The 71164-nt window shown below is 39.8% G+C and overlaps 5 protein-coding genes across 7 annotated transcripts in view; 3 read left to right on the top strand and 2 right to left on the bottom strand.

The window, feature by feature from the left end:
- The window catches only part of LOC122971114 (rho GTPase-activating protein SYDE1), a 21023-nt gene extending 11234 nt beyond the window's left edge, over positions 1 to 9789 (top strand). Inside the window, exons 5-14 of the mRNA XM_044337614.1 lie at positions 656 to 851; positions 1770 to 1933; positions 2446 to 2565; positions 2652 to 2740; positions 3016 to 3153; positions 4692 to 4818; positions 4963 to 5129; positions 6334 to 6610; positions 6732 to 7034; positions 7242 to 9789. Of these exons, the coding sequence (XP_044193549.1) occupies positions 656 to 851; positions 1770 to 1933; positions 2446 to 2565; positions 2652 to 2740; positions 3016 to 3153; positions 4692 to 4818; positions 4963 to 5129; positions 6334 to 6610; positions 6732 to 7034; positions 7242 to 7435 (1775 nt within the window). The 3' untranslated portion in view covers positions 7436 to 9789. The remainder of the gene's footprint in view (positions 1 to 655; positions 852 to 1769; positions 1934 to 2445; positions 2566 to 2651; positions 2741 to 3015; positions 3154 to 4691; positions 4819 to 4962; positions 5130 to 6333; positions 6611 to 6731; positions 7035 to 7241) is intronic.
- A 2539-nt stretch (positions 9790 to 12328) lies between these two features.
- On the top strand, positions 12329 to 20943 carry LOC122971130 (protein phosphatase 1 regulatory subunit 3C-B-like). Its single transcript, XM_044337658.1, has 3 exons — positions 12329 to 12550; positions 15469 to 15920; positions 16846 to 20943. The coding sequence occupies exons 1-3, from the start codon at positions 12540 to 12542 to the stop codon at positions 17430 to 17432; spliced, it is 1050 nt and encodes a 349-aa protein (XP_044193593.1). The 5' UTR covers positions 12329 to 12539; the 3' UTR covers positions 17433 to 20943.
- Positions 20944 to 32103: 11160 nt separating this feature from the next.
- LOC122971132 (ankyrin repeat domain-containing protein 1-like) lies at positions 32104 to 43397 on the top strand. Its single transcript, XM_044337660.1, has 10 exons — positions 32104 to 32195; positions 33512 to 33572; positions 37853 to 37954; positions 38308 to 38442; positions 39364 to 39471; positions 39577 to 39675; positions 39971 to 40069; positions 40576 to 40674; positions 42052 to 42150; positions 43139 to 43397. The coding sequence occupies exons 1-10, from the start codon at positions 32170 to 32172 to the stop codon at positions 43220 to 43222; spliced, it is 912 nt and encodes a 303-aa protein (XP_044193595.1). The 5' UTR covers positions 32104 to 32169; the 3' UTR covers positions 43223 to 43397.
- Positions 43398 to 44697: 1300 nt separating this feature from the next.
- On the bottom strand, positions 44698 to 59235 carry LOC122971117 (rac GTPase-activating protein 1-like). 3 transcript variants are annotated; one of them, XM_044337626.1, is made up of 17 exons: positions 59050 to 59235; positions 57144 to 57257; positions 56723 to 56925; positions 55431 to 55573; positions 54788 to 54860; positions 54344 to 54397; positions 54166 to 54264; positions 52062 to 52230; positions 50406 to 50530; positions 50168 to 50326; positions 49951 to 50046; positions 49197 to 49395; positions 49013 to 49118; positions 48408 to 48540; positions 47491 to 47656; positions 46750 to 46861; positions 44698 to 45435 (listed from the first exon to the last, which is right to left on the bottom strand). In XM_044337626.1, exons 1-17 carry the CDS (start codon positions 59165 to 59167, stop codon positions 45390 to 45392), a joined length of 2115 nt encoding a protein of 704 aa, XP_044193561.1. In that variant the 5' UTR covers positions 59168 to 59235; the 3' UTR covers positions 44698 to 45389. The 3 variants fall into 3 exon arrangements, with proteins under 3 accessions (XP_044193561.1, XP_044193562.1, XP_044193560.1); XM_044337627.1 differs by having other exon boundaries at positions 52068 to 52230; positions 59050 to 59234; XM_044337625.1 differs by having other exon boundaries at positions 52059 to 52230; positions 59050 to 59233.
- LOC122971775 (rac GTPase-activating protein 1-like) lies at positions 45390 to 57234 on the bottom strand. The gene is made up of 16 exons (XM_044338521.1): positions 57144 to 57234; positions 56723 to 56925; positions 55431 to 55573; positions 54788 to 54860; positions 54344 to 54397; positions 54166 to 54264; positions 52059 to 52230; positions 50406 to 50530; positions 50168 to 50326; positions 49951 to 50046; positions 49197 to 49395; positions 49013 to 49118; positions 48408 to 48540; positions 46750 to 46968; positions 46057 to 46145; positions 45390 to 45435 (listed from the first exon to the last, which is right to left on the bottom strand). The coding sequence occupies exons 1-16, from the start codon at positions 57232 to 57234 to the stop codon at positions 45390 to 45392; spliced, it is 2007 nt and encodes a 668-aa protein (XP_044194456.1).
- Positions 59236 to 71164: the final 11929 nt, after the last annotated feature.

Genomic DNA, 71164 nt, shown 5'->3' with positions numbered 1-71164 from the left:
TACCCATTCAGTGTATGAATGCGTGTGTGTGTGAATGGGTGAATGTGACACGTAGTGTAAAAGCGCTTTGAGTGGTCGGAAGACTAGGAAGGTGCTATACAAGTTCAGTCCATTTACCATCATTAACAATCAATCTGGTCCTCTTGATGAGATTGATAAGACTAATATCGTTATATGTCTGATACCGTCAAGATAAATATTGAATATCACATCCATCATCAAAAATTTTGAGAAATTCTTAAAACATGTTATCATACAGAAACCATTCAACATAATATTGTATTATGTCTGTTTTATGTTCAGTAAACCTATGTGCTTCTAGATAAATTGATTTTCGTGTTTCTCCTCGCAGCTGCTGTCTGTTTGATGGTAACTGTAACACAGTTTGGTTAAACTGACTTTACTATTTTGTCATCAAATCATAGGAGCTCGATTGTGTACATGAACAGTATTTGTATTTGCATGAGTAAAGCAGGAGAATGATCCTGCTCCCTTCACCTCAGTACACAGAACGCACAGAATATATATTGTCCTCGGAAGTTTGAACTTCTGAGTTGAATTTGCCAAGTCTGAACTTGGTGTACTTTGTATTGAGAAAGGCCTCTTGTCACAGAGTTAAACCACCAAATGTAAAATGTTTATGTTTTCCTTTCAGGTTATCTCAGTGATGGAGACTCCCCAGAGCTGCTGCCACGGCAACAGGCTCCTCCTCCTGCGACCTCCCAGGAAACAGGATGTGATGTCAGTTCATTTCAGCTGTACGTCGGCTCCGACCCGCCGCGATGCAGCCAACGGGTGACGGGGTTACTGACCGTCCATCTGCTGGGCCTGGAGGAGATGAAGACCAGCAGGTACAAACACACCGACAACGCTAACACCTGGAGCTAGCAAACAGCAGCTAACAGCAAACTAACAGGTTGCGCTGGTGACGGACAGTTAAAGAGTAATCAGATGAAGACAAGTGATCTGCTGAGAGCTGAACTTCTGTCAAAATTGTATTGAGTTTGTATGTGAATAGAGAAGTTTGGGTGTTTCCATTCACTTCATTACAGTCAGAGTTTGATCACAGCAGCATCTAGTGGACATCAGAGGAACCACAGCTGGTTTGCTGTAGAGCCGCTGCAGTAGATGAATATCAAGAGCAGGGATGCCCCCCGAGATATTACTGAGTTTATATAGTGACTTTGCTGTTGTAAACATTACTGTTGCTGCTCTAATAAACACTGTTTAGTTTTATTTTAAATTCTAATCCTGTTCTTCTTTAGTAATGAATAGAGACTGATAAGAGTAGTAGTATCAATAACAACCCATCCCTAATCAAGATAATTTGGTTAGAAACAGTCTTAAATATGACAGTACTGTTCATTTTATGGTGTTACAGTTTCAAAAGTGACTGCATAAAGAAAACAGATAGCACAACTTAGACATAAAATGCAACACAAAGAGTTTAACATGAAGACAAACAATCATAACATTTGCATTAAAACGATAAAACATACATACAATAAAATAACTGTTGGGTGAAAACAGGAGAGAAATGATACTTGTAGAACTCAGATAAGTTTATGTACAACTAAATGATCACACCAAATATTAGGCAATTATATTCTCAGTATCAAAGTTTTGTTGCTGCCGACAGCGTTTTATCCTGGACTTTGACTCCAGAGACGAGAGGTTGAGATCATGTTTAGACATTAAAACACTTCAGTTCAGGAAAGATGTGGCTTTGGTTGAATGTTGAAAAGTCTCTGTGTGTCTCTTCCCCGCAGGTCTGAGGGCAGTAAGGAGGTCTTCCTGGCCATCCAGATTGACGGCGTCACCAGAGCGAGGACCGCCCTCCTGACCCTGCGAGGCCCTGCCCTCTCGTTAAACCACGCCTTCCACCTGGAGCTGGAGCGAGCGCGGCAGCTACGCATCGTAGTGTTAACACCAGGTACTACTGCTGTCACTAATACTACTAGTCAGTGCTACTACTGGTATTACTGGTAATGCTTTATTTTACAGCTCCTTCAGTTTTACACTAATTTCCTGGTAATGTTCTGAGTAATTTGCAGGTATTTAATGGTTCATTTTTAGGAGATTTTATAGAAAGGGTGATGCAGTTTGATACAAATTATAAGAAAAACTGGGAAAAATGTTAATTTGGTTTAGTTGGTAAGTGCCGACTTTTATATTTGGGATCATACATAGTTGTTAATTTGCAAAAGTTCTTGATAAATTAGACTCTTAGCAATGCTTTAACTGACAGAAAATACTTCAGTGTGAAGTTTAGTGTGTTAAACTTGGATCTAGTATTTGGCACCTACAATATAGATTCAGTAAGGGATTCAAAAGGATTCAGATTTGATAAAATGCTTGAAACCTCAGTTCTAACTACTCACATAGTGTCTTGAAATCCTCGGTGACGTAAATCTCTCTATTTTTTACTTTTTTCTCTCTCTGCAGCCAATCCACAGGCAGGGGGAGGGGCTAAACCCGAGACCGATCAGAGTCAGACTTCAGGTCGTCCAACCAGAAACAGAGTCTGTTGTCTGGGTGGAGTCTCCATCCCTCCTTTATTTAAAGGTTCATGGCACTGAAATATTGTGATTTTACTAATTCACTACTGTTGTTTAAATGCAGAAATATGAATGAGTATTTGTGTCTCTCAGGGAGTCGCAGTCAGCAGCTCTGTGTGAAGTTGGAGCCTAGAGGTCTTCTTTATGTCAAACTGTTGCTACAGGAAAAGTGGGACACACAGGTACAAAGTAACACCACTACAACTACTAAAGAAACTTCCACCAAACAGCTGTTGATGATGACAGCATGACACGATGGTCTCTGCTGTAATCACTAGACCTTCATTAGAGTTATTGTAAAGTCATGATTTACAACCACAGACTCACATACCACCATCACTAACACTGTTACTTGTGCTGTACAAAAAACTGTTATATAAGATTATATATATTATATGACATTGATAGTAATATATCACTGAAAAGATTACTGAACTGTAATAATTTCTCTGTGCAGCCCAGCACTGACACATCGATACCTGCTAATGTGTTTGGGGTTGAACTGCACCACCTGGTGGAGAAAGAAGGATCTGCATCTCCAATCCCTCTACTGATCCAGAAAACTGTGGCAGAGATAGAACGACGAGGACTGAAGGTATACATCCATCCCTTCCTTCATCCCTTTATCAGAGAAACTTCAGCTTTGACTTTAACAGTCAGTTATATTAACAGTGGGAGGTGTTTGAGCGGCACAGGGGTAGTATTCCTGTCCTGGAGTCCTGCTAGCAGTACCACGGTTCACCAAAAGGCGTATCTCCAGATTGGTTATACGATCCAGCAGAAACAAGTGTGTTCAGGGCTTGAAATTAACACTCGCCAACCTGCTAAATGTGGGTAAAGATGAACTGTGGCAGGTAACATTGTAAAGTCACTCACCTTCCTGGCGAGTGATGAATTGAGCTCTAAATATCACTGCATCTGTTTGAAACAGGCTGCAGAAACAATCCTCATAGTCCTCCTAATCCTATATTTCCCATGAGCACTATGTCATGATGTGTAATACAACCATTGGCCTGGACGTACTGCGTGGAAGAATCGACTGAGTAAACAGACTGGACTGCTATACTTGATGTGGATTTATCTGTGATTTAGAGATTTCTGACTGGGACAAAAAAACAAATGAGCAGAAGAGGAAGACTGAGGATAAAAATGAAAACGAAGGAGGGGAGAAGAAGAAAATTAGGACATTTAAATGCCAAATGGGAATCGGGTCATGAATGGCTTGTATTTGATGCAGAAAAAAAACATAACATACTGCCTGATCACCGGATCTAAACGTCTGGAAAATACAAGACAAACCATTTAGTGGTCGGCACGAATAATTTCAAAATGGAGGCTGACAAAGAGATTTATTATGCTACATCTTTTATTTTTAGCAGTACTTCAGTGCTCTCATAATCTGGTTTATTTCAAGGAAAAACATTTTGACTTGTGGAAATTCTGATTGGCCAGTGGGGGAAGGGGGGGGTTGTGCTATTCTTCTGGTTGTTCAGGGCTCTGGGACAGTCGGAGGTGGAGTTGGGTGGGATCGACTAAACCTCCCTTACAGCTGAAGCTCCTTACTGTCAGGTGGAAATATTAAAACCATGTGACACAGAGGTAGAACATATCCGTCTGCAGCCTCCACAGGACAACAGGAGAGTCAGCAGACAAAACAATTGACTGGACTTTGAATTCCATACTTGGGAGAAAGTGAAGAAAATAACAAGTCCATCCATTTTCTGATGTTCATCCGGGTCCAGGTTGTAGTGGCAGCAGGCTCGGTAGTCCAGAACTTCCTTCTTGAGCCACATCCTCAAGCTCCTCCTTGAGGATCCTGAAGTGTTCCCAGATCTGATAAATAAACCCTAGAGGGATACGCTGGACTCACTGCTGCTTGGATCCACCATCTCATTCTGCCAGTCACTACCCAGAGACGAGGACCACAGCTGAGGCCTGGAACAGAGATCCACTGGTGAATCCAGAGCTTCATCCTCAGGATCAGCTCCCTCTGAACCACCACAGATTTACTGCTGACACCGTACCACTGCACCTGTCAATCTCACGTTCCAGCTTACCTTCACTGAAACTAGAATAAAAATGATGTTTGTTCTGCATTATCCAATAAGGACTTTCTCCACATCTGTCTGTCAGGTGGTGGGTCTGTACAGACTGTGTGGTTCTGCTGCAGTGAAGAAGGAGCTCAGGGATTGGTTTGAGAGGAACAGTTCAGCTGTCTGCCTCAGCGAGGACCTCTACCCCGACATCAACGTCATTACAGGTCAGTATCACACAGTCTGGCTGAGTGACCTGAAGACTCAGGCGAGTTTTGTGCTAGCATGACTCCAGACCACCAAGACTCATTCATGACCTTGACTTGTGGTCTTGTTTGCTGGATAGTACTCAGTACTGTGTGTTTTGTCAGGTATACTGAAGGACTACCTGCGAGAGCTTCCATCTCCGCTCATCACCAGGACTCTGTACCAGGTCGTCAGGGAGGCCATGACCTTACGACCCCCACCTGCGACCCCTGACCCTCAGCTGGCCCAGAGCACTGTGGAGCTGCTGTCCTGTCTGCCACCACCAGAGAGGGTAACACAGAGTACTACCACTAATACACATTTATTAAAGTTAATTCAGTAGATCCAAACTGACCCTGATGAGAGTTTAGGTTCTACACAAAGAAGGGTTTAACACCCTTCTTTGTGTAGATCTCATGAGACATTTATATATTCAATCAGCTGTAATTCCAAATCGACGAAAACATCTTTTGAATTACTTTATATAATGTCACTGCGTAAGGATTTAAAGACATGACATTCTGAAAATAAAACTTGTATGGGTTTATAAAGGTAAGAGGGCTGTCAATCAATTTTAAAAAAACTAGCTAATTAATCGCACAATTTGCTGTGATTGAACACAATTGTAATAATGGATATTAAAATGTAAAATAATAGAATAATGTAGAATCAGCAGCAAGGAAGTGAATTCAAATACTATTGTTTAATAGCATCTTTTTAACTTTGAACACAGATTCTTTCCTGTGAACTACAGATTTCCAATAAAACCATCAAGACCATTGACTGTCAGCTTGAAGGCACATTTCTTATAAGTACTGACAGAAATAATAACAAAACCATCAAGGCCATTGAAATTAGATTTCAGCTTGAAAGGTAGTCATTTCTTATATGCACTAATATAAATGATAATTAACAACAATAAACATGTTTCATGTTCAAATGCCAGTTGAATATAAACCAAATCCACAGTAGTCCATAAAAATATGAAAAAAACAACAAGGAAAGATTCTGATTCACACATGGAAGAAGTCTTTTCCTTCGCCAAAACGTAGCCTAACTTTGAGCATTATTTAGCCTCCTTCTCGACAAGCTAGCATGAAATGGTACCAATGGATGCTCCAGGTCATCTAGTTTCATATGATACTAGTATCTTCTAGCATTCTAGTATTTCAAATTAATTCAAAAATTAATTTTGACAGCACTTAAAAGTAATAAATTCTGTTACTTTATTTTTCTTAAATTTGGAATCTGTGCACCTCATCGTGTAGAAACGGAAACTGAGTTGGCAGCCTTTCAAGACTGAATGTTTCTGATAGTGCAATCATTGACTCTTATCATTTTATGACAAAGAAACTGTATTTAATGGGGATCAGTCATGTCTGGACACCTGATGCACTTAGTAAGATCAGCATCGGCTGGTCTGATGCAACCTTACTAACAGGATAATTTTACTGTCTCGGGGTTAACCTTCACTTTTTCTCTCCCTCTCTCTCCAGGCCACTCTGTCTCTCCTGCTCGACCACCTCAGCCTGGTTGCGTCCCTCAGCTCGTCCAATAGGATGACGCACCAGAACCTCGCTGTCTGCTTTGGCCCGGTGCTCCTCACCCCGACCCAAGAGGCCTGGAGGGGGGGAGGAGGAGGAGGAGGAGGAGGGGGAGGAAGGGGAGGGAGAGGAGGAGGGAAGGGTTTCTGTCATGGTGAAGAGATAGCGAGCGCGGTGGATTTCAAACGTCACATTGAGGCGTTGCACTACCTGCTGCAGCTGTGGCCAGGTGAGACAGGGGACGCTTTTCTTTTATTACACTTATACAGGGCAAACATGCTCCGCCCACTCTGTTGTTGTCATGGAAACTGGTTTACTTTTAACAGCATCTTATTCTGACTTTTCCTCAGTGCCGACCCATCGAGTCACGTCAGACGACCACATTGACTTGTCCCCACCGCCCTCCCCCACCCTTACCCATAACCCCCTGGGCCAGCAGCAGCAGCAGCAGCGGCGTCCTGTTCTGCGATTGGCTCTGCCCCAGAACCCTGAGGAGGTGGTGGTGTCACGTCGCGGGCGAGGCGGTCTGGCCCGGCTGGAGAGTCCGCCGCCGATTAACCGGTACGCTGGAGACTGGAGCATCTGTGGACGAGATCTTCTGTCTGGACAGGAGGCCGATTATGACGAGGTGGCAGGAAGCGAGAGTGACGGAGGTAAATGGAGTAGGACAGGGAAAATTCTTGGAAAAATTATAAAATTAAATTTGAATCCTAATGACTTTGATGATTAAGTTTTCATCTGAATCTGTTTTGCAAATTGATTTGTCTCATGATGGACATTAGAGGAAACAGTTGACTGTCTTCATATTTTATAACCAAGTTGTTATTCCTTTCACGTTTCCACCTCTGTTGTTGATCCAGGCAGCGGGGATGAAGAGGAGGAGGAGAAGAAGGAGGCGTGGTTGTCAGGAGGAGGAGGAGGAGGAGGTCTCTACATGGACGACTTCATGGATTTTGATGCTCCATTTAACTGTCGACTCAGCCTGAAGGACTTCGACACTCTGATCCACGACCTGGACCGAGAGCTGGCCAAACAGATCAACATCTGTCTGTAGAGGAGGAAGAGGAGGAAGAGGAACTACAGCCTGTGCCAAAAATAAAAACAAAACCAGATTAATTTATTTCTCTGATCCAAAGGTAGACGTAGCTTCAGTGTTAATATGAAGGAGTGCTGATGTGGCTTCGGAGATTTTCAGTCTGAGGAGGAACTACAGGAGCAAAGTTGTCTTTGATGTGTGGATGCAGATGTTGACTCTGTTCTCAGATGAAGGATGAGTTGACTGTCGGTTCCTCTCACAGCGTTGTTGACCCTCTGAAGTCTCTGATGTGAACTTGTTCTGGGTATCAGGGTAGGATTGTGTTAAACGGGACCGTTTGCACTGTTGAAGCCATAATTTCACCTGGTGAAACTTTTAGTTGATGTGAACAAATTGCAGAATGTGTCGCTCTGCTGCTTCATCCAATCAGAATCTGTTCTGTCTCTGGCTGAAATGTTTTTATGCTTATGCTCTGTCTACTTTTGAATGTGACGTTTAGGTGACGCACAGAGTCCCAAACAGTCAAAGTGAGAAAATATATCTGAACTACTTTTGTGTTCCCTCAAAGGATTTAAACTTTTTTTTATCAAATCTCTGGCTTCCTCCAGAAATGTGGGACAGAGTGAGTGCAGAAAATATCATGAAGGAATACAAATGTAGTTAAGAAGAAAACATTGTGTCTGTCTGATGTGGGAAAATTCAGAAGGACCACTGAAAAAAAACAAAAGCTGTGGAGGTCTTTATAAGTGTTTCAGAGTTGCAAAATGATTTTGACTTTTGAAATTGACTTTCTTTAAAAATGTGTGATTCCCAAAACACTTCAGGCATTGATAATGGCCTCATGCACAGCTCAGTGTTTTTCAAATTCTGAAACTATTTCTTCTTTAAAAACATCTATGATTGTATGTTAAATAAATGTCTGTAGTGATGTTTCACTGCTCGGCGTTTTAAACTTGTAAACTTTTTCCAGAAAAACAAGAAGCTTGTAGCACTCTAAAGTATGTTCAAACTAATCAAAAGCACTTAAAGAAGACAAATCTAGGCTCTGAGCTGTTGATAAACTCTTACAGAAGCAATGGCACTAGATAAGTGGTTGTGTTTAGAGTTTATTCTGTTATTGGTTATATTAAAGCCATATTCCTCAGGAAGGCACTGGTGTCATCTTCTGACACATTATTATTACATATTTTTATCACCTCAAAACCCACAGCAGAGCACCCCTGCTGGTTTATAGTGGTCCTCTGTTGGTCTCTTGTTGGTTTCTATTGGTCCCCTGTTGGTTTCTGTTGGTTCCCTGTTGGTTTCTGTTGGTTTCTGTTGGTTCCCTGTTGGTTTCTGTTGGTTTCGGTTGGTTTCGGTTGGTTTCCTGTTGATTTCTTTTGGTTTCTGTTGGTCCACTGTTGGTTTCTGCTGGTTTCGGTTGGTTCCCTGTTGGTTTATGTTGGTTTCTGTTGGTTCCCTGTTGGTTTATGTTGGTTTCGGTTAGTTCCCTGTTGATTTCTTTTGGTTTCTGTTGGTCCCCTGTTGGTTTCTGTTGGTTTCTGTTGGTCCCCTGTTGGTTTCTGTTGGTTCCCTGTTGGTTTCTGTTGGTCCCCTGTTGATTTCTGTTGGTTCCCTGTTGGTTTCTGTTGGTTTCGGTTGGTTCTCTGTTGATTTCTTTTGGTTTCTGTTCGTCCCCAGTTGGTTTCTGTTGGTTCCCTGTTGGTTTCTGTTGGTTTCGTTGGTTCCCTGTTGATTTCTTTTGGTTTCTGTTGGTCCCGTTGGTTTCTGTTGGTTTCGGTTGGTTCCCTGTTGATTTCTTTTGGTTTCTGTTGGTCCCCTGTTGGTTTCTGTTGGTTCCCTGTTGGTTTCTGTTGGTTCCCTGTTGGTTTCTGTTGGTTCCCTGTTGATTTCTTTTGGTTTCTGTTGGTCCCCTGTTGGTTTCTGTTGGTTCCCTGTTGGTTTCTGTTGGTTCCCTGTTGGTTTCTATTGGTCCCCTGTTGGTTTCTCTTGGTTTCTGTTAGTTTCTGGTCTCTCTTGGTTGAGCAGCAGAGCGATATGAGCTGCAGTTGATCATCAGTATTTTCACGGTACAAAGTTTCTAACTGTGATTAGTTTGTGAAGCCACAGAAGGAATACGATGCCATGCTCGAGAGCACTACGGCTCCAAACTGAGCACAAAGTTACCAATGATGTTCTTATTTTAATCTGTTTTCTGTTTGTTCTTGTTGTTATTTGACGGTATTACTTTGTTTTGCACAACTTCATAAGCACTTATGTTTTTTGATAATGACAATGTTCTATGCAGATGATGTAACCAAAGTGTTGAAGCACAGCAGCCTGTCTGTATGTCTTATTAACCTGACCAACAATAAAACACATTATTATTATTATTATTATTATTATTATTATTATCATTATTATTAACAGGGATTGGGTTGTTATTATTACCTACTATTTTGGGGATTTTGGGTGGATTTGTTTTTTTCTGTTTGTATCTTTTTCCTGTTTGTATCTTCATTATTACTATGAATTATTCTGAACACACATGCAGTGTGGAAAAGAAAGCATAATTTAATTAAGATGTTCTTCCACTGCACAGTTTGACCCACCTCGTTTTGGCACCACAAAATCATCAAACAAACGACCATTTGACATCTTGTTGGGTTGTGTATTTCAGTCTGAGGTCGTCAGTTAATTGTCTAAAATATTCTAAATGCAAAGTCCACTTCTGTAGCTGGTGACAAAGTCAAAAACACTGGGACTATCTAAGTAAGTGCACCTGTGTTATGAATCTGCACACTCAAATGTTATTCATAAAGCCCACTGTGAAAGTATTGAAACACTCAGTCCATGGAGAAATGCTCAGAGGCCGTATTCAGAAACTGTGCCTTTAAACAAGCCGTTTGGAATTCCGTAAGGTTGTGATGTTACACCTATACGCTCAGAGTTTCCTTTAACTTCGTCCTCCAACAGCACCCCCCGCCCTTCCTGAAAGAAACCAAATATGCTTATTTATGTTTTTTTACCTAATTTATGTGCACTAGTTCCATTTCAGCTCAGTGTGAGAGTCTCTATTGCATTTTACTGTCATCTATGGTCATGCTAGTTTCTCTTCTCTGCTCCGTCTGTGTTTCACCGAGGGCGGGGCTTAGCCCCTCCACACACGGAGCGGAGCAGAAGAGAGACAGACAGCGGAGGAAACATTGTGCAGTTGTTGGATGCCAGGAAGCAAATTTGTCATCACACAGCCTTCCTAACGTTGGATAACATTATCCTCATCGGTGGCCATCGCAATTTATTGGTGAGTTTTACCCAGAGCCCTGGTTTTACCTAACTACATCAGGCTAGAATAGTGCGTCACTCAGAAAACAGTCAACCAATCAGAAGAGAGGAGCATTGAGCAGACACAAAACAGCCTGTTTCAGGCTGAGTGGGACAGAAGCTGCATCCATGGCTTATACAGCTGTAACAAAGTACTTTTAGACCATAAAAACATGCAAATGACTGTAAATAGACCACAAAAATGAAAATATTAAACTGGGAGGGGGGTATAATATGACCTAAAAAACATCATTAATATGTTCTAAAACTAATATCATCCAACCAAAACACCAGAGAGAACTGCCTGAAAGTCACATCCTGCGGTCTCTGATGTTTGAGCAGAAGTTTAAGTGTTACATGAGAGTTTGACACCAGACGTCAGTTTGGGCTGAATCACCATAATAGGACTCTGTGCTCTGGGTCATTTAAATATTTTTTTCTGCCCTCTGTGTTGTCTGACAGGACTCTCCATCCTGAGATCTGCTAACTCCTCTCATGCCAACATTTCTCTTCAGCTAAAGCTTCAGTCACATTCACCTTCAGTTCAGTGAAACTGAACTTCAAACGGTTCAAAACAGGAAGTGATGTGACAGTTTTGATGTAAGCAAGTAAGCAAACTGTATTCTTATGTTGCTTTTCAAATTACATTTTTCACAGGAAGAAGACAAGGGGAAAGAGGGGGATAGAAGACATCGATATAACATAATATTAATTAAGTTACAACTCAGTCAAGACAAGACAACAAAAACAAACCAGTTTAACATGTTTTAAAAGAAAAGACTGATTTGTCTTCACTAAGACTTTGTGTGAAGCTACAGAGCAACAGATGTGTTGCATCAAAATTGTTTCATGTAAACATCAAATTTACCTACAGATTAATTTGGCAGCAACACATTCTCAATCTGCTGACATCTCACAACTTCAAAATCCATGAAAACACAAGAAGAGACCAGACAAAAACTGAAACAGGTTACATGTAATGACCTGTTTATCTGATCTTATATACAGAGATGCATATTTCCTGTTCTATTTTCTGTCTATAATAATCTGTAGTAATATATAATAATCTATAATAACCTGCAGTAATTTGAGTTTTGTCAGAAGTCTTAAAACATTTGTGTGTAATTATTCGTGCTTTAGTTTAATTCAGGTTTTTTTTTTAACCTGCTTTGTTTTAAAACGTGTCTTTGATAATATACAAAAGTTTTCCATAAATATTTGTTATTATTAGTAACATTAATATTTAGTTTACTCAAGTTCATCTAAAAACATTTATTTTTCTTTACTCTCTTATATATACATATATATAATATTTTAAACATATAAAATATAACAAATATGTTCTTCTTATCATTATATTGTATTATATAAATCAGCTTCAGGCTCCTGGCAGTCTGAACTCAGGGACTAAAAGTCCGGGTAAGTTTCCGGCCAGCTGTTACGTCACTGCTTTTTTGGCTTCTTAACGATTGGCTGAGAGAGTGAGCAGCTGACGTTCCACGGCGCTGATTGGCTGTTACACATCTCTCTCTGTCTCTCTGTCTCTCTCTCTCTCTCTCTGTCTCTCTCTCTCTCTCTCTCTCTCTCTCTCTCTCTCTCTCTCTCGCTCTCTCTCTCTTCCTATCTGTCCTCGGGGGGCGTGACGGAGCGCGCGGAGCGGACAGACTGCTGCTCTTTTTCTCTAAAATGGCTGAAATGTGAAACGAAAAGAATAAAAACAGAAAGAGGAACAGAAAGCAGGAGGTTTCCGGTCTGTTGTTGTGGTTTCTGTTCGGACTGGCGCGGATTCTACTGGATTCTACCGAGACTGAAACTTTCAATGAACTGCAGGTGAGAGAAAAGAAACTGCGCCACAGCAGCAACATGTCGGTCTGTTCCTGTTCCTCCTGTTCTACTGACCTCTACTCATCTTCTACTGAGTTCCAGTTTAGTGTTTACTGAGTTTAGTTAAGTTTGGTCATTTTCATCTTAGAAAACTCAAATACATATTCAAATAAATAAACAATAATAAGTCATTATTCTTGAAGCAGTGACAAACAAAGCAAGTTTATCCTGACAGGAAATGTTCAGGCTGAAGCTTCAGCTTATTGACATTCATTATACTGGACAGTGTCATGAAAACCTGGTCCAGGTCTGAATGCTGGACCCCTACAGTGAGGGGGTCTGGTCCAGGTCTGAGTGCTGGACCCCTACAGTGAGGGGGTCTGGTCCAGGTCTGGGGGCTCTGTTATGCTGGCATGGTTTGGGTCCACTTGTCCCCATAGAGGGAAGAGTCACTGTTAATCAATACAAAGTAGTTGTAGGAATATCTTTGTGAAGAACGGTGTTCATCCCTCCAGAAGACTTCAGAGACTGAAGAATCAATAACAAGGCTGATGAGCATCATTGATCATAAAGATCTTCCTCATGTGGTGTTGTGATGATGATGATGATGATGATGATGATGGTGGTGCAGAGCGCTGTCTAACACGTCAGCTGGGTTGAGATCTGGTGACTGTGAAGGTCATAACATATGATTCATCCTGGAAGTGACCCTTCACCTCTAAGGGGACAAGTGGACCCAAACCATGCCAGCAGAATGCCCCCCACAGCATCACAGAGCCCCCAGATGTATGTATGTTGTATAAACCCAAAAGTCCCAAACAAAGTTCATACACACATTAATGTTCAAACCTCAGTTTTATATTTGTTAATCATCTTATCTTTAAATGAAGTGTAATACACGTCTTTTATTTCCTCTGACTGATAAACATGTTTGTTTAGTATTTGTTCTTTTAAACATGCAGATTCCTCTCAGTTCGCTTCAAACAGCTTCTGGATAAAATCCAAAGCATCTTAGTTTTTACTTTATTCATTCTGATGAACGATCATGTGAGTTTATAAATGATATGTTGGTTGGTTTGTGATAATCAGCTGTTTATGATCCTTATAGTTCTGCTCTGTAGCAGGAAAATGTCATTTATGTTTCCCCAAACCTCCACACAGTAGTAGTATTGCAACGGACCGCTCATGTTCTACTGAGTTCTACTCATGTTCTGCTCTTACAGGGTTCTGTCTCATTGTATTTATTCCTTTTATTGAATTTAATATTTATTATTTCACCTTCCAGAGTGAACTGACCACAGAGCAGTTTGACTTATTACCTCTGATGACTTTAAATTGAAACGATTTCTAACATGGAAGATATGAGAAGAAGTAAAAACAGTAGAAGCTTGTGTGTTCTGCAGGAAATAATCCAGATAGACAGAATATTATTCACAGCCGGATGAACGTACAGAAACATACAGAAGATCAACTGTGTCACCGCCAACACAAAGAGGATTAAAGAACATCTGCAGGCAGATTTATCGCAGTAAATCAGGTTTAACATGTCAGAGGCTGCAGATAGTTTGTGCATTAAAATGCTTTTTTTTAATTTTAGGAGAAATGAATCAATGATTTGAAAAGAACATTTGTATAAAGTTGAAGGCTTCATGTTTGATGATATTTCAGACCGAACACTGTGTGTGAAATAAATACTGTATATATATGAGCTGTTTGTGCAGGTTTATCAGTCAGTTTAGTTCAAGTTTTTGATACAAAGTTTTTCACTTCCTGTGATGCAGTAAAGATGAAGACCTTGAGATGTGGTTGAAAGTCAGTAGTAATGTTCAGCGTGGACGATTTTGTTTCATAAAACTGAAATAAAACAGAACGGACGTGTATATGTGTGTATGTGTGTGCTGACAGGTTGCTAGGTTACAGGTGTAAAAAGTAAATAAAGCAGAGTTATATCACTAAAGAGAAGTTCAATATTCTTTATTTCTAGTCTGAAGTTCTGTATTTGTCCTCATGTTTGGATGAACTGATCTACTAACTAGTATTGTGTGTGTATCAAAGCTGATATATCTGATGAAAACCCGTCAGTGAGTCACACTGCTGCACTGGTCACATGTTCCTTCATCATGAAGAGTTTGGACACGTCAGTTTGTTTAGAAACGGATCCAAAGACTAATAACTGTGATAAGATTGTCACATATCAGAACTTGTTGACTTTGTGCCACATTATAAATATCTCAAAGACCTTCAGTACAAAGTCCAGAGGTTGTGATATGAAGCTGTGAACAGAACTGTTCCTGCACATGCTCAGTGGCGTCTGCCCTGCACACAACCGCTCTACAGAGACTGAAAACATGTTAGATAAATACTTTATTTATCACAACGGGAAATTAAAATGCTACAGCAGCCACCTGACATAAATCTAATCAAAATACAAAAACAAAGAAGCAAAAAAGGCAAAATAAACAAATGCAATTAAAGGCTAAATTATATATATTATTAGTCTTTGGAGCCGTTTCTAAACAAACTAACGTGACCAAACTCTTCATGATGAAGGAACATGTGACCCAGTGCAGCGGTGTGGCTCACTGACGTGTTTTTAATCAGATATATCAGCTTTGATACACACACAATACTTGTTAGTAGATCAGTTCATTGTTGGTTTGGATCCAAACATGAAGACAAACATAGAACATCAGCAGAATGATCCTTTTAACAACACAACCCAACATCCCAGTGGCAGAGGACAACACCACAGATCTTTCACAGATGTAAACTTTATGCATAATGTTCTGTCTCATAAATCTGAACATTGAGAACACGTTCTGGCTGCAGACGTCAGTAACAGTGGCTCTAGTATGGAGCCATGTGGAACACCAGATCTCTCTTCTTCATGTCTGGAGGACTAAAGCTGTGTTCTCTGTCTGCAGGGTTCTCCACATCCTGAACCCTCGCCACGGGGGTCCGTCTCCCATCATGCCCGTCGACATGGCCGTGAGAATCTGCCTCGCCAGCTCGCCTCCTCTGCGCTCCTTCCTCAGTAACTATGACAACCGCTGTTCTTCCTCTGCAGCCGCTCTACTGCCGCGCTGCCAACCACTGCGACCATGTCTGGCTTCCGGTCGCTGCAGCGACACCTTCGCTAGCAGCAGCATCACCACGGCAACGGCGGCCTCAACATCAGCGTCAGCGGAGAACAGCAGCCAGGCGTGGCTGAGGAAGAAGAAGAAGAAGAGCGTGGTGTTTGCAGACTCTCAAGGTCTGGCGCTGACCGCCGTCCACGTCTTCAGCGAGTCGGAGGACGACCTGCTGAGCGAGCTGCAGTTCCACCTGACTGAGCTAGAGGACGCCACAGGCAGACTACACCTGGGAGACATCACAGGTGACTCCGCTGAAGAACAGCAAATATTAATTAATATATAATATTAATACTAATAGTATTTTCTCAATTAATCATTTTCTCTATAAAATAACAGTAAATAGTGAAAAGTGTCTGTTAGATCAATAGTCCAGAATTCAAAGATGTTCAGTTTATTATCACGTATGATGAAGAAAAACTGTGAATCTTCACATTTTAGAAGTTACCAGCAAATATTTGTCAGTTTTGCTTAGAAAATGACTAAAACAATTATTTAATTATCCAAATAGTTGCCTATTAACATGTTGAACGACTAATCGCTGCAGCTTGATATTTATCCAGCGAAACATTATCTAGTTCCAGTTTCTCAACTGCAAACATTTCCTGTTTTTCTTTCTTATTTTTGAAGTAAACTGAATATTTTTAGGTTTTGAGGTGCAAGCTGATCTTCTGACATTTCACAGACTCAACAATTCTCAGAGAAAATATTTTACTGGATGAAGGAAACAATCTTTAGTTGCAGCACTAAACTTTATTCATGCAGAAATAACAAAGTGCTTCACGAGGAGAAGAGAGGAAATCAAACATATAAGAACAGGAAGAATTCATTAAAACCTTTAAAATAAAAGAACTGAACTCAAGAGAAAGTCAAAGAAAACAGCTGGTTTAAGATGTTTTGTAATTCATCACCTCTAGTTTTCAGACCCGAGACTCCACCGAGAGGTCAGACAGCCAATCTCTAATCAGCCAGCTGTCTGTTGACTCGCCCACCTGCTCTGATAGGTCGATGCTGGTCGTCATCCAGAGTCAGACATGTTCTGAACGAGCTGCAACGTTCTGATTCATGAGGAAACAACTCAAGAAGCTGTCTGCTGTTAAATCTCTTTAAATGTATAATCTGGTCTTGTTTTCTGGTTTGAGTTCTCCTGACCGTCTGTTTCTCCTCCAGACTCAGCTGATGGGGGGTTGGGCCTGGTCCTGGACTTCACCCAGCCGGCTGCAGACTACCTGGACCTGAGGAACCGGCTCAAAGCCCAGCAGGTTTGTCTGGAGACGTGTTCAGTCCAGGACCGCCTGCTCTCAGGCACTGTGCAGGTCCGAAACATCTGCTTTGAGAAGTCCGTCTCAGTCCGGATCACCTTCGACTCGTGGCGCTCCTTCCAGGACGTTCCCTGCCACTACCTGAATAACGTGTACGGCTGCCCCGACATCGACACCTTCGACTTCTCCGTGATGGTGCCGGAGGTCCTCGAGCCGGCCGACAGGATGGAGTTCTGCATTCAGTACCAGACTCGGGACCGGACCTTCTGGGACAACAACCTCGGGAACAACTACCGACTGGCGGTGACGGATCCACACGGCAGCCCGACGCGGATCCCTGAGAGCACAGCCGGGCTGCAGGTCCAGAGAGACGGCGGCGGGGAGGAGCGGCAGGAGAGGGAGTTTGATCCGTTAGGAAGCCCCAGGACGTCAGCAGGGATCTTCTCAGAGTGGCAGAGCTGGGGCCGGGTCGAGACCAGCGCCCCTTACTGGTGAGACCACCACAGAACGTGTTAATGTGCTCTCACAGGACTTCAGCTGCACTGAGAAGTTATTCCAGATGTTTGTAGAGGACACTGCAGACTGCTTTCACTCGTCACTTTAGCTCCCAACATGAGTTCATTTGAGTCTTTTGAAGACGAGTGTTGACGTCTGGACGGACTCAGGATAACTGTCACTTTAACGTCAAACTGCCTCGGCATAAATCTGTCGAACTCATCACGACACTCGAGCAGTTTGTCAGCACAAATCTTTTCAAATTTGCACCCAAAAACCAAAACCTGCTGAGGACCGAACGGATGAATCAGACGGAGACATGGGAGACCTCTCGGGAATACTTAACTTAGATACACAGGGATTCCTTCATCGATGCTCACAGTGTCACCTTTTGAAATATGCAAATATAACAAGTCTTTCCACAACATGACTGAGCAGCGGGAAGACGAAGCTTTGAAAAAGCATCAGAAGACTTGAGAAGTCTCACACACACGTATTCAGAAGTGCTTTTCTTTAAAACCTCCCAAATATTCATGAGGCCTTCTTGTGCTTCATAAAGCTTCTTTGTCATTTCTGAAACTCCCCAACGTCAGAATCCACGTGGCTCCACCAGGATTCAGTTTCATCGGCCTTTCAGGAGAGTTTCATCTGGATTTAAGAGGACTTTGAGTGAAGAGTGTGAAGGATTAATTCCACGTTAAACTGCAGGGCTTCTTATTAGACCTTTAACAATTAGTCGATAAATAGATTAGTTGCCAATTATCAAATTAATCGTCAACTATTTTGATAATTGATTACTTGTTTTGAGTCATTTTTTAAGAAAAAATGTCTCTGATTCCAGCTTCTTAAATGTGAATCTTTTCTGGTTTCTTCAGTCCTCTGTGACAGTAAACAAAACAAGACGTTTGAAGACGTCATCTTGGACTTTTGGAAACACGGATACACATTTTTCACCATTTTCTGCCATTTTCTGGACCAAACAACTAATCGATTAATGGAGGAATAACGGACAGATTAATCGATAATGAATTTAGTTGCAGTTCTTCTTCATATTCTTCACAACAGCATCACAGCTGAGAGATGCAGGGACGTTTAATCAAAGGATGACATGCAGATATGGCGTGTTTCTCACCTCATGCAGCTTCCTCTTTATTTCCTGCATTTTAAATGGAAACTTTCCCTCCACACTTCAACAGAAACCCTTCAGGAGGAAACCAGCAGGACGGCTTCAAGTCCTGCAGCAGCACCAGCCTGAAACACCTGAACCTGTCTGACAGGCAGGTGTAAAACTTCATAAACGTTTGGACTGAATAATGAATTCTGCAGACTTGGTTTGGGTTGTTCCGGTGTTAAACCTTGATGCCTTTAGGTGACCTGACCCGGTCCGGCTCTGTTGACCTGTGTGTTCTGTCCAAACCTGCATGTCAAGTCTGCAAAGCACAGTGGACATCCAGAGATGGACTGAAGATCTCAGCATCCGTGTATCCATGGCAACAGCTGAGGTCTGGTCCCCTCGCAGCCACAGTACATATGACCAAAGTCCAGAGGGGCCACATTTGAATTCAGCATGAAGACCTTTTTATTTAATTCATATTGTTTGATTGGCAGCAGGAGCGACGCGATAAAGCCTCAAAATAAGATCTAGATTCATCATTTTAACTGATTTTTTTAAAATTTCAGCTGCTAAATGCAGAATTGAAACTTCATATTGTTTTTAGACAGTTGAGCAAGAAAACTGAAGACTGTGGTCATTATAATAGAAGACAGGTGAGCTAACGAGGCCACACGTCACAGTTTACACAACTGTTGGTGAACATTTACCTGCTCATGGTAATAACTATAGATTTTTTACACAATGTGCAAAAACAAGAATTCAAATGACCGAGTTCATTCCATCTATCGCCCAGAGAGACCAAACCTGTAACAAGATTCTGACCAATCACAGACGGCGGGCAGAGCTCCACATCTTGATAACTGAGGCAAAAACAATAATGACTTTCTTCTGTTTGGTCTTTCAACTCTTTGCCATCATTATATTACTCAGGCCAAACAGGGTCTATAGTGTGAAGCCACCCTGCAAGGTTTCTTTTCCCCCTAAAACAGTTTCCAACATTTCCCACAATGCCTCAGTGTCCCGGGGTGTAGCTGTGACTGACATGAGAAAGATAAAGAAGTGATTCTTGTTTTTACTGTTTTTTCTTCTGTAGTTTGAGTTGTTGAAGTTAAAATTCTCCACTTTGTACTCGTTGCCTTCGTTGTAGAGATTCAGGAAATTCTGGTTAAACATCCAAAACTGCAGCTGTTAATCAATTAATTGATCATCAGATAAAAAATCTGCAACTATTTAATTGTTTCATTAAATCAAAAATGCCTCTCAAGTTTCAGCTTTCAGCAAGTCTCAGTCTTTGATAATAAATCTGAAGTCTTTTTTGGACCAATGATTAAACAAAACAGGCTCTGATGACATCACTTCTGTCTTTATGGACATTTTTCACTGTTTTCCAGCATTTTACAGTTCAAACAATTGAGATAATAATCAGCAGATTGATTGGTAATGAAATTAATAGTTGCAGTGCTAAAAACAGCCTATGTTGGAAGCAGGATGCACTGAAATCCAGATGCTGGGAAAGAAAGAAAGAAAGAAAGAAAGCAAGGAAGGAAGGGAGGAAGGAAGGGGGGAGGGAGGGAGGAAGGAAGGGAGGATCTGCAAAGCAGGCAAAGTTCAGTTACAGGTCTGTGATGACTGAACAACGTGGGTCCCAGTCATCAGTTGTTGGGCAGATTAGGACGTTCTGGTTGCTGACTGTCAACATTGACCGCAGCTTAAATTCAGCTCCTGCAGCGAAGCCGTAGAAATCACATGACCACAGCGTTCAGAGGACGTTACGTTCACTCCGAAAACATTCAAACATTTATTTGGTTGTATCTTTGGTTGTTCTTCCTGTTCGCAGCTGTAAGAGGCCACACCTCCTCCGTGCCCAGGTGAACCTCCTCCAGGTGTTGCTATGCAGTGTAATAATGGTAGTCTCCCACTGTAGTCTTGTTGTCATGGTAACTTCTGTAGGTGGAGGGAGAGAGAGAGCTAAAGCTAAACCCGCACTTCCTGTTAGCTCCTGTAGCCATACCAGTTTAAAAGCCTTTACTAAGCTAAGTGTGTGTGCGTGTGTGTGTGTGTGTGTGTGTGTGTGACAGGAAGTTGAAGGAGGCTGAAGGGAAATGAAAAGTGTTTTAAGTGTTGTTGAATATTTAATAAACGTGTTGAAGTTGTTGTCGACTGCCAACGTGACCTGAATGCAACACGTCAGTTAGCGGTTAGCTCGTGCTAACTGGACGTATGTGTCTTAACCGAGCTAAGCTAGCTGGATGCTAGCATTAGCAACTGTACTGTAGACAAGGCTGTAATGTGAAGTGCAATGTAATGATGATGTCATGATGCAGGAAGTGATGTAAGCAGGAAGTGGTTGACTGTTCCTTTTGTGTGTCCTTTAAGAAATAAAGTCTAATGTTTGTAGCAATGTCTCCTTCTGGTTTATTGTTTTTCTTCCTCCAGATGTTCCGACTAGAGCTGCAGTTAATTGATAAGTTCTAGTAATTGTTTTGAGTCATTTATTTAAGAATAATGTCTAAAGTCTCTGATTCAGCTTCTTAAATGTGAATGTTTTCTGGTTTCTTGAGTCTCTATGACAGTAAACTGAATATCTTTGTGGACAAAACAAGACATGTGAGGACGTCAGCTCAGGCTCTGGAAAACAGTTCAGTTTCATTAGTTTTAAACATCATTGAGTAATTAAAGCATTAACGGAGTAAACATTGGTTTGGTGAGATGTAAAAAAAACCCCCAAAAGCTCTCCGAAAGACGTGTCACCAAAGAATGAAAACCAACAATAATGACAAAAAAGGAAAGTTAATAAAAGACAAAAACAGTTGAGGCAGAAACTGGGTGGTGATGAAGCTGAAGCTGGAACAGCAGCAGAGTGAAGAGATGAAACCTGACAGAGCGGCACAGACACACACATGATTAACATTCCTCTTTTTATCTCTGATTACTGTCCAGCTGACTGAAACTTCAGCCGGAGAGGAAGAATCTCTTTATGTTCCTGCAGCAGCGTCCTGACATCACAACGTGTTTCCATCAGCCGGTTTACATGCAGACTTTCAAACATCTGAGAGGAAAAAGTTTAACACTCAGAAATGTTTTTGCTCTTTCTGAACTGTTCAGGTACAACAGATTTATTGATAACACCAGATCAACTGTTTGATTGTGATCTCTATAATCTCACCGACAGACAGTCTTTATCAAACTCTCTTCAGTTCAAACAGCTTCATCTGACAGAATCAACATGAATACACAATATTAAAAATGATGGACTGCAGAGAAAGTTAAAGATGGCAGGAAGTTGTGACTGACAGCTACAGACGGTCTGTGATCTCCCTCACTGTATTTTAATGCAGCTGACTTCATGTACAGTGCTGCTTGAAAGTTCATGAACCCTTTAGAATTTGCTCTATTTCTGCATAAATACGACCTAAAACGTGATCAGATTTCCATTCAAGTCCTAAAACTAGATAAAGAGACATCAGTTAAACAAACGAGACAAAAGCTTTATACTTGTTCATTTATTTATTGAGGAAAATGATCCAAGGTTACATATTTGTGCGTGGCAAAAGTATGTGAACCTTTAGGATTATCAAGTCATTTGAAGGGGAAATTAAAGTCGGGTGTTTCAGTCAATGGGATGACAATCACATGTGAGTCTGGGAGACCCTGCCTTATTTAAAGAAGAGAAATCTGGGTCTTCACTGTCAAACTCTGAGCTTCACAACACAGGTTTGTGGAAGTGTGTCATGGCTCAAACAAAGGAGATTACTGAGGACCTTAGAAGAAGAGTTGTTGATGCTCACCAGGCTGGAAAGGGTTATAAAACCATTTCTGAAGATTTTGGACTCCACTAGTCGACTGTCGGGCAGATTGTATATAAATGGAAGACATCCAACACCATTGTTACCCTCCCCAGGAGTGGTCGAACAACAAAAATCACACCAAGAGCAGGTGTGTAATAGTCCAGGAGGCCACAACGGACCCCAGGGTAACATGTAGGAAACTAAAGGTCTCTATTGCAGTGGCTACAGTCGATGTTAATGAGTCCACCATCAGGAGAACATTGAACATCAATGGTGTTCATGGCAGAGTTGCAAGGAGAAACCCACTACTCTCCAAACAGAACATTGCTGCCGTCTACGGTTCGCTCAAGACCACGTGGAGCCAGAAGGTGATTGGAACAATGCTCTGTGGATGGATGAGACCAAAATCAAACTTTTCGGCTTGAATGAGAAGCGTTCTGTTTGGTGATGAGCAAACACTGAGTTCCATAAGAAATATTTTCAAATGTCCGGGTAGCCGTCTGTGAACTGAAGCTCAACAGAAAGTTTGTCATGCAGTAAGACAACCAAAGAATGGTTAAAGCAGAAGACAGAGTCCTGACCTTGATCCAGTAGAAATGCTGTGGAAGGACCTGAAGCAGGCAGTTCATGGTGAGAAGCCCACGACATCCCTGAGTTGAGACTGTTCTGTGGGGAGAAGCTGATGTGCAGAGCTGATAAACAGTTATTGGAAACATTTGGTTGAAGTTATTGCTGTAAAAGGGGGTCACACCAGTTACTGACAGCAAGGGTTCACATACTTTTGCGTCATACAGATATGTAAGATTGGATAATTTTCCTCAATAAATAAATGAAAAAGTTTGTTTTTTTTGTCTCATTTGTATAATTGGGTTCACTGTATCTAGTTTTAGGACTTGTGTAAATATCTGATCATATTTTAGGTCATATTTATGCAGAAATACAGAAAATTCTAAAAGTTTCACAAACTTTCAAGCAGCTCTGAATTTGTTCTCATTACATATTTTTTTCTGTTTCTGTTGTCAGACGACTGTGAGTGTGAAACTGATTTAATCGCAGCTCATAAACTCTACATGTAAACCAGCTCTCAAGAAACAAAAATCAACATGAAAACCGATGAATGAAATCGATGAAATGATCAGTCTGAGGTGTTTCTCCATCCACCTGTTTTCATTCTGCACATTAAACAACCTGCGAATATTTAAAACAATCTCTGCATCCGTGTAAAACAGTTTCCTGCTGTTTTGCATCGGTTGAGCTTTGACCGTCGCTCTTTAATGATGGTGGTTTATGGTTACTGGTTTTACGGCAGCGACTGGAGAATTAGTTCATTTGCTGATATTTGGAAACAAACATTCAGGATATTTTACTTTGAACATTTTGTGGTTAAAGAGACGAGAGATAAATGAAACATTTAGAGGGTCAGAAAGACCTTCAGTCCATCAGTTATAATCATCAACATGAAGACTTCTCTCTCACAATATTATAAATGTATTTAACTGTAAAATTATGACTTTGAAACTACTGAATAACAACCTCTCTGAGTGGCCCTGATACATAAGACACTGATGTTCATCAACAGTGGAACGAAACAAGCAGTCAGAACATTTTCTTAAGATATTTTCTTAGAGACGTACTGGACACTATAACATGTTTTTTAAGCTGTGAACTAAATGATACGACTGTACTGTGATGAAACACATCAATGCTGGTGTTAATATTGACACTGACACCAAATTAATAAAAAAAAGGCATTTCATGGGTTGAAAATGGCTCGACCTGTCATCAGCTGTTAGAAATCAGCTCTGAAAAGGCGGGAACAATGCTGATGTAGAGTCGACTGTTTGGGAGTTCTCTATATCGTGAAATCTATATAACTGATAGAATGATTACCCCCCCCCCCCCCCCCCCCCCCCCCGCGAACCAGCTGATAACTGCAGGAACAGACAGGCGGAGAGTTGAAGAGCTGCAGGGCGAAATGCAAAATGACTTCTGGTTTAAATGTCGTCGCACAGTTTGTCTTCCTCTCCTTCCTCCTGCCTCACACAGCCACGCTCCCCCCTCCTCTCCCTCCTCTCAGCCCCCTCGCCCACTCTTTAGCTTTTTTAGAAATGATGCAGTTGAGTTGGGCTCAGACCAGCGGTGCAGTTACACAGCTCCTCACAGAGCAGCTCACATCACTGTTCAGCTGAGTTTTCCTCGTTCACGCTGGAACGTCACGCTGGTGTTTTAACAGCTACACACTGTTTTTTTTTAAAAAAGCTCCTTTTTTGGAGAGAAAAACAGTTTTAATCTGGACGGAGGCTGAAACTAAAAGATGTGATTACAGATTGAATCAGCAACAAACCCTCATGTTCTGCTTCAGTTCGCAGCTTCTGTGTGAGAGTTTCCATTCAGAGATTATACAGTTATGTAACAGGAAGAACACACACACACTCACACTCACACACACACACACACACACACACTCACACTCACACACACACAGTAGATTTAGATCTACTGTTGATCCACAAACACTGACATCCCTCCATCCTGCAGATTATCAGCTGACTGTAGGAAATATATAATAATAATAAACTTTATTTATACAGCACCTTTCACATGCAGGTCAAATATCAGCTGTTGAAAGTTTCACATCACTGACTGAAGTGATATAAACAGTCCGGAGGCTTTAACACGGAGGCTGCGTGTCATCAAACACCAGAAGAAGAGAAACTGCAGATTCTAAAGTTACACGTCTGTCACTGAAATATGTTTCTTTAAGTCCTCCGTTAATCTTTTCATATTTGTGTTCATTTTCTTTTTTAAATTACAGATTTCAATTCAAGCTTTTAATGTTCTCCATTTCAGAGTTTTAAAATCTCTTTTCTGTTTTAGTTATTTATAATCACAGTTTATTTGGTGTTTTCTCTTTTAATTTGGATTTTGTGTAAAAAAACACCCTCCTTATGAGCATGTATTTAATATTAGTGCAGGGACAAATATCATGAACTAGTAAATATGAATAAAATAATAATACATAAATAACTTTCACATTAGAGTCAATAAAGTTTGTTTGAATTTGAGTTTCTGAGTATTAGTGTTACATAAGACTGAGAGCACAAACCAAACTGTTGCGTAACTCTCAACACACACACACACACACGCACACAGTTGTGAACGTGTCCACAGCTCATAAATATCAGTTTCATTCATCTACTGTCACATCCTGCTCACTGATATTCAAACTGTTTCAGTTCAATGACATCATAAACCTGCAACATCACTTTAATAATTATATCTAGTTAATGAATCGCAGGACTGTCTACAGGTATCCTGACGTACACGAGATTAAAGGACACAAGAAATTCATGTTGTGTCATTTCATGTCTTTAGTTTAATAGTTTAAAGCAAACAAACTGTCTCCAAATACCGTATTGTCCTGGGTATAAGACGACAACGCCTTCTCCAACATAGATACATATGATACTATTAATCCAAGCTGAAGACAGTCCTCATCCCAAAATCCCATTAAAGCAAAACGATGTAACTTTCAAATCCACAAAAACTACTTTCATGCTCATACAAAACAGAAGTTCAATTTCAAAGCAATAAAAATAATAAATATGATGAGTATTTTATTCTATTTCTGTCAAGTCTGCTCCACTAAATTCTACACACTGCACCTTTAAAAAGACATTTAAGCCATCGATAAGCCTACCAGGCTTTCTTCGTCTCCCTGCACATTGATTTTTTTCCCCTTGTTGTGTGTATTTGTTTCATTTTAACTGATGCACTGAAACTAAAATATGTCCTCTCACATGCTCATGTATGAGCTGCAGTTTCAGCTTCAGGACAAACTGCAGCTCCACAGCTCCCCCTGCTGCCGGGAGTCCGTCCTCACACACTCGTCTGTCAGTAACAGATCAGGATCTGCTCACAGCCGCCTGAAACACTCTGAGGGGCATCGCTTTGTCTTACAGGTCCTTTCGTTTTACACTCATTTCCTGGAAATGCTCGGTGTAATCTGCAGGTATTTAATGGGTCAGTTTTAGGGGATTTTAAAGAGAAGAAGATGCAGTTTGGTACCAAATATAAAAAACGTGGTTGGTTTAATTCATAAGTGCCGGTTCATTATATTTGAGTTCATTTGTACTTATTACTCTTAACTCTTGACTCTTAAATTGACAGAAAATATTTTTTCAGTGTGTAGTTTTGTGTGTCAAACTACACATTAGCATTTCTTAAAAACTCATTTCCTGTCTTCTACCAAATTACCCCACCCCTTTCCAGTCCCTCCAGGAAATTGTGATTTTTATGCAAGAGCAGCAATTTTGCTGAATTACACAACTTTTCTTTATGAAATGTGCAAATCAACAGGCACTTGTGGTTTGGTGTGGCGGTAACTGACTTCATTCAAGTGGAGGATGAACAAATCTCACCTGCCAACAAAAATGACGCCACTGACAAGCAAAACAATTCCCAAATGTTCCCAAATGAGGTTTGATTCAGTGAGTCAGAAGAATACATGCTGATGTTGTTCAGACATAATCTGCCTCAAACATAATCATAAAATGTTTACTTAATAAAGGTTATAAATGGAACTCAAGTACAGTATTTTCTTGTTTATAGAACTTGAGTCCTCATGGTTCTCATGTTCAAAAAATACATGAAATACATGAAACATTAGAGCTGAAATATAGTTGTTTCTGTGATCTGCACGATGCTTTTTATCCAAGGAAGTCGTTACATATGACTCTTCACTGGTAGCAGTTTAAAATAAATCACATTATTTTCCTTTGCTTACAATTTTTCACAATTCCTGCGATTTTACCACAAAAAGAGACACAAAACATCACAAACTGTAGTGCAATTTTTGAGAAAAGCTGCTGCAAAACATTTTTGGCTGCAATAGTCAAAAAAATACTGTGAAATCTTGGAGGGAGTGGATAAATAACATATTTAGTTTGTGAAAGTTACACAAATGTTCTCGAAGATTTCGAAGATCGATTTCTGGCATTTTGATTACTGTTCTGTTGGAGTTGAGAGTCTACCATCTCTCTCCACTCAAGCAACACCTCCCTTGACCTGAAGTAATGCTCGGGGTTTGTGTTTGCCGATTCTGCTGCTCATGTGACTGCACTGAATTCTTCGTCTTGTTCTGGTGGACCTCTGCCAAACCAGCATAATGTCTGTTAAAAGCAAAGTTAACTTTAACCCAGATCTATGTAAAAAAAAAAAATGAAACAGACTTACTTGCGGTTTGGGAGTTCCAGGTGAACTCATGGAAGAGATCACCAAGATATGAGGTCAGGTCAGGCGTCTGAGCAGACGGCTGGCTTGGGAAGAGTGACGCTCTCTCCTTAGTATGTAAATTATATGCAGATTATATGTAAATTACATGCTCCTTGCCCTTCCCCTCAAACCCCTCCTCTCTATGCCAAAAGTGTTACAGAAAATTGAGAATGAAAACTGACACTGAAATCAAACTGATAGCATAAAAAAAAAACTCACTGAAAAAAGACAGACATGAAGAAAAAATCTGAAAATTGACATTGAAAAACATCATAATGCAAAAACTATCAAAATAAAATAAGATTTTTTAAATGCCTGTGTTTAATTTTTCAGTGGAACTTTTGCCAATACAAGTGTTTTTTTTTGTTGTTGTTTTTTTTTTTTTAATTCAATTCAATTTTATTTATATAGAGCCAAATCTCAGGGCACTTTTAACATAGAGCAGGTCAAGACCGGCCTGTTTAATGTTTCCTTTTTCAGTTCAAGTTTTATTTTCAATGCCAAAATTTAATGTTCTTGTTCAGCAGAATGGAAACAGATATGTTTGAGTGGCAGATACCATGTCATGCTGCCACTCCATATGAAGGGCAGAAGAGTTTATTTTAAAGGGGTGTTAAACAAAGCAGGTCGGCAGGCAGCAGTATGTGCAAAAAATATAATATAATAGTTTATTAAGACAAATATTAATGAAACCGACAAAAACGAACCCTGAGAAATTCAACAAATATAACTTCAGCCGAGCAAAGAACAAAAAAAATATACAGCTTCCCAGCAGCTGCCACCTCCTCTCCTCCCAACTCATCACTACAGACCAGTGACCGGCTGTTTACCTGCTGAGCCTCACCTGACTGGAATGTACCATCTGCTCAGCTGACCACAGTCAGAGCTGGACTCATACAAAGCTTTCAAAAGCTTTGTATGAGTCATATAAACATATAAAACAACATTTATATAGAATTTCAGTTACTGCTGACAATCACAGTTTCCTCTAGTCACACACGCAGCTCAGTGTGCAACCATTTATACAGAAAATCATTTAGTGCAGAACAGTTTTATCCTCCCTGCCTCCATCTGACAGAACTGTGACTCACTGCTGAGAGCAGCTGATGATGTTCACCTGTTGTTACTATCAGGACTGAAGCCTTTCAACAAAACATAACATTGTGAAATACAAACTACCCAAATAAAACCCATATTCCATTATTTGGGTAACATGACTGATAGATTTACAGAAACATTGGACTGAAATTAGTGATTTAACACAAAAACACTAGTAATGTTGGAAACAGGAGCCAGTGAAAAGGGAGAGGAGCTTTTCACATGCCATCTAGCAGCCGTAGTAACAGTGAGGTGGAGCAGTGCTGCAGTTCAGATGATGTATATATATATATGTGGACAGATTTCTTCATTCAGAGGAGGGGGATGGAGGCTTTAACCCAACAGGGGACAGCATAGTCCACCTTGGAGGAAGAGACAAAGTTACAATCAATTTCATACAACTTCACTCATATCCACCACTTAATATGAAGCAGAGTTCCTCAGTTAGTCAGTGTCTGTCCATACCTGAGAGTGTCCATCTGTCTGTCCATACCTGAGAGTGTCCACTTGTCTCTCCATACGAGAGAGTGTCTACCTGTCTGTCCATACCTGAGAGTGTCCATCTGTCTGTCCATACCTGAGTGTGTCCACCTGTCTCTCCATACCTGAGAGTGTCCACTTGTCTCTCCATACGAGAGAGTGTCTACCTGTCTGTCCATACCTGAGAGCGTCAATCTGTCTGTCCATAACTGAGAGTGTCCATTTGTCTGTCATACCTGAGGGTGTCCAGTCTCCAGTGTGGATCCCCCAGTCCAGCCGACAGCAGCTTTTTTCCTGTCTTTCCTGGGTGATTGTAGCTCAGATCTAGCTCTCTCAGATGGGAGAGGTTGGAACTCAGAGCTGAGGCCAGAGAAGCACAGCCTTCTTCTGTGATCAGACATCCTGACAGCCTGAACACACACACAACACACAAACACACACAAACTTTGGTAAAATATCAGTTTTTGTGGCAAACAGAGCGTCACTATCACAGTGAGGTCTTTTTAGGTTTATATCTCCATCTTCAAATCTTAAAGTGTTTCCACTTCAACAATTGTTCTCATCTTGTAATTAGAAGGCAAATTCACACAAACTAAATTTGCTGAGTGAACATTTACAAACACCTGAATCCTGACCTGAGAGTTTCCAGTGTACAGTGTGAGCTCTTCAGTCCAGCAGACAGCAGCTTCACTCCTGAATCCTGCAGGTTGTTGTTACTTAGTCCAACTCTTTCAGACTAGACTGCGAGCTGAGAACCAAGGACAGAGCTGCACAGCTTTTCTCTGAGAGGTTACAGTCACTCAGCCTGCATATTAATGAAAAACAGAAAATGCTATTTTGTTCTTTCCAAAAAGTTAATAAATTCATATATGTATTAATTATTCATTGTCTTACAGAGCTTTGTTGGAGGCTTTGACCACTGGCAGCAGCCTCAGAAGAGTCTCCTCTGAAGCAGAGTATTTCTTCAGGTCAAACACATCCAGTTTTCTTTCCGATGACAGTAAGATGAAGCCCAGAGCTGACCACTGAGCAGGAGACAGTTTATCTGTGGAGAGACTTCCTGATCTCAGGTACTTTTGGATCTCCTCCACTAGAGAACAATCATTCAGTTCATTCAGACAGTGGAACAGACTGATGCTTCTCTCTGCAGACAGATTATCACTGATCTTCTTCTTGATGTACTTGACTGTTTTCTGTTTGGTCTGTGAGCTACTTCCTGTCTGTGTCAGCAGACCTCGTAAGATAGTCTGATTGGTCTGCAGTGAAAGACCCAGGTGGAAGCGGACTCCTTAAGGCCTCATCCACAGCGCTCTGGTAGAAACGTGTTGATTTGCCTCCAAACACTTCAGGCAGCCAGGATGTTGTTTGTTGTTTCCTTTCATTCTACACTGTAGCTACACAATTGGGGATTCAGTTATATTATAATCTAGTTTGCAATTGGATAAACATGACAATACTTACTGAATGAGTGATTTACATATTCAATGTTTTCAATGCATTGTTCAAGTTTTGATTACATGTATGCAATTTGCAATACTACTATCCATAGGGAGAGAAAAAGCACTTTATAAGATGTCAGAATGAAAAACAAAAAAAACACTTTTTTAGAATATATAGACTATAGTTTGTTGGGTTATTCGTTGTTGTTGTTTTTTTTGTCTGTGGGTTGTTCATCCTTTGAGATTACACCCAGGTCTTCCATGTGAGCCAGTTTCTGCTTCATGTAGGGCAAAAGTGGAAGAGGGATTCTTCTTGGAGTCATCAGGGAAAACAGTTTTGCATCTGACATGAGTTCAATCTTGTATTCCACTTCCATTTTGCCTAGCCCTTCAAAAAACATGGAAAACTGCTGTTTCACTGACTCAGTGGAGTCCAGGGCTACGGCATCTAATCTGGCTACTAGTCTGAGTGCTACGCTTGCTGTGCCCCCCCCCCCTCCAGTAGACCCAACTTCAGACCTGAGACTACTTGTACACACCCTGTAGTGTGCTTTAGCTGTGTGTTCTCAGTGTGGCTGTGGATTTTCCTCTCACCTGCAGATGGTTCATTTCCATAAAGAGTTTGACTGAGATGCAAAGATGAGATCTTAAAATGTTTCCACTTCAACAGTTGTTCTCCTTGTGTAATGAAAAGGCAAATTCTCCCAAGTAGTAAACTTGCTGAGAGAAACATTACAAACAGTTAATTTTCAGGTATTTAATGAGTCATTTTTAGGAGACTTTACAGAGAGGGTGATGCGGTTTGGTAGTCAGTATTAAAAAAAAAAAAAAACATGGTTGGTTTAGTGGGTAAGTGCTGGTTCATTCTATTTGAGTTCATACGTACTTATTACTTTTAACTCTTGACTCTTAAACTGTAATTGTGTGTGTCAAAAGTATAATTAGCACATTTCCTATATACTACGAAATTACACAACCCTCTCCGGTTCCTCCAGGAAACTGCAATTTTGCGATCGCAGTAGTTCAAAAGAAATCTCTGCAATATTTGCAAGAGCCATAATTTTGCTAAATTACTGCAACTTTTCCACATGAAACGTCCAAATCAACAGGCGCTTGTGGTTTGCACCAATTGTGGCGTTTGGTGTGGTGGTAACTGACGTCATTCAGGTGGAAGATGGACAAATCTCACCTGCCAACATGATGTCATGGAGGTTAGAGTTACACATTTTTGGCTACAATAATCAAAAAAAAAAAGTCAGTCACTGTGATTACTGCCACTAATAAAACTAAAGCACTTCTTCTTCTCTGGTTGCTGAAGGTCAGACGAGGTCAGCAGCCGTCTCCTGCAAGTTCAACCAGCAGGGTCAAAGGTCAACACTTCCTCCTGACAAAAACACGTGTGTGTTTGTGGTGTGTGTGTGTATGTGTGTGTGTGTGTGTGTGTGTGTGTGTGTGTCTATATTAGGAGGTTGAAGCATCTCCACAGAAGACAGAACAGAAGCGAGGGACGTCCATCTTTCATCTTTTCTTCTTCTTCCGCTGCTATGAACACTGACATGGAGCTGCAGAGGTGAGCTGCTCTTGATAGAAAACATTCATTACTGATTATTGATTAGTGCTGATGATTCTTATTGTTTCTCTGTGTGTTGAAGCTGCTCTGACTTTGAATCACAGCAGGAACATTTTTAAAAGCTCATGACTGCACAGTTTGAAATTCATCCCTTCATAATGACCTTACAATGGAAGTGATGGGGGACAAAATCCACAGTCCTCCTTCTGTGCAAAAATGTATTTAAAAGTTTATCTGAAGCTAATATGAAGCTTCAGCGTCCAAATGAGTCAAATCAAGTAGATATCTTTCAACATCAGTCTTTTTAGTGCCAAAGTCCCTCTTTTTGTTACTATACTTCCACCTGCAGCTCAACAGGGAAACACTGTCCGAGGAAACACAAAGAGGGAATTTGATGCTAAAAAGACTGTAAATGTGTCAGATATCCACTTGATATGACTAACTCAGACTGCTGAAGCTGAATATAAGCTTCACACACACTTTTAAATGACTGTGTGGACACACTGTGGATTTTGGCCTCCATCACTTCCATTGAAAGCACATTTGAAGGATCTTCTAATATGAATGATTACAGACACCTGACTGCTGGTTTAACTGGAAACACTGAACAAGATATAAAGTTCTTCAAATGTTTCTTAGAGGAACAGGAGTTACATGTTTGTTCCACAGTTTTGGTTCTTAAAAACATTTATTGCTGCAGTGATCAGTGACCTCCGACAGCTGCTGGGTTTACAGACAGTCGACTAAATGTGGAGCCGCTGTAAACTATTCACAGCATCTTAAACTGTCTCTAGAAGACACAGATGAAAGAAGATTCACTGGATCTAAACGCTGGAATAACTGAACTGATAATTGACTTTTTTCTCTCAACTGAACTTTGCTGTGATGTTTTGTCTGTGTTTTTATCTCCTGCATCTTTGATATTTTGTGTTAATTGTGAAGCACTTTTGTAATCCAAAGTTCAGTTTGGATTTTTATTGTCCCATAAGAGTTGGACGGGAAACAAATCACCTGTACTGACTTTATTAATTAGTAATAAAGAGAATACAAGTGATGAGTCTTTGTGTTTGCTCCACGTGAAGAGTTTTTCTCTCTGTGACTTTATGGTGTTCAAGAACTTTGCTGAAAAGAGAATTGTAACGCAAAAACACTAAAAAGACATGAGAATATAATAAATTGATGTGATAAAAACAGAGGAAAAGCTGTAAAATAATAAGAACAGCAATCAGATAAAGTGATGTTTCATCAAACTCTGAGTGTAAACTTACTGGTTAAAGGCTGTTTGAAACTCGTTCCTTGTTGTTTTTTCTTGTCAGATGTGAGCTGAACTCCTGCTGGGACGATGAAGACGAGGATGAAGACGACGACATGATGCTGGTAGGAAGACATAACAACGTCTTTTCTTTTCTTTTTTTTCAAAACAGTTAAAGATGGCAGCTGCGGCCGAAGTTCTGGTCTGATTTCATTCTTTTTGATTTCATCTTCTCTCTTGACTTTAGTCTTTCTCTTTTGTCTGTTTTGTAATGTTTATAGATTTTACTTTTTATATTTATTTTTCATATCATCGCATTTATTTATCCACTCCCTCCAGGATTTCACTGTTTTTTGTGATTATTGCAGCCAAAAATGTTTGATTTTGCAGCAGCTTTTCTCTAAACTTGTGATACAATTTGTGATGTTTTATGTTTCCTTTTGTGGTAAAATCGCAGGAATTGTGAAAAATTGCAAGCAAAGTAAAATAATGTGATTTATTTAAACTGCTACCAGTGAAGAGTCATATGTAATGACTGCAGATCACAGAAACAACTATATTTCAGCTCTGTTTAATGTATTTTCTGAACATGAGAACCATAAGGACTCAAAGTTCTATAATAAATAATAAATACTGTACTTGAGTTCCATTTATAACCTTTAATAAATAAACTTTCAGATCAACATCAGCAGCAAATAAAATCGTCAATAATGTTATTAAAATAAATCTAGTTTGATGTTTATGTTTGAGGCAGATTATGTCTCCTGACTCACTGAATCAAACCTCATTTGGGAACATTTGGGAATTGTTTTGCTCGTTTGCACGTTAATTATTGCAATCGCAAAATCGCAGTTTCCTGGAGGAAGTGATTTATATGAAAGATGTTGTAGATAAACTCTAATTTGATCATATTTTGTCTCAGAGAATGTTGATCAATGAGCTGCTGCTTTTATTGAACTTTATAGTGAAATTTTTCATTTTGTTATATTTTATTTTAAGCTATTTCATTCCTGAATATTTTAGCTGCAGCTGCCTGTGTGTGTGTGTGTGTGTGTGTGTGTGTGTGTGTGTGTACTTGTATTACTGACGTTGTGGGGACTTATGTGTGTTTACCCCTTTTTCTTGACTCGCCTCCCTTTTGAGGATAAAAGTCAACATTAGGATTAAATGTTAAGGTTTAAGGTTAAAGTAAGTCGCATGAATGTAAGTTAATGTCATGTCCTCTGAAGTGAAGGAAACATGACTCTGTGTGTGAATGTGTGTGCATGTGTGTGTGTTGTCATTAAACTGTCTGACCTCTGACCTTGGACATGTGATTGGTGGGTAATAAAGTGACATCAGAAGTAGGTTAACGATTGGCACCAGCCCACCTGTCGCCGTCATGGTAACGCTCTATCTGAATGTCTCTGATGTCTTTTTTCATGTTTTTGTGTCATCTGTCTTCACCTTGTTTTCTTTCTTTCCTTATCATTGCTCAGAAGAATATCAACATTTGTGTCCTCATAAACAATAATTGATGAGCTGTTTGTGATTAACGAACAGCAGATCTCTGACGCATCTTCTGACTGTTTGAAGACTTTAATAGTTTCAGCTGGTTTTATTCCATCATAGGAGGACTGTTATTATTTATATTATTATCTTTAACCTTCACAGTCTGTTGACCCATTTTAACATTTGAGAGCAGTAAAAACTTTTCTTTTACACTGTAATGTTACTACTGTTCCTACAGTGATCCAGAAGAAGCAACACTGGAAATATTTCAACTTTTTGTACATAAAGGAGGTTAAACTGACCCATATTTATTAAAAAAAAACTCAAAAAATCACCATTTAAAAATGTTTGCATTCAATAACATTCATTGAAATCATTATGATGGTTGTTTTAGACAACATAGAACCGTAATACAGTGAAGTGTAACTGTGTGTTTTTCTTCATAAATAAATAGAATAAAGTCTCTCTGCTCTGTGAAAGCTTCATCAAGGATTGATCACCCATTAATTAATGACCAATAAAGTATTTATAAATGATACATTTGTGGTTCAGAGGTTTGGTATGGAGACTAATTATGCGTTTAGAGGTTAATAATCCATTTATTGATCAGTTTATAAAATGTCAATCATTATTCCCTGACACCCAAATGAACATATTCAGATGTTTTGTCACAAAGATGTTGAGTTTATTATCATAGAAAACTGGAAAACTAGCAAATACTCACATGTGAGAAGCTGCTACCAGAGAAGATTTGACATTTTTCTGTTAAATAATGACTTAAATGATTAATACATTATCACATTTGCTGCCAATAAATTTTCTATCAGTGACTAATTGATTAATCCTCTAATGATTTCAGGTCTAAAGTACTACCATGTGCAGTGTAGTGGGGGGTCAGCAAGGGTCCAACAGGGGGTTAATCTGACCATGCCTCAGCTGACCTTTCACCCCTCCCTGTTGGGAGGTGATTGGCCAATAAAATGACACCAGAGAAGGTCATGTTCAACACACACACAGGTGAACCTGTGGTTGTTCCTCTTTAAGCTGCTAATAAAGTTTCATATGAGACAGGAGGTCAGAGGTCAGGTCCAGAGCGCTCCGTATTATTATCTCTGTTCTGTTACTGCTGTCGTTTCCTCTTTTAGACTCTGAAATGAAACAATGAAACAAAGAGTCTGTTCCATCAGACATCAGACTGCAGGAAATAAAGCTCCAGTTATCATCACACGTTCTGTTTCTGACACATTATTATAGTATATGTTGCTTACAGTCCGCAAGCTTGCACTAACGACTGCAACATACAACAACAACAGAGGAAGTTGTTCTTCTTCTACTACTTCTGCTTCAAAACTCGCTCGACTTACTCCAAGACACAACCTGGTGGCAGCGCATCCACAAACATAAATACTGCATAAAATACTAAATTATGAATACTTGATCCTGGAAAAACATTTTAGATCAGTACATCTTGGATTATAAACAAATTAACCTGTTAGGTGAATTTAAATGAATAAATAAATAAATTGTGGGGTCCCTGATAACCAATATAATCAATATAAAACAGTTAACAGAAGGAAATACTTAAAATAATAAACATAAACAATCTTGTAAATATCAATTGACCTCGCACACATATTTAATTTATTTTATATTAATTTCTTCGCCTATATCACATAAATACACTATAATCACCAGAACCTTTACTTCCGTGCATATTTTGCACAACTTTGTTATTTTTATAATCCACAAGTCAGGTCATAGCCAAATCTTATCTTATCTTATCTGACTAAGACTGTGTTTTTATTGAACATCATTACGTCAGGGTGATGAGAGGCTGCAATCTGAAAAAATCTGCATTTTGTGTTTGCTCAAAGCTGAAACTGTCCATGGTAGTTGTGTGTTTACAACAACAACTGAGGTCAACAACTCTTCAACAAGAGAAAACATCACGTTTATAGAGTTGTTGTGTTTCAATCATTTTATAGCAGGTTTCAATCTTGTGCTTTGAACTTTATTAGTGGGGTGTTTAAACAATCTTCACCAGAGCAGTAATTCATCTAGATGACGCTGTACGTTAGACATGCGTTCATGTCTCTCCGTCATCCGATGGCTGGGCTGCTTCTTTCCTCTTTATACTCTTTATTTATTCTCCTTTTGTTTTTCTCTCAGTGTCATCACACCCTGCAATTCTTTTAATTCTTAACCCTTTAGACCAGTGGTTGCCAACCTTTTTGGCCGGTGACCCCTTAAAATAAAAAAAAGTCTACCTGGGACTTCTCCTCACATGTTGCATTGTCTACCACTTAAGTTACTGATTATTTTCTAGATTTATCGGTTTTCTGACATTTTATCCATAAAATGTCAGAAAATAGTGAAAAATATCAGTTAAAGTTCCCCACAGTCCAAGGTTACATCTTCAAATGTCTGGTTGTGTCTAACTAACAGTCCAAAGATAGAGTTTAGTTCACTTTGCTTAAAAAATGACTAAAACGATTATTTCATTATCAAAATAGTTGCTGATTAATCTTCTGATGATCGACTAATCGATTAATCGACTAACGTTGCAGCTCTAAAAATAGATTTTATTTTGTTTTATTTGAATAATGTTTAGAGACTTGAGTTGGTAAAATACAGAAATCCACAAGAAATAAAGCAATAATTAGAAGAAAGCTTGGAAAAAAAATCACAATTTTGTGTCAAAAATATGTTTTTATTCTGTATCCTGTCCAATCATCTCGCGACCCTTTTGACTAACCCAGTGGCCCCTTTCGGGGGTCCTGACCCCCAGGTTGGGAACCACTGCTTTAGATGCTCCGACTCTGTCCTTCTTCCTTTAACCACTCGTCTTTGACCTTGTTTTGTGACATCATGAGGTGGAGGGGACAACAGACCAATCAGCAGTCTGTGTCTCCAGCAGGTGGAGGACGGAGGCTACGAGTCATCTGTCTCTCAGGAGAAGCAGGACGCTCTGAACTCCAGCAGAAACAGCGACTCTGAACGTCCAATCAGCCTCAAGGTGAGAGGAAGTAGTCGTTTCATTGGCTGATATCTGTTGACATTTAGTCTTTCTCCAAACTGGAGACGTCCCTGAACTTTTGATCCATGTTGAGGTGATCAGTTTGTCAGGATGTGTCAGTGTGTTTAGAGTTTCAGGGATAATCAGCTTGTTACACCTGTAATTAAACATTTTTCTGTTGATTTATTTCTGAACCCTAAAAATCTGTCAGGACGTCGTTTCTACCTGCCAGCTGCGCACATCCTCCTCTTGTAGTATTAGTACTAACTGCTGTTGCAGTAACAGTACTACAGAGGTTCATTTTGATCTTTATTTCCATGTGAAGCTGTTTCTGTCTTTCCGTCCTCGTTCAGACGGACAAGGCGGGCCGTCTCCTCCTGGAGACACCAGACGACCTGCAGAACCTTCTGCTGCTGAGGAAGACCAAGAGAGAGCAGAAAGCTGCAGTCAGGAAATCAGCTGCTGCTCCCCCTGCTGTCCACTCAGTGGTACGACCCTCACACACCGCGACGGCTTTGTTTTCTTTATTGAAACAAATTTACAAAGCTTCAGTTTCACCAAAAACTCAAAAATATACAAAAAACAACAAATGAAGGAAACAAGAAAATAATAAACTAAAGAATGAATTTCAGAAGAAGTTGCAGTGAGATTACTGACTGCTGAAAAGCTTTAACTAAACTGTGACAAAGCTGTGCTGCTTTTTAAATAGCTTGACTTTAACTGCAACGCTGGCTGAACTTGTTATATGAAGGATAGTTGGAAGAGTAAGAAACTATCTGTTTAAACAATGAAAGGGGATGAAATCAGAGGTACAGTTGAAATGTTTGTAATTAGTGTGTTTGCTGCCTGTTTGTGGTAAAATATGTGTCTGTAGTGTCAGAAATGTGGGAGAGGCAGTAATATGATTTTCTACCTTTTTCTGCTTTGCTCCTGAAACTTTTCTCATTTAACATCAGTGCAGATGGATCTCCTGTCGCTCTGAGGCTTGTTCATTCATTCATTCATTCACTTACATCAGAAAATGTCAGGGACAAAACCTTAAATATTTTGTAAAGTAGAAAAGATGCATATAAGGAAAGTGATTCTGATCAATTCATTAACGAGCTGATTGTTTTGACGTTTGAATGGTGTCAAACAGGTTAAAGTTCATCATGTCTGGAGATTTATTTAAAGTTTTCACTCAATTTCAAACAAATACTTTTACCAAACATAATTAAAATGTTTAAGAGAAATTCACTGTTGATGCAAATGTGATTTTTCTCATTTAAAAGAAGTGAACAACAAAACAATAGAAGAAGAAGAGATCTGCACGCTGTACGTCAGCACTGCAGACATGAATTAGACTCTGTGTTAAACTTCATTCAGTGCACCTGAGCAGGTGATCAGTTACAGCGTCTCTTCTGTCTCAGCCGTACTACGTGGACGAGGAGGATTTCCTGAAGGCCTGTGATCAGAAGCAGCTGCAGGTGATTGACAGGTACCTGTCCACAGGTGGAGACGTCAACACTTGCGACTCTGTGAGTCTTCAACAACACGTTAACTTTGATAAATGAAGCCTTTTAATCACAGAAAGAGAAACTATTTAATCTGACAGCAGGTTCTGGATTAATGTGTGTGTGCAGTTTGAGCGAACAGGTCTCCACAGAGCGTGCTCCAAAGGTCACACAGAGGTCGTCACCAAACTGCTGGAGGCCGGAGCGAACATCCACAGCAGAGACAAGGTGCACACTTTATTATCTGTGTTATCTCTGTGTCTCTGCTGGTAGAACCAGTTGTATTCACTGGTAGAACCAGTTTTATTCACTGGTAGAGCCGGTTCTACTCACTGGAAGAACCAGTTTTATTCACTGGTAGAACCAGTTTTATTCACTGGTAAAAACAGTTGTATTGACTGGTAGAACCAGTTGTATTCACTGGTAGAACCAGTTGTATTCACTGGTAGAACCAGTTGTATTTACTGGTAGAACCAGTTGTATTTACTGGTAGAAGCAGCTCTAACGTTCCCGTTCTGTCCAGCTCTGGTCCACCTGCGTCCACTCTGCCTGCCGAGGAGGAAATCTGTCTGTACTCCAGCTTGTGTTGAATCACGGAGCAGACATTAGTGCAACTGACAAGGTAACACTACTAACACTACTAACACTACTAACACTACTAACACTACTAACACTACTACGTCTACTACAGTCAGTACTATATTTATTAAAATAAATACTGACATCTAAAACCATTCCAATAAAAATACATCATGTAATAAGATGATTCTTCCTGCATTGACATATTTTCTTTAATCTATTTTAAGTGCCCAAAAAACATATTACAAACATTACAAAATTATCTTTAATGTTTTAAAATAAATCTCAACATTAGTTCATGTAAATGAGGAGATGAATATTTGATATTTGACATTAGTTATACTAACTGATATATCCTGAAACTCCTCTTCAATCTGTGAAAGTGTTCATTATTATTTGTCATGTGACCGTCCTGCTTATTATCCAGTGTCTTATCAACCCATATGTATATGTAATATATAAACAAATCAATCAGCCAATCAATATATATTAGAAGCATGTAGACTGAGTATGTGATAGATTAGAGCATCTCTTCATACTGTGTATCAGCTGGACAGCACTCCTCTTCATGTCTCTGTGAGAACCGGACACTTGGACTGTGTTGAACATCTGATTCACTGCGGAGCTGAAGTCAACACACAGGACAAGGTGGGTCACACACACACACACACACACACACACACACACACACACACACACACACACACACACACACACACACACACACTATGAACAGCATTCATATGATTGGCTGAGTGCTGGTCATGTGATTGTTGTTCCATGAGGCAGGTGTGTTGGGAACATACGTCTGGTTTTATGGGGTTTTGTGTGTCCCTGCTGTTATTTAGTTTCCACACTTTCATCACACACAATGAAACCTTTTTAAAAACTGAAGTATGTTTAATTTCATTATTAATAATTGAGTTATTTGGTAAATTAAATGGCAGTTGGATCTTCCTTCCAGTGTTTCATTCAGCAACTCTTAATAATGCAGCACAGTAGACAGAGATATGTTTGTATTAATAAATAATACGACTGTGTGTGTATCTGAAACAGAGAAATAAGAACACATTAACAGCATAAAAAAGCTCAATACCAGTTTCACTGGTCTCACTCAGCTCTAGAACGTTTGCTTGGTCTTGTGTGGTGTTTGCTGCCCTCTACTGGGCTTCACATGCAACAACTGTAACATGTAGTTAGCTGAGCATGTGCAATATAAACTCCATCGACAGGAATACTTCATCTGTTTACGTGACAGCATCACTTAAAGTGACTAAAGAGAAACAGGAAGCTTGAATAAAAGATGAAGAACAGTGATGTTGAGATATAAAGTAGAAATATAATTAGTTATATCTGTAGAATGCCATGTAACTGAACAACTAATCGATATGATATAAAGTTATTACCACAACCATCACTACTCTGGGCATCACACTTACTTTAAGTCAGAGACGCAGGCATGTGGAGCAGTTTTCAGTCGTAAACCTGTCAGGACTGACGGCAGCCTTCTGGGCCTCAGGGGGCGGGCTCTCTGTTTGACTGGCATACAGTCCTGTCCTATGAGCCTTTCTCACATAGATAAACAATTCTGCAGTTAATCGTTTAATAATCCTTTAATAGTCAGAGTCTCTCAAACTGCATTTAAATTCCTGTTTACTGCAAAAAAACTTGAGTATCAATAACTGTTCATTATAAAAGTTAAGCTGTGATAGTTACACCAATAGATCATAATGATTTATCAATAACCTGCATGTTCTCATCTACAATCATAATTATATCAAGATTCTTTCATTATAAATCTGAGGAAGTGAGACGTGTATCTGAGTTCATGTTTGGGTTCAGACTAAACGTCCTGATCAGCTGACACGTCTGCAGGTTTGGGTTTAAGGACTTGTTGCTATGACAACAGATCTGGGTTAATTTTAAGGACGCTTTGTAGAATCAAAAAGTTCAGACTGATGTCAAATAGTCATAATAATAATAAAACGTATGAAGCAGATTTAAAGTGTGTTTGTCGTGTTTCAGGAGGGAGATTCTCCGCTTCACGACGCTGTTCGACTCAACAGGTTCAAAATCATCCAGCTGCTGCTGCTGCACGGAGCCAACACACACACCACCAACCAGGTAACACACACACACCACCAACCAGGTAACACACACACACACACACCACCAACCAGGTAACACACACACACACACACACACCACCAACCAGGTAACACACACACACACACACACACCACCAACCAGGTAACACACACACACCACCAACCAGGTAACACACACACACCACCAACCAGGTAACACACACACACACACACCACCAACCAGGTAACACACACACACACACACACACCACCAACCAGGTAACACACACACACACACACACACCACCAACCAGGTAACACACACACACACACACACACCACCAACCAGGTAACACACACACACACACACCACCAACCAGGTAACACACACACCAACCAGGTAACACACACACACACACACACACATACCACCAACCAGGTAACACACACACCAACCAGGTAACACACACACACACACACATACCACCAACCAGGTAACACACACACCAACCAGGTAACACACACACACACCACCAACCAGGTAACACACACACATACACCAACCAGGTAACACACACACCAACCAGGTAACACACACACACACCACCAACCAGGTAACACACACACCAACCAGGTAACACACACACACACCACCAACCAGGTAACACACACACACACACACACCACCAACCAGGTAACACACACACCAACCAGGTAACACACACACACACACACACCACCAACCAGGTAACACACACACATACCACCAACCAGGTAACACACACACACACACACACACACCACCAACCAGGTAACACACACACACACACACACACACCACCAACCAGGTAACACACACACACCACCACCAACCAGGTAACACACACACACCACCAACCAGGTAACACACACACACACACACACACACACACACACACACACACACACACACCAGGAGGATCAAACATCTTCTGATCAGTATGAACGTATTAAAATGTGTGATTGTAAATGTGTGTGTGTGTCAGGAGGGACGTACTCCTCTCGACGGGGTGCTGGAGTGGCAGAACGAAGCGAAGTCTCTCCTCATCCAGCAGAACGACAGGAAGTGATGTCACAAACATGTGATTACTGACGGCGTGACTGAAGGTTCCTGATTTGTTCCTATAACTGATGAACGAGGTTCATCGATGTCAAAGAAAACTCTCAGATGAATATGGAGTTTTTATTTTTAATGTAAAAGGACGATGTTTTCATGTGTGTCTTAAACCAACAGTCAGTCATCAAATGAACATTAAAGCTGTTTCTTGCTGTAATCATTCGTCCTGTTCATACTGACCATTAGAAGATCCCTTCATAATGACCTTACAATGTAAAAATGCAAAAATGTATTTAAAGTTTATCTGAAGCTAATATGAAGCTTCAGCGTCCAAATGAGTCAAATCAAGTAGATATCTTTCAACTTTACAGTCTTTTTAGTGCCAAAGTTCCTCTTTTTGTTATTATACACTGTTACACAGTTCTGGCAGCTGGAACAGAATCTGGGTTTTATTAACTTAAACTGCACTGAGAGGAGAAAACTCCAGCAACATACAGAGCAACTTTATTGTTATAACAACAGAAAATAACCATCTCATAAAAATACAGTAATATTCTGTAATTAAAATACATTTTAGTTTTAATTTTACATATTTTTTTTTTTTGGCTTTTTAATGATAAATAAGGGTATTTCTACCTATAAAATTAAAACTATTAAATTTCCAGTAAAAATGTAGTAATACTGCTATTATGCAAATAATCAGGCTTGAAATGACAGAAATGTATTGTTATAAATTGAGTTGAGTACATAACTTTATGTAAAAATCTTTATTTAATGTAGTAAAATTCTATACCATCAATAAAACATTTTATTTTACTTTTTTTTAAAGAATATAACAAAAAACAGGTAATCAGGTTTATAGTTGCACCAATTGTCTTAATTTAAGATCATAAAGTAATGAGCTGCATATTTTTCATGTTACTTTACATTAGACATTTTCATGTATTTTTGAAATACAGAAAAAAATTGTTAAAGAAAATACAGATTTTTTTTATTTTTATTTTTTTTACACAAAGAGGGAATTTGATGCTAAAAAGACTGTAAATGTGTCAGATATCTACTTGATATGACTAACTCAGACTGCTGAAGCTGAATAGAAGCTTCACACAGATTTTAAATGACTGTGTGGACACACTGTGGATTTTATCCTCCATCACTTCCATTAAAGCACATTTGAAGGATCTTTTAATATCCAGTATGAACAGGAGGAATGATTACAGCGAGGAAAACCTCTTTCACTGTTACTATGGACACCTGACTGTGTGAACCCGTTCTTCAAAAACAAAATGTAAAATCTGGAAATGATGGAAAAGTTGATAAAACTGTTTCAAACAGACTGATCAGCTGACTCGGTGTTGTAACTCTTCCTCCTGCATTTAGTGTGAGGATGAATAGTTTGAAACTGTCTGCAGGCCTCAGTGTGACCAGCAGGAGGCAGCAGAGTGTAAAGTTCAGTCAAAAGGTGGATTAATAACACCTGTGATCCTCTGCAGGTTCAAATAATTAACTTTATTAGTTTCTTACATTCAAAAACAGGTCGGTGCTTTTTTTCTTTTTCACAGTTTAAAGTGCTTCACATGTGACTGTGTGTGAAGCCTGAAACACACAAACACACAGTTTGCTTCAGACGCTGCTGCTGCAACATTTCTGTCTGACAGTTTAAATCATGATGTGAGCGGCGCTCTAAGAAGCCGTCAACAGGAGAGGTTGTCTCAGTGTGTTTATAACATGCTGAGGATGAACAGATTTTTTATTTTTATAAAACACATCCAGGTGTGTTTCAGGCTTCAGAGCTCCTTGTATGAAAAGAAGCTTAAGGAGCGTCAATCCCAGCAATTACACAACATTTATACACACAAAGAAAACCGACAGTGAGAAAAATCTTTTACATTTCCATCATATCAGTTCTTCAGTAAACACACAGACGGGCCTTCAGTCTGATCTGCCTTTAAACCTGGAAAAGAGACTAAATGAAGTTCACTGAGTGTTCAGATCAGTCACCTCTGAATGCACTGCACAGAGTAAAAATGAAATCCTTTCCAAGATTAATTTTCTTCAAAACAGTGGCAGTTTGACATCTGACGTCACATTGTGTAATTTTCTGTTGATATGAAACAGTAAAGTATCTCTAACAGCTAAAACAGTAAACCGATGTTTAGTGCGTAGTTTCAGTGCAGAGGTCAGTTGGGTGAAGTGAAGAATCTTCTCCCCGGTTCTGCTCGTCCACTGAGGGAAGAAAAACAAAACAAACAAACTGCGTTCAGACAACTGATCAAACAGAACATATCAGCAATAATTCATCATTAGTGACTCATACATGCTCGATGCACAAGGCAGGTTCATCGGGCCCCGATGTTTGAGTTGATGTTAGAATTGATCAGAGTAGAGTTGAGTAAAGGGTTTTCTTTGGTTTTCCAAAGACTAATAACAGTGATCATGTTTTCAGTCTCTGAGGAGTAGTTCTGTGTAAGGCACTGAGCCACTGAGCATGTGCAGGAACGCTGTTCTGTTTACAGCTTTCAATACTTCAAAAATAAACACTAAAAAAATGATAAGTGTGTTATAAATCTCATCGTCTTCAGATGTTTTGTTTGACAACATTAAACAGAAAAAGAAAATATGAGACTGAAAAAACTTCATCAAAATAAAATCATTTCCACCACTTGAACTTTCACAAAATTATATTAGAGCACAATTACCTCGGGTTTTCCCGGCATCCCCAAAACAAACTCAAAACAAGGAAGTAAGCTCAGTTCATACAGTCCATCAAAACCCCAAAGCCCCGCCAAGAAGAAAGATAAGACAACGAACAGAAAACACTTGGTCGCCCTGCTTCAGCCGACTCACGGTCCCGGTGTAAGTGAGAAAAGTGTGCGGTGTCTGGAGTCGTTAAGACGCCGGATATTTCCGTGGAGAGGACAGGATGCGTTTCCAAGCTGCACGAGGGCACACAAGGCGAACATGGATCAACGCGGACTGACACGCGCGCAGATTGCCAGAGATAGACTTACAAACGGAGGTTAAACGTCTCCCCTGCTCCTCACTTGCCGGCGTCAGACGCCACACTGAACTTTTCGTCACCTGATATGTGAAACGTAAGAGGCCGGACTCCGAGGGAGCGGCAAAACAGAGCCATGTGATTGGCTGACTGGGCTGGCGGGGTGAGGAGGTGAATAAAAAAAAAAAAAAAACAATATGGGAGATCACATAACATAAACTGAGTAGGAATGTATGGTGTAATGGTTTTGAGATGATACATAAAACAAATCATATAGTAATGAAAATAACAAATGACAAAGAAATAAACTTTCAAATCATCATTAAACCATTACTTACCAACACCCCGTCTAACATAGTATGTTAAATGACTATCATTAATTATCATTTGGGTGATCGCCACAAGTTACTGGACTACTGGTTGCAGCTGTGGTGTGCCGACACAGGCACAGTTTGATTGATTGATTGATCACTTTAACACATCTGACACTGCTGCTGTTCAATAACTGCACTGACAGTTGTTGTTGTTGTTTGTGATCTTACGTGTTGCTGGAAGCGGCGCCCAGGTTCCTGATCCGGCCTCTCACAGATCCTCTGCCTGCAGCCGTGTAGTAGCTGTTTAACTCCGGAGACGTCAGCGGCTGGAAGAGACGAGCTGTTGAAGACATAAACATGTATGAACCTCCTCATGTCCGTCTGTCCATGGAAAGACTTGTTCAGACTGACTGAAGAGGTGGATACAAAGATAAAAATGAAGTCTGCCTGACACATCCAGAGGGAATCTTCCGAAGTTAGTCTGTTTTCTTAAAGAATCATCATTTTTTCACTGTTTCCCTCCTCTGAGACATACAAAAAGAAAATCAAAAATAAATAAATAGTCATTTCTCCTCTTATAGGATGAATAGATCTTGTAAGATAGACCATTACATTTACAACGAGTACGTCAAGAGTCTGCAGAGGAGTTATTACTGTTCACATCCAACACTTTTACAATAATGTTGACGCTTCTGATTCCTGCAGTAAAAGTCTCGTTCATGTTTCTCACAAGCAACAAAATTATGGGATTAAATTTGTGCCTTGAAAAAGAATAATAATAAAAATGAGCTGATAGTGAATAAAAAAAAAAAAAGGCAAAAACTGTCCAGGTTGAATCATCAAGAGCAAAACAAATGAACAACTGCATAGCGCCAGCAGCTGAGGATTATGGGTATTGTGGTGTTAAAGAGAGAAGACTGGTGCACTAGAGCGTCCACATATCAACTCTGAGGTCTGATGTGTGAGTACCGTGTCCTTCGTCCTGGCTGCTGGTCTTGTTGGTGGTGGTGGTGGAGGAGGAGGAGGAGGAGGAGGACGACGATGATGATGATGATGATGATGGGGTCTGGTCGGTGCGGACATCAAAGATACGTCTCCATGATTCTTCAGGGATGGACAACAAGCGGCAAACAACCTGAGAGCAGAGAAACACTAAGTGGCAACGTTTACATGCACACAGTAGTGTGACTATGTGCGACTTCTGACCATCGAGAGAAATCTTTGGTCATCGATCCAAGACAGCAAACACAGTCGGCAGTTAAATTTAAGAATAAATTCTCACAGTGTGACTGCTGCTACAACCCACCACTACAAACCGACCAATCAGAAAACGACATGAAATTGCTGACGTTTGGTAACACATTTCTGAATAGGAGGAAAACACACTCGTGACTGTAGCTGTTGGTTCAAGGGGAACCACTGACTGTATATAAATATGGACGACGTGTGTCCACTTCCTGTCGCTACGCACAAATGAAGCCAAAATATCTCCTTTCCAGGAGCTGCCATCTTGCTTTTTTGATGTAATTTGGACTCGTACGACAGGTCAGAGGTTTGAGAGCAGCTGTCAATCATTACGTCACACCCCCTTTTTATACTTATCTGAAAAATAAGCACTTGAACAAACAGCGTGATAAGAACGACCTAAAATGACAGAAATCATCTTTAGGAAAAATGTGTTTTTGAGATTTTTTAGTTTAGCTCGTGGACTTATACCGCAGCCAGCCACCAGGGGGCGATCCAGATGTTTTGGCCTCACTTTGAGAGCTGTCATGATGTCCATATTAATATACAGTCAGTGGGGGAACTGATCGACATGTTTACCTGCAGTAAAGACGAGCTCACAGTGCACATGTGCAGCTCTCTGTTAATACCATCACACTGACCTTCATCTGAGTGAGCGTGTCTTTCAGGATGGTTGCTGGAGACGGCGCAGACATCCCGTGTCCCACCAGAGTCGGCCCAAACACCCGGGACAGATTATTCTGGTCCATCTGACACCGAGGACTCTTCATGACCCTGAAATATGAAGCAAAGATGGAAACAAGAAGAACTGACAACACTGGAATTCTCCTCTTCCACTATGTTCGTGTTACTGTTTTCAAAATCCCCGTTGCTGAGGGAAACAACAACAACAACAACAACAACAAACTCCAAGCTAGTAGCCTACACGCTGAAAACTGCAAGTTTTGATCAAGATTTGCATTGTGAAATAAGGCAGGCCTGCTTGGTTCTTTCTGTGTTTTGCAGGGATTTAACAATTTTAATAGCAGGACTTCCACCAAAACAAGTTCCCCCGACTGTATTTTGCAAGAGCACCATTAATGCATCCTTTTTTAAAAGGAATGCAAAAAGGAAAAAGCAATACAGACAAGCCAGAGTGTTTTTCCCCTATATACCAGGTCCAGCCAGACCTTTCTCCAGTGCTGGCACAGCTCTAAAACCAGGTGTGGAGACAGGTCTAGCTATGCCAGACTAGGGCTGAACTTACTTGTGAAAGTGCAGCATGAGGAAAGCCAGAGTGTCTTTGTTGGTTTTTGGCAGCTCTGCTACAGCCTGAAAAATGGCGGCAGTGCTGCCGTCTTCATCAGACATCTCTGAAGGAAGCAGGGACAGGAGAGGGTGAGGCGTGGAGATGTTGACATGTTGACAGACAGGTGGTGTGCTGAACTCACCTGCAGCCTCCATGAATGTGCGGTGCAGTTTGAAGGTGACCAGCGGCTCCTTCAGCGTCCTCAGAAAGTCTTTGAGGAGGCCGCACAGCACGTGGACGTCCTGAACTCTACTGAGCATGAGCGGAGTTTTCCCCTGAAGGAAGCGATCCCTGAGATCCCTCACCAGCCGCTCACCTCCAGGAACTCTGTACAGACCCCTCTGCACACAGACAGGTAGAGAGAGACAGACAGACTGACAGACTAACCCTAACCCATGTATCAGCGTTACATTCAGTCAGAGCTAAATGTCTGATTCTCTACAAGATAAAACTCTGATGTATCAATACTTCCTGCTGTTATGAAGGGATTTAAAGAATCAGACTCAAATCATCTGAAAGAAAAAATATTCAGTTTCCTTGTCCAGGCAAAGATGGCAGCTGGTGGCCACCTGAAGAGGAAACAGGTAGACGCCCGCTAGCTACCTGAAGAGGAAACAGGTAGACGCCCGCTGACTACCTGAAGAGGAAACAGGTAGACGCCCGCTAGCTACCTGAAGAGGAAACAGGTAGACGCCCTCTAGCTACCTGAAGAGGAAACAGGTAGACGCCAGTTGTCTGGAAAGTGTTTAAAATCTTTATCGTGCAGCAGACATTTTTTCAGATCTTCTGCTTGTGTTTACGCTCCTTTTCCTGCTCCAGACACATCTGACCAATGAGAGAACAGGAAGGGAATCCGAACCAAGCTGACCAACTCATCCACTGATTGGACAGTTTACCTCCTGCAGTCCTCTCCTCTCGATCTCAGTCACACACTCGACGATCAGCTGAGGAACTCTGGGATTCTTCATCGGAGCAAAACTTTCCAACGAGTTCTGCCGAGGACAAGACATGATGAATTTTACAAAAGGAAGGCGTCCTGTTGGCTGACATCTAGTATTAGCTAAGAGACATTCTTTAAAATCGACATAATCAGGTTCTAACGGACTCCATTACCGTCTGAGCTGCAGTTCCTGGTGTGGTGCTGGAGCAGCTGTTGACGCATTTGTGTTTGCACTCTGGATGAGCGATCAATCGGCATTTTCTGCACTTCATCGCAATCTTCCCAAAGCGGATCCTCTTGCCGCACGGCGAGCACGTCTCGGTCCATATCACCTGATGGAAGCAGAGGATTCATGTTCAGTGACCAGGTGGATGTTCGGACATAAAGCAGAGCAGCTCGGTGGCTTCGTACCGTTTTAGACACAAAAACATGTTTCAGGGTTTTCTCCGCTCTGACGGTGACGCTCTCCTCCAGCTTTGCTTCGGTTTCAGGTTCTGCCACAGTCTCATCACACGGACACCACACCGACGTGTCATCTGCAGAGTGGATCAAGTCACAGAAAACACTCAAATCAATCAGTATCTGTGATCAGCTGTAAAAACAAGTTGTTACATCTTAAATATAAACATTTAATGTAAAAAAATGTACAAATGAAGCTGCTTCATTCATTACAAAGAGAGAAACTTCTCTTAACTTGTGTGAAAAACTGTTTTTACTTCTTTACTGTAAAATCTGAGAATAAGTTAAATTGACTTTTCTTTTAAATTGAACTCAGATTTTCAGCTTTGACTTTATATTGTTTAATTATCACTTTCAGAACTTAAAATCATGACTCGAATCCATTTCTGATCCAGTGTTTTACTGTTATTTAGAAACGTTAGCATATTAGCCTACACTTCCCAGCATGTATTGCATTACAGTAAAAATTCTCTTTTTTCCTGAAACAAGCAAAGTGACACGATGATGTCAGAGGATTCTCTCTGATCCAAACTAATAAAACACAGGATGGAGATCAGTGACCTTCACACCCTTCCTGCACCTTTCTGTTGAAAGACCTTTGAGTCATTGGCTGTGGCTGCTAGCAGCTAGCATCTGCTGTCATGAGGAAAATTGTTAAACTAAACTGTTCATAAAATAAAAATGACTCATTTTCCTGTAAAGTAACAGAATTGCTGTTAATCTTTTATTCTAACTTGCAGCAATTTAACAGAAGAAAGAATTCAAAGCCTGAACTTCCTTACAGTAAATTCTTAGAATGTTTGTTCAGATTTCATTTTTATTTGACAAATAAAGTCCAAACACGTTGAACACCAACAAGAGAGACATTTTATTTTGCGTTATCCCTTTTATATTTTTATCATATTTTCAGTTATTTAGTTATTGATGTGAAGATAAACTAGAAAATGCAATTTCAGAAGAAACTGCGTGTGATTGCTGAACGCTGCAGTTTATAGCGCTGCACTGCTGAAAGCTGAGTTGCACTGAAATTCTACCAAGACTAACGTTGCTTGCAGGTGGGATCAAACCTACGACCTTGTATTTGTAAGCGTTATTCGCTGCACTAATGTGGGACACAGCAAACAGTGAGTGAGATCAGATTTTCATGTTTAGACTTTTATTTAAATAAAAAACAGGGTTTGCAGCTCTGACATTCTTATAATATTAAAGGACGCACACAGCATGATTGTGCATAATAAACATATAAAGCAACTTTGTTTAGAAGAGCAGAGTTATGAGGTGCTGACCTGAGCAGGTATCAGACTCACAACCTTGTAATCTAACAGGGAAAAGGACCATGAACAGTGCTCAACCACTGAGCCAGCAAAGATCTCCGACACATGCACAACTTCACATGTTGTTGATTAGAAACTTATTTGCCTAAAACGAAGCTTTTAGTTCAGAGATTTGAACATGATTAGTGGCAGCAGGACTGGCTGAGCATGAGGAACACAGTGTCTGAAAACTGGAGAGTGAGGAGACTGAGAGCCTGCAGATTGTCCTGCAGTCAAAGAGAGTGTGACGGTGCTTTCAGCAGTCACACAATAATGACATATGTGAACACACCTCCTCCTCCTCCTCCTCCTCCTCCTCCACTGCCACAGACTGAGACAGCACACTCCTGGGTGATGGAGCGGGTCGGGTTGTCGGGGCTCTCCTGTGTGATGCCCACCACCATGTGAATCTTCCCTCCAGTGTCTGCGGTCGTCACTGACGCCTCCACGATCGTCTCAACCTCCTGAAACACACAAGCTTCAGCCGTCAACACTTCTAAACATGGCAAACAAACTGAATCCTTCAGGTCTGGATGTTTTAAAGTTAAAGCTACATGATTCTGGGATGAGGAGTCAGGAATCATGTGATGCTGGTTAGAGAATATATACACACACACACACACAGACAATATATAGAGAGTATAGTTATTGTGCTTCCAAAAGTGTAACAATAGAAATGCTACATAAAGTTCTGTATTGTTAATGTATAAAATCATGTTTAGTGTTTATGATGGATCATCTTTTAAGGCTTCACTGCCTCATCTTTGATTGATGACAGGGCTGCACCTAAAGCTGGGGACACACATGACGACCTATGAGCCGATCATGAATGTGATCTGGGCGACTGATCGGAGCAGGTCGGTGTCTGTCTGGGTCAGTCAGTGTTGACAGTCGGCACATAAAATCATAAAGTGTGTGATGTGTAAAGATTCTCATCTGAAGTTTTCACATCCAGTCGCTGCAGGTCGTTGTCATAGAAACTTTTCAAACACGTTTGATATTTGCGACTGACATCACCAACCAATGACATCACTTGTGCGTCAATGCGAGGGAGACGTAATGTAAATAAACTAGAAATACCACCTCGTGATTGTATGCCTCCACCAACCAGTCAAGTTGCAGTTTACATCCATGTCTGTCCAGAATCATATTTGTAGTGAAGACTTGTATTAAGTGTATTTTTTTGGCTAAATGAAAGTTTTCACTATATTGACATGTATGATTCCAGTGAGAAACATGCTGTCTGCACTTAGAGAAGGTGTAACTGTCATAATTAGCATATGACGTTGGGTCACAGTGACCTTTGACCACCAAAATCTAATCAGTTCATCCTTGAGTCCAAGTGGACGTTTGTGCTAAATTTGAAGAAATTCCCTCAAAATGTTCCTGAGATATCACATTCAACGAGAGAACGGGACAGACGGACAGCCCAAAAACACAAACCCTCTGGCCTCCGTGGAGGCTCAATAAAAACCAAAATGGTGAACAAAAAAGGTTTGTGGTGTTAGAGAGCGCTGCACAACTGAAACGGTGGAGTGTACGTCTATTGCTAACCTAACAATTCTATATAAAGACTGCAATATTTCGTAAAGAATATCCTGTTTATGTTTTGAAGAGGTGTGTTTGAGACCAGCAGAGCTGCACTGGAGTCTGGCTGGTTGTCTCCATCTTTGTTTTGGTGCCAGTTGGTGGAAACAATCTTATGTGTGGTCTGTCCAGTCTCATTGGTTTCAGCTCATCTTTAGGCGTGTCCTCAGCTTGGTGATTATTTTCAATAATAATCATAATCATTATTATTTTCTCGATGAATCACTTAAAAAAAAAAAAAAAAAAAAAAAAAATTAAAAATGTCTGTCACAATTTTCTACAGCCCAAGATGATGTTAAAGGTCTTGTTTTGTCCAACAAAACTCCAATGTTAAGACGAGCATAAGCATCAAATTCTCTCATTTAAGAGGCTGGAACCATTTCTTTGCAGTTTTAAAACTTCAACGGTTAATTGATTATCAAAATAGTCGCCAATTAATTTCCTATTGATGGACTAATTGTTGTAGCTCAAATAAAAATACAGGTTTGTTTTTATTTTTGTCCCAAAAACATAAACGAAGTGAAATAACTTTTTTCAGCCCTGAGTAGTGTCTGCAGGTTTGTCTCTCAGGCCCAAGAAGGTTGGCCTGAATATTTCCCTCTGAAATGTAGTGGAGTGGAAGTATAAAGTAGCATCACATGGAAATACTCAAGTAAAGTACAAGTACCTCAAAACTGTACTGAAGTACAGTACTTGAGCAAATGTACTTAATTACTTTCCACCACTGCAAACAGATTAGTAAATCTCCACCAAAGCTGAATATCACAAATCTTCTGACAATGTTACTGACAGTTATTCATCAGTGTGTTCACCTTCTCCACAGTTCTTCTCTCCAGCGGCTCTACAGCGACGTTCCCGCCTCTCCCTCGCCTCCCAACCGGAGCGCCGACAGTCAGACCCATCGACGATCTCTGCATAGAAACAGCAGAACATCAGGTACGAAGCGCATCCTCACCTGTGAATGTTAGCTGTGGCTCAACAGGTGCGTACCCTCCTCTCTCTGGCTCGAGATCTCAGCGGTTTAATCACAGATGTGTCCACGTCCTGAAATAACAAGACGACACAAACTCTCAGTTTGTCCACATGTCATGTCAGGAACAAATAAACTTCCAACATCAGATATTTATTGATTTGTTTCAAATTGAAAGCAAAAACACTTATGTTCTTGTTATACTTTAATATCTTTCTTCATGTTTTATAATGTAAAGCTTTATGAACTGTTTGTGTTGGAAGGTGGTAAACAAATTATCTCAAGTTGTCAATAGCAACGGAGTGAAATCATTGGCTGTCTGGAAGAAAAGAAATCAATATAAAAACTGACTGATGATGTGAATAATGATCAGCAGGATGTGAAGGGTAAATGACTAACTGTAAATACAATAAATCCTGCTGTCTGTTTAAATGATACACGTCTCCTCAGGTTCATGACCTCACCACGTCATCATCGGTCCGATCGTAGCTGATATCAGAGTGCGACAGGAACGACGACTCGTCAATGACCGACAACCTGACGGAACGATGGAAAAAGGTTTTAAATTACTGTGAACATTCACAGCTTCAATAGCAAATGTTGTAAATATTCATGTTGAAACCTCAAAGACACTGGATCCCTGTAAGGATCCTCTAAAACCTGCTGAGTCCACCTGAGGAACGTCTGAGAACTGGAACAACTTCTGAAACTCCTGAATCTAAACTTTCAAGAACTTTTAAAACTCCAGAGTGAATCTTTGTTGTCAGTAGAGCTGCAACTAATGATTATTTTCATTATCGATTAATTGATTAGTGGTTAGGTCCATAAAAATGTCCAAGGTGACGTCCTCAGACGTCTTGTTTTGCCCTCAACCCAAAGATATTCAGTTAACCTTCAAAAAGACTAAAGAAACCAGAAAATATTCACCTTTGAGGAGCTTGAATCACAAATTTTGGACATTTGTTTTCATAAAAAAATAAAGACCCAAAACAATTAATTGATTATCAGAATAGTTGACAGTTATTTTAATAGTTTGCAACTGATGGACGAATTGTTGCAGCTGTAGTTTAACTCATGAGTGAACAGGTAAACCGATACATCTCTTACCGTTTACTGCTCCTGTGCAGGAGAGTCACATTCGCTCCTTTGTGTTCAAAAGTGGCCAAAAGAGATTTCTGCTCGTCGTTCAGACAGGCGCTGGATTTGCTGTCATGGACCAGGATGTCACACATCAGCTGCATCTGCCTCTGCTGCAAAACATTAAATACTGACCATCTGTTATGATGTATGAACAAACATCCTGATGATTTATCTGCTCTCAGAGTCTAAATATACAGTTTGTCCTGAAGGTGGCGCTAGAGAAAATCTCATGAAGTCATTAACATCTAAAAAAAGGGTTCATCTTCTGAGGAGCAGGTATATTCACAGCTAAATTTATCTGATAATGAGATGTTAAAGTCCATCTGACATTAAACTCCTGAAAAAGGTTTTGTGTCCTACAGCAACATATCTGCTTTGTAAATCACTTCCTGTGTTCTCACAGAAAATAATTGATTGATTAATCTGTAGATTTTTGCAAATTGTTTTTTTGATCAATCGTTTTGTCTCTAAAATGTGAAAATGCCCTTTATAATTCCCCAGAGTCAAAGGTTGCATCTTTAAAAGGTCAGTTTACTACCATCATGTATGACAAATTAATTTTGTGTTGATCGACTAATCGTTGCAGCTCTAGACATTCATATTTTAAATTATTAGGTTTCATGATGGCGCCCCCTAGTTTACATTATTTTGATTAAATGCTGTTCCATCATCCACTTTTGTAGCTGGAGTCATTTTCCTGCAGCAAATCAAATCTCTGCATCAAGTGATAACATGTTGTCTTATCATCGGCAGAGCAGATGGTCACACTGAGCCTGATAGCATCCTGCTACACAACACAAGAGCCGCACAGCAACAACCCACATTAGCTTTCCTGCTAAAGTTTCCTTCTTATCTAACTTACAAACATGGACACACGTCTCGTCCTGGACCTTAGTATGTTGACCGAGCCACCAAACAAACATTCACTGGGGAAAAGTGCACCGCTAATGTCAGTTAGCAGGTTAGATAGCTAATTAGCTGCAGCACATTAAGCAGCATGTAAACATGTTATATGTTTTGTGGGGACAGCAGGTGTTTGTGGGGACAACAGGTGTTTTGTGGGGACAACAGGTGTTTTGTGGGGACAACAGGTGTTTTGTGGGGACAACAGGTGTTTTGTGGGGACAGCAGGTGTTTGTGGGGACAGCAGGTGTTTGTGGGGACAGCAGGTGTCCTCTGCATCTCTTACAAGATCAGTCTCAAATATGAAAAAAGGGTCTCCTCTAATATGAGCTCTAGTTGCAGTGAATCTAACTCACCAAGTAGTGATAGTCAGCTTCCATCCTGTAGCGTTTCTTCATCTCCAAGTCCAGCTGGTTGCGAGCGTGTTTCAGTTTGACTTCCAGAGCGGCTTTGGCCACGTCAGACTTCACCAGCAGCTCCTTGTACTTCTTCAGCTCCAGCTCAGCCTGCAGCCATTTCTTCCTGAAGGTCTCAAACTTTTTAACCACCTCGATAAACTCTGAAAGCGTCTCAGAAAACAAGCAGAAAATCAGCATCTACTGGTCTGAGCTGTACGGAGGACGCATGAGGAGAGCTCAGCGTCAGTCCTACACCTGGACACCTTTTCTGGATTTAAAGGAGTTCAAATGTTGAGGCCTGATCTCTGATTCTCTGCATGTCTTTGTTTTTCACAGTAAATGAAGTAGAGGAGGTGTGTGTGCGGTGTCGAGTTTTCACCCAGCTCGGTGTTCATAGTGTTTTCCTCCATGGCAATCCTCTGAAGGCAGAGAGCCAGCACTTCCTCCACCACGAGCCGAGACTCCCCCATCACTCCGTCCAGCTTCCTCAACACTACAACATAAAGAACATCACCACGCTCTTCTCCCTTCTGCCTGCACTCACCGAGTGTTTCAACCAAATCAAACGCTTTGATGTGCTTCAATCTGAAAATAGATTTTAAAAACTGCCCTTTCAGTGTGGACAGAGTCAAACATTTTCACCAGAATTAAAAAGAAAAAAAACTTGAACAGTAAAAGCTCAAGGTCACTATTATGAGAAAGTCAACATTTATTAACTTTTCAACATTTTGTGTTTTTGATAAATTCAATAAACAAAATGTTTCTGATACCTGAACAAACATCAGATAGAATTAAGTCAGAATTCACATTGAAATTCACAAACAAACTGTTTATTTAAAATCTTTTTTCAAAAACAAACATTTCTAAAGCATGAAATTAATTTGTTAAGAATTTAGGAAACACTTTATTTTACAGAAGTGTAATTTCACCATAATTTTCCTTTTAAAAACACAATAAACAAAGTTCTGAAATGTAATTTGAGTTCAGTTGTGTAGATTTTATGAGCCGTTGTTGCTTCATGTTAAATGTCGATCTTTCATTTTAATTCAGTAATATTGTTGACAGAGTTCAGGGAGGAAGTGATGACGCTGTTCATTTGTAGATTGTGAGAGGAGACTGTTGCATCGTGATCGATGTGACTTTCTAATTGAAGCACCTGATGCAGTAAATTTATTTGTAATTTAGCCAATAAACAAACAGCATTACAGTTTCACTCACTTACTCTTCAGTGTCACACTGTTTGATTTGTACAATGTAAAACATTCAATGAAATAAGGAACATTTACTTTAATTCAACTCTATAACTTCAGATTTCAAAAGAGCTTAATTAACTCTCAAAATTAAAAATACTCCGAGGAGGAGGAGACAGGACATCTTACTGCCCAATATGTATCAACACGCCACAACCTGAGGGACAGTGAAGGACTAGACACACATGCATGCATAGGATATACTGTATACATAGATATGCTATATGTTATTAACATAGATCAATCTTAATGTTATTTTGTTTCATTGACTCTTGATGTTTTGGCAATATTGTTGTGACATTCATGCCAATAAAACAAATTTGAATTTGTTCTGTCAGTATGAAAAAATGTATTTTATTCATCAAGTTCACTGCAGCACAGAGTCGCACTCAGGATATAAAAACACATAAAAGGACAATTCACAATTCATCAAGTGTGTCTTTAAACCAGCAGTCAGGTGTCTGTAATCATTCCTGCTGTTCATACTGGATATTAAAAGATCCTTCAAATGTGCTTTAATGGAAGTGATGGAGGCCAAAAACTGTGGATTTTGTCCTCCATCACTTCCATTATAAGGTCATTATGAAGGATCTTCTAATGGTCAGTATGAACAGCTTTAATGTTCATTTTGGCTCCTGACTGTTGTTTTAAGACACATTTGTAAAACAATGTGAGCTCGTCCTTTAAACAGTGTCATTAATCAAAGTGTTGCTGTGTGTCAACATGCAGAGTCACAACCAGAGAACACAGAGAGCTCTTCTGCTTCAGTCTACCTGTTTTCCGATTCAGACTTTTCTTTGTTTTCCTGCAGGAGACACTGAGCTGTCTGCTCCCAGATCTCATCAAAGGAGGACTCTTAATAAACCAACTCGGCCCTGGATTTGATTGACAGATAAATGTGTGCAGGACTCCACTGTCTGAAACTCTATAAAACATCCTGACTGTGTGAAACAAACTGACAGTCTCAGCAGGAACACAAACACCATCATCCAGCTCACAGCAATCAGTGAAACAATGAGTGAAAGTTTAACTCACATGTTGGAGGTGAAACTGCAGCACAGCTCCGCTCATCAGCAGCTGCATTCACTTGTCTTCTTAATTGTGTCCGTGACCATGTGACCTCAGCTGCTGCTCCTATTGGTTGTGATGTCATCGGAGCAGCTGTTTATGTGAACGTGATAGGCCGCATTCACACCAAATCAGGCGGTGCGGCGTTCGGCCGCAGGGTCGGGCGGAGGTGTGGGGGTTTGTGGGCGTGTTTATTTGTGATCTACAATGTGTTTTTGCCACTAGCGCTCCCTCTCTTCATTCACTCTCTGGCTCGCTCGACCACAGCTGCTCTCTCTCTCTCTTTCTCTCTCGTCTTTTTTAAAATGAGTCGGGAAGCCGACAGCAAACTTTACCAACGTTATCAAGCGAAGAGAAATGTCCTCCCCTCATCCTAGTAACGTCTTTGTCCTCCCTCATGGCAGAGTTTACAACTCTTGTCAGTCTGATCTCCCGCTGTGATTGGCCACCGCAGCCTTCAGTCACAGTGACGTCGGGTTGCGTTTCTAAAAGTTTCTAAAAGTTTCTAAAAGTTGACTCCGGCTCAACTTTCCGGCCGCAGTCCGGGGCGGCGCTGCAGCGGCTAAAACCAAGCCGCACTACCTCCATTCAAATGAATGGAACGACTGGCGTTTTCGCCGCACCGCCTGATTTGGTGTGAATGCTGCCTCTTCTCATTTCTCTATGGGTACATCTCAAGTCTCTTATTTTATGTCTCCTCGCGCCTCGCCTGAACTGGAAGTTGATCCTGATGCGCCATTTTGACGAGGGTCCCGAGTCTCTTATTTTGCTCTGAGGAGCGAGGAAACATGAGAGCAGCCTTCACGGAAGTCTTTTATCGGCCGACACGCCCCCTTATTGGATATCAGTTATTGATTGGACGCTGCAGCTGATCAGATTTAAATACATATACATACATACATATACAGTTTCACACCGAAGTGGAGACAGATTATAGATTCAGTTTAACTGAATCATTCCCAAGTTGTATGTTTCATTTGTTTTCTGATTCATCATATAGTTGAAATCTATTAATTGTCGACCTGATCAACAAAAGAACCATAAACAACTTTCTTCATGTATTAGAAAGATTTTTCTTTTCATGATGTTATTTCCTCCATTAAACTGTTTCTTGCTGACAGACAGACTCCTCCTGACTTTAATTTGATCCATAATAACAGTTAAACACATCTATATTTTACATCATTTATCATCATTTCATTCAGTCACATGTGAGGCTGAAAATTCCTGAGCGTGGGGTTTGATATGAGTTACATCATTTCCATTTTCCCTGAAACATTTAGCCAAATACATATTTCCCAGTGTTCAGAAGAAATGATTCGTCATTCATTCAATTCTGGGTTATTGAATGATGAATTCACTATCAGGATTATCAAAAAAATACAGATACAAATAATCAATAAATAGTATAAACGCATTCTGAGTAGAAATGGTTCCTGTGCGTCTGAGCAGGACACAGTATAAATACAGAATGCAGGTTTTTATTTATGTTTGTTAAACAGGTAACAGGCTGCAGAGAGGAAACAGCTGCTCCAGCGGTGATAACTGTGAACCTTTATTAGTATTAGCACAGTGCACATGTGTGCACAAACTCCATCAGAAGTTTCTACAGCTGTTAAAGCCGACTGACAGCTGATCCAGCTGTGATCAGCTGTCACCGTCATCAGAAACGGACGTCGCTTCACGTGACGCTTCAGAGGAGAGGACGTCTCATGTCTCTTAAAACACATTTCCTCGTTTCTTCTCCTTGCTCGGTTTCCTTGCGTCTCTCCTGCATCCACGGTGGGAAAGACGCAAGGAAAAGACGCAAGTGAGGGAAACGTGGATGCAATTTAAGAGACTTGGGATGCACCCCTAGTGCCTCCTCATCTCCTGTCTCCTCCGTCCTCCTGCCCGTGACCCGGAAATCGATCTCAGCGCGCCGTGTTTAAGGATGTCTCAATTCCTAAAATGCATCTCGAGGAGAAAAGAGAGAGGAGAGAGGAGAGAGGAGGCTTGCCGGAGGAGCTATAAGCGAGGATACACAGGTGTGTCCTTTGCGGAAGTTTTTCGACACCCGTGACGTATAGAAGAGGCGTGACACACAGCTGGAATATACAAACCATTTGTAGTGCTTCACACAATAAAATATATAAAGGATATATGTGTGTGCGTTTGTACGTGCGTAAATAAAATATAAAAATGTATGACATCCGTACATTCTTGTCATTTTATGCCATGTTGTAATTTGAATTAAAAGTAAATATATAAGTTGTCATGAACAGTGTCATGCTCATCTGTCAGAGATCAGGCTGTAACAAAACAATGGACAGATGATGCAACTCTTCCGCACGTTATATTTAATTGACATGACGGCTCTGAAGCGAGGATGTCTCATTTTGTTAAATGTCTGTTTCCTCGACTCCTCCGCTCGCATCTCAGGTGGGAGGGACTAAGACGCGAGGAAAGGAATCGAGGATGTACAAACAGAAATGAGAAGAGGGGTTCGTGTTTGGTGGATTCACCGACTACGACACAAATCTCTGCTCTCAGTTCTGTTTGATTCATTTGTTTACTATTTCCACCAAACTTTATATTCACAGATTTTTACACATTTTAAAGCAAAAAGCCAAACTTTTCAGAGCTGACTGCTTTATCAAACAATATATTTATTCAATGTCTGAATATACGAACAACAAAGCTGTTAAAACGTAAACTTTACAAGATATTGATTGATTGTAAGTATTTATTTGTAATTTTTTGTCTTCATTATTAACTTTTAGTCTCGCTGCCGTGTTCACAAGGTGTTGTGAACTTGTTCCAATAAAGCTGCTGAATAAAAAAAGAATGTGTAACAGCCATATTGATGAACATTTTATATTATTTATATTAAGATAACTAAATAGAAATGTCAACTACACATTACAAATATTTAAATTTTACTGGATAAATTCTATATTCATGAAAGCAAATTTGACTGAGCAGAGCATTTTATCCCTCAAACATCTTTAATTTCTCCTCTGAATCCAGAGGAGCCAAACAGCAGGGGGCAGTATTTCATCTTCATGCAGGCAGGTTCATTAAAGGGTTTTAATTAGACAGAGAAAGAAGAAGAAAACTAACATTACCTTAGGAAAAAGAGACATTTTGGATTTTTATTTCCAAAGTTTATCTCCAGGGGGCATCAATGAAGATTTCTCAATTAATGAGTTTCTGTAGTGTTTTTTTAAAAACCTCTCACTGATGTGTTTTTGTAGTGTTTTTTATGATATTTTTTATGATGAAATTTGTTAATGATGTATTTTTATTATTTCTATTAATGCAGTTATTGATGGTGTGACGGTGATTATTACTATTTATTTGTTATTATTATTTTCATTAATTTATTAATATTTAATTTTATTTAACATTATATTTGCATCGCACCCACTGATCCAAAACATTGTTCTGTAACTCATTATAACGATGATTTTTTTGATATGATGATGGTGTAAATGATGAAGATGTTTATTATGGTGATCATTCTGAAGATGATGATTTTAATTGTTATTATTATAATATCACATATGTTATGTATAATTATATATGAAGATGACAATGAGGAGGATATTGATGCTGATATATTATTATTATTATTATTGTCGTTGTTGTTGTTGTCGTTGTTGTTGTTGTTGTTGTTGTTGTTGTGATAATGTCATCATCATCATGATCGTTATAAATGCTGTTACACAGGCTAATATTGGTGGGATGAGGATGATGATGATGATGATGATGATGATGATGATGATGATGATGATGATGGTGGGATTATCATTATTAAACGGAATACTATAATTAATACTCCACAATTTATAGGACATTGATTATGATGTTGATTAGTACTATTATTACATAGATTATTGTTGGTAGGATGAGATTGGTGATGATGATGATGATTATGTTTCAATATTATTACACTGATAATTATAATAGTATGATGCTGATTTCTGTACAGATGATGATTTTTATAATTATTGTTATTACTTATTAATAGGATGACGATGTTGATGATGATGTTTTTATCATCAAAAATATGATTATGTGATTATTAATATTTTTTATCATTGTTACTATTATTGATATGAATTATTTTCATTTACTAACAGACAATAAGCACAACAACACACAGACATTTATTTATTATCTTTTTAAATGTACTTATTTTATTTACTGACTGCTCTGCGTATTTATTTATCTTCTATCATGTTTCTTTTATTTCCTCCACCAATCTAAAACCAAGCATAGCTCTGAATGATGGGACCCTCTCAGACCAGGTCCTGGTGGTTGAGGAGGTTTGGGGGACCTGACTGGTTTGGAACAGCTTGGTGTCCGAGGGCCTGATCGCTGTTTAACCCCCTTCAAACAGAAAGTTGCTCCTCAGACCCAAATGACACAAACACACAAACAGCTCTGCAGCTTCACTGCTGTATGTCGCAATAACTGCTGTGATGTTGCCACGGTAACAGCAGTATAATCTCAGCTGCTCATCAGTGAGTTTGTCTTCAGACTCTTTCCTGTCACTTGTCACCAGTTAAGAACTGGTACTTGGCAGCTGAGGCAGGCAGATATAAAGGTATTCCTGAAGAGTAACGTCTACATGTTTTTTTTATCTCGCTGGTGTCTGTTGTCCTTTGTACAGTGACTCCAGAAATTATTTGTTTAAAAGATTCAGTCAAACAATTCCTGATTTGTTTTGGTGTCTGATGTGTTGAGTTGGCTTTTTAATGTGGATATTGTGGAGAACACTGTTTCCATCATAACAGGACACTTCTGTCATGGAAACTCAATGTTTTAAAATGTTCTCTTCAATCTGTGTAAGTGTTCATTATGATTTTTCATGTGCTTATTATCTACTGTCTTTTAATAGTAATAATAATAATAATGAACTTTATTTGTATACCACCTTTCATACAAGAAATGCAGCTCAAAGTGTTTTACAACAAAGAAATTACAATTACTGAGTGCTTTACATGAAAATAGACATAAAATGAACAAAAACATGCAAAAACATTAATGTAACATAAAAGGGAAGATAAAACCCATTGAATAATAATAATAAAAAAATAAAATAAAATAAAAATGAAGTTCAAAAGTAGAATGTAAGCCATCATGTCTTTTTGTCTCTTTTTATCTGCCTTAATACTCTGTAAAGGGTTTTAGTCATGATGGATAATGCTTTGGCGTCCTCTGCTGGCACAAAGATAAAAGTGCATGATGTGAGCTTGAATTGGTAAATGGGCTGTATTTACTGTATATAGAGCTTTTATTTGTCTCATTCACAGACACACTGACGGCAGCAGCTTGTGTTCTGGACAGGAGGAGCTGGGAATTGAACCTGCAACCCTGTGGACAACCGGCTCTACCTGCTTCAGGATTATTTTTGTGGATACCAATCCATCAGGGGTCTCTTCCAGAAAGCAGGTTTAACAAACTCTGAGTCGAACCTGAACTCTGAGCTGATGAACCTGAGATGAAACTCAGAGTTTTCTCTTCCAGAACAGCTGATCACAGTTTGTTCAATCAACTCTGACTATGTTCACTCTGAGTTAAGCTCATGTGTGGAGAATGAAATCATCAATGGAGCTCTGATACTATGAGTCGCCATGGCAACAGGTAAATAAAAGGCAGAGCCTTCATTTGAACCCCGTGGATGTAGAAATATTAATGCATGTGTATGTGGACGATGCACATTTATCTTTAATAAAAGAGCCTGAGTCAGAGCAGGAAAAGTGTCAATAAAGTTATTGAGTATTGTCTATTAATTCATCATTTATCAGACTTACATTTCCTTAATGATGATAAAGTGGAATCTGACTGTGTATCAGGCTGCAGCTACATTACATTTTAAATATATTTATTTAGTTTTAATCTGACGGACAAAACACAGGAAGCAGCAACTGAAGATGAAAAACATAGTAAAAGATTTAAAACATGTATAGATCAAAGACACAGAGACATGACTGTAGCTCACAGTCTGATCAGTAATAATGTGTTTGCTGGTTTGTACTTGAAAAGACATTGAGGTTAAAATACAGTAGATTTTAAATGTTTAGACGTCTATTTGTATCTCAGCTCAACATCATTCAGTGATTTTATTTCAGCTGCTTCAACAAATGTGTAAATTTAAACATTGTCAGTGAAATGCTGTTAAAACATGTTCAGACTTTGCTCCCTATTTAAAAAACTCACTTTCAAACTACATTCTGCAGCTGCACCGCAATCCTGCTCACTCAGAAATATTAACATATAATCTCAAATATTATAGGAATGATGTTCCATCAGTGGACCAATCACATCATGAGTGATAGAAATAATTATTCATTGATCCTTTGTGTCTAAAGCTTCATACGGATTGTTTAAATTTAAACTGAGATTACACATTATGTGCAATAAAGATTTCAGGTCAGGAGCTGCTCTAACAAACTGACAGAGTCTCAGAGTTATAACAGAAGGACACAGAGGTTTGATTCTGAGCTGAGGATGAATTCACACTGTGTAATATTTGACTGTGAGAGAAAAAACTGCTGTTCAAAGAAATGACTGATGTGAATGAAAACGGTAATTTTAGAAAGTCCTGAGTAACAAACTAATATCCAACCAGGATTTAAATTCTAACAGACAGTAAACCTTCACTAACAAATGAGCTTTGATACAAACTGACTGAATGAAGACATGAAACTCTGTAAGAGGAAACAGAGAGTTTCAGTAGTTTAAGAGTTTAAGTTACCATGGTAACTGACCCAGAGTTTCCCTCATCTCATGGTGAACAACTCAGAGTTTGCACTAAACCTCTTTTCTGGAAAACACCCCAGGAAAGACAGAAAGTTGCTCCTCAGACCCAAATGAACAGACCCCTCCTGTAGGTTTGGGGGCTGTTCTAGAGGGGATCTGACCTGCAACAGGCCAGAAAACCTCCTACAGGCCTGGAGGCCTGAAGCAGGAGAGAACAAGGACGGGCTGCTCATCAGTGAGTCTGTCTTCAGACTCTTTCCTGTCACTTCATTTGATTCACATTAACCCTTTCACTGCCGGCTGTTCAAGTGAGGCTGCTACACCCACCGATTGGTCCATCTCACTGTCAATCAACATATCAATAGCTCTGATCCTTACAAGCCAAATGAGCTGTCACGATTGGTGTTGTCATGGCGATCCAAACCACATGTAAGCATCAGATTTTAGTTGGTTGGTCCAACCTTTCTAAATGGAAGCCCCCCCATCCCCAGTGCAAATAACAGGCTGGAGTGTGTATGAATGAGAGGTGTGTTGGATAAACGCCCTTCATTTACTTTAGCTGTCAGTCACATGATGAAGCAGCTCAGAGCCGTTTCTGCCAGCAGCTTCCTGTCAGAAACCACAGAGGAAACACCACATCTGATTAATATAAAAAGACACAATGAGTCCTACCGACGAGCAGAGAGAGACGACACAGAGACGGAGACAGACGTCTACCTGGACATGGATCACCTGCTGATGCTGTTGCTGCTGCTGTGGAGCTCAGGTAGGACTCTGCTGTAATGTAAAAATACTGAGTTCAAGTCAAACAGCAGCTTTGAAAACTGCAGTAAAAGTCAACATGGTCAGTAAAAAGTGTGTTCAGTAAAAGTTCTGATACTCGCTGTAATGAGTTTTATCTCTTTAACTTCTAATAACAAACCAATAATTCATGTGTTCATCATCTAATAATGAAAATTCAAAGCATATAAATGTAAAATCCTGCTGACGTCTTCAGGCTGTTCGTGGGTCACGTGACCATCACCTTGCAGGGTCTGTGGGTATATTAAGAAGAACAGGGAGGAACTTTGAAGGCAGGTTTGATTGACAGGCCGGTGCAGGACATGAGCAACACATGAGGAAGACCCTCATTTAATAATGAAATTGTGATATCTGGTCTAAACATAGACCTGAGGATAAAAAAAGATGCAGCTGAACTTCATTTGTGAGGAGGTTCTTTTTGGACTTTTCTCATTTAATAAGTGACTTTTTATTAGTCTACCTCTGTGTTCATTATTAGATGGGTGACTGTGGATTGTTGGACCTGTTTATCTTGGATGTTTGGATTTTACATTATTTGTTGTGTTTTAATCATTTGATGTGTTATTTTGTTGCTGTAATGTGACATAAAAGAGCTGAAATGGTAGAAAATAGCAAATATTGTATTAATATAAACAGGAAAAAAAAATTGGGCACTATGTGTAGATACCCTATTTTCTTGTCACCAGATGACAGAATTGGTAAATAAAATCACCACTTGCAGTGTTTCTAGTTTTATGGCAACTGACAAATGAGAGAAAAGTTAAAAGGGTTATAGCCTACTTCCTGAATGAAGTGGATTTATCTAAGAAAGACATTGCCTCCATATACTTCCACCTCTTCCTCTGCTTGCTACCTGCCTGGCCACTCTTCACCTGCCCCTCCTCCCTCTTCTTTCTCACATAAGTGTCCCTCAGATTTTTCCACAACTTCTTAATTTCCTCAACTATAAAGTAGAAGAATAGTAGTTATGCTGTATTCATTAAACAGCAAACACAACATGAGACTGGTTATGCTCAGTTCTGATTAGACACAAGCTTGTTTACATTACGTTATGTTGCATTGTTACTTTAATTATATTTTGGACAATGAACATTTGCAAAAGAGGAAACCAGGGGGATATTCTACAAAGTAAGATTAGGAAGTTATTCAGATAACTGTGAAAAAGATGATGTTATAATGTTATCTTAGTGATAGTGATTTGGATTTGTAAAACAAACCTTGAACGTTCACTTATCCAGGGTGATGACTGTTCATAATAAACAAATTTCAGAAGATATTTTGTAGCAAAGACATCTGATTAACCTCATAATCCTGCTTTGTTACCCCCGATAGGGTGTAGGTTAGCCCAGACTCGGTATCTGCCTATTTTATACAGTCTATGGTATCTGCTGGGTGCTATTGTAAAATGTCCAATGGTCTTAAAGTACAGCGTAAACTATAAACCATTAACATACAGTTTAGGCCTACTCGTTGTTATGTAACAGCAAACAAACTGATATGACTTTTAAAAAGTATTAGTTAACATTGTAACTGGAAAGGATAGCTTCCTATGGGCTAACGTTACATTAGCATAGCTGGAAGTTTAAACAAAGACATTTTACAAAGACTGTTGAAACTTGATACACACCATCGTCATACTGCAGGTCATTTGCTATCACCCTCCACACATTGTCTTTTAAATCATTGTCTTTGTAATGTTTCTGGCTTTTATCAAAGAGAATGGGATTCTGCGATACATGTTGAATGTTTTGAGTGTGACGTTGTCAACAACATTCATTTTGATTGGTCAGATGTGTTCTTGTCGGAAGCAAAACCTTGGAAAAATCGGCCGGGGTCCGAAAAAAATCACATCGCTTTTTTGCCTCATAATATTCGCTTTCTGTGTGAAAGTACTCATGACACAAACAACAGTTCGAAAAAATATATTGATGTGCGAATTAATCGCACGAAAAAATCACATCCAGTGTGTAAAGGCCTTTAAGTGGGTTTGGCTATCTGTTGGTCAAATGCCTTAATTGATTAAGTGTTTATGAGCCACTCTGTTGTTTAACTCTTTATGTCCCTGAAAGAGAGGTGAATCCCCACAATGTAGTGTGCAGATGTATGTCCCCACAACATTAGGAAAACAAGTTCTCAAACACACACACTCATGTTTACATGGGTCACTTTTGGGGACATTACATAGAATTAAGCCGTTTTCACATATGAACTCAGGTCTGTATATTTTAAGGGAGTCCTTCCACACATGTAGCACACAACAGGAGATTGTCAATGTCAGACATGTTCTCACCTACTGGAAATACTCTGTTTGGTTTAGGTGCCTGGGTAGAGCATGCAGGTGACAGGACTCATGGGCTCAACTGGACATTACACAGACTTTGTATTAGGGAGCTGGCAGGGTAAAGTTGTTTAATATCCACTCCGACTGATTAAGACTTTTACGTTCACACATACAGCTCCTGTGGGTAATGTCTGGATAACATTCAGTGCATGTGTGAAAGAAGCTTTACATTCACTTCCTGGATACTTACCCTAACCATAACCACTACTTGCCTAACCCTGAACCTTACCCTAACCTTAACTTAACCCTAACCTTAACCACTGACCCAAAAAACAGCTTTTTCAGGACAAGCCATCCACAAATAACTGGTCTTATGTCTGAAATGTGTCCCCAAAAGTAGCCTATGAGACGCACACACAAACAGACTTTTTTCTTCCTTTTAATAATAAAAATGATTAAAATGACATTTAAAAACATGTTTTAATCCTCTCAGTGTTTCTAAAAATCAGCTGCACAAACTTCTTGAACAACATAAAACACTTTGTTTTAATGTGAAAAAAATTAAGTTGTGACAGGGAAGCGTTTGAGGACAAACTAACTGACTACCATGTGATGAGACATTACACAGTATATATCTGTTAGTATGGCAACAACAGAGCATTTCCTGTCATGTAAAGGACTGACTGTTGCGAAACACTTTTTCTTCTTATTTAACATATGTGTTGTAGCTGCTTCCTGTAACTCTGTGAAACTGTTTCTCTCACTTAACTTCCTAAAATCCAGTTTCCCCTTTTCATCACTCAAAGATTACTCAAATAATCAAACTCCACTCTGACAGCGTCGGACATATTGTCTATCATGTTGTTCATATTCACTCATGAGTGCTGCATCATTCCATCAGATGGAAATAATCTACATTTCTGCTGCTGCATCATTTTAGACACATTTCCCCAAAATTCAGAAGACACTTTGTGTATTTTTGAAAACTTTGGGATCTCATCTAGAATTTAAAATAAAGTCCTGCAAGTTTAAACAAAGTCTTGCTGCACAGCATGAGCTCGTACTGAGGACAATGATGAAGAAAAGGCCGATATCTCAAAATCTAGTGAAATAATTCCAGTGAACTGATGCTTTAACCTGCGGTTAGAGGCTTCATTTCTGAGAAGCTGCTCATCACACATACAGTCTTTCAATAGCACAGTGGTTATATGATGTCAACACACAGGATTTCTGGGTATTGAAGTCATTCTGAGCTGCTGTGTTGCATTAACTGTATATGAACCAGCTGTTGGTTAACTCTATATGAACCAGTTTGTTGGTTAACTCTATATGAACCAGTCTGTTGGTTAACTCTATATGAACCAGTCTGTTGCACTAAAACATAATTCTGGTTTATTTTCATAGTTTTGTTCATCATTTCTATCAGTAATAACAACATCATACTCAACAAGTTAATATCTGAGATCTGTGAACATGGTGACATCACTAAAAAGACTCCTAATAGGAGGTGGTGTTTTTATATGTAAAACAGACTGTGACGTCACGCTAACAACAACAAGTCATTTCTGGGTAGACGACTGGTGGTTGATTTGAATTGCAGAGATCTGTGAACTTGGCAAACTTGTTTTTTTCTGTTGTCATTTTCAGCTGTAACTGTAACGATTGAAGATATTTAGTTAAACACGGTGGTCCGACCAATCTGACGTTTCTGCTGGTTTTATTTTATGTACTGTGTTGCTTTGCTAGTGTCTGTGGTTTGTTTTGTTTTGTGGGGGACCTGCAGTGAAAATCCGGAGCGGAGTTTTGAGTTCTCTTTCTTTTATGTTTGTGAAAACAAACTTATTTATCAAGATGTAGGTTCAAATTAATTTTCTCAGCTCATGAGAAGAAGTAACCACATTTAACTTCAGCTGTTTAACTGATTCAGACCAGAGCAAACCAACTATAGGTTTGAAAACATGATCACTTTAGATGTCCAGCTGACTGTCTCTCTCTTCCAGTCTCCAGGTTTCCAAGCCAGAGAGCAAACACTTTAGTCTGACTTGGTTTTTAGCTCCATTTTCTAATTACTGAAAATTAACATGTTATTTTCACACACAAATTATAACTGTAGCATATTTGGTAAAATAAAGGTAAAAGTCAGATTCTGGTCCACATATGTTGTTTGTGGCTTTGCAGGTTAGTGGTAAACTGGTCACATGATTCCTGAGTGAGATCAGTAATGCGTCTGAAATGTGTCCCCAAAATAGC

This window comes from Thunnus albacares, chromosome 20 (assembly GCF_914725855.1).
Source record: "Thunnus albacares chromosome 20, fThuAlb1.1, whole genome shotgun sequence".
In the NCBI taxonomy this organism is placed as follows: Eukaryota; Metazoa; Chordata; class Actinopteri; order Scombriformes; family Scombridae; genus Thunnus; species Thunnus albacares.
This window is presented reverse-complemented; position numbering and strand designations above follow the sequence as displayed.

Excerpts from the sequence above, each read along its gene's own strand:
- LOC122971130 (XM_044337658.1), top strand. Across the intron at positions 15,921-16,845 it reads ACACCTGGGAGACATCACAG|ACTCAGCTGATGGGGGGTTG; the intron begins GTGACTCCGCTG and ends TTTCTCCTCCAG.
- LOC122971132 (XM_044337660.1), top strand. The coding sequence starts at position 32,170 with ATGAACACTGACATGGAGCTGCAGAG. Across the intron at positions 33,573-37,852 it reads AAGACGACGACATGATGCTG|CAGGTGGAGGACGGAGGCTA; the intron begins GTAGGAAGACAT and ends CTGTGTCTCCAG. Across the intron at positions 37,955-38,307 it reads AACGTCCAATCAGCCTCAAG|ACGGACAAGGCGGGCCGTCT; the intron begins GTGAGAGGAAGT and ends GTCCTCGTTCAG.
- LOC122971775 (XM_044338521.1), bottom strand. The coding sequence starts at position 57,234 with ATGGGGGAGTCTCGGCTCGTGGTGGAGGAAGTGCTGGCTCTCTGCCTT. Across the intron at positions 48,541-49,012 it reads CTCATGCTGCACTTTCACAA|GGTCATGAAGAGTCCTCGGT; the intron begins GTAAGTTCAGCC and ends TTCATATTTCAG. Across the intron at positions 46,146-46,749 it reads GGCGCCGCTTCCAGCAACAC|CTTGGAAACGCATCCTGTCC; the intron begins GTAAGATCACAA and ends GCCCTCGTGCAG.
- LOC122971117 (XM_044337625.1), bottom strand. The coding sequence starts at position 59,167 with ATGACATCACAACCAATAGGAGCAGCAGCTGAGGTCACATGGTCACGG. Across the intron at positions 54,861-55,430 it reads CTGCACAGGAGCAGTAAACG|GTTGTCGGTCATTGACGAGT; the intron begins GTAAGAGATGTA and ends TCGTTCCGTCAG. Across the intron at positions 47,657-48,407 it reads ACACGCTCACTCAGATGAAG|GTTGTTTGCCGCTTGTTGTC; the intron begins GTCAGTGTGATG and ends CTCTGCTCTCAG.